Source organism: Rhinatrema bivittatum, chromosome 3, assembly GCF_901001135.1.
Source record: "Rhinatrema bivittatum chromosome 3, aRhiBiv1.1, whole genome shotgun sequence".
Taxonomy (NCBI): domain Eukaryota; kingdom Metazoa; phylum Chordata; class Amphibia; order Gymnophiona; family Rhinatrematidae; genus Rhinatrema; species Rhinatrema bivittatum.
The window spans coordinates 578,570,294-578,641,930 of record NC_042617.1 but is presented as its reverse complement, the minus strand read 5'-3'; the positions used below and the strand labels follow the sequence as shown (position 1 = coordinate 578,641,930).

Genomic DNA, 71,637 nt, shown 5'->3' with positions numbered 1-71,637 from the left:
ACAAACATACACACATGGCCTCCTGATGTCATCGGGCTGGCCCCGTGGGCCTTCCTGTTTGGGGGAGAGGGGGGAGAAGAGTGGAAGCTGCGTGTGCGATGACGCACGTGCGCACACGCAACTGAAAGACGGGCCTCTCCTGCTGCCGCCCGCTCACCACCTCCCCCGGGGGTGTGGCCCTTTGCAAATGCATGGTATTGCACACCCGGTCGTGTCGGACCTGAGAACTACAAAGGGGGAGGGGGGAAACAATCGCGCTCCTTATGCTTGTCGTGCCAGTTTACGGCAGCGCTCCTCAGCCGGGCAGAATTCCAGTCCAGCCCGCTTCATCTCCTACCACTGGCCCGATGCTGGAAACCTATCTCCCGGCTCACTCGCATTTCTGGTGGCCGCGTTATTCTAGTGCTGTGCCCAATGCGATAGAAGCAGCTTCAACGCGCCTCCTACATTGCTAAGTGATAGCTACTAGCTTCACGAACGTGGGGATTTACATGGACCGGTACTCATCTCGGCAGGGGTTTTAACCTTGTGTCGCACAGTGGATTCTTTTCCCACGTGGTAAACACCTTCCAGATGCCTAGGTTAAGTTAGCACTGAAAACCCCGTTGAGATCAGCCTGCCTTGGTACATCTGCCCCTCTGCGTGCGCTCCACATGCCCTGATGTAGCTCCCGTGATAGAACGGGTGCAGTGAAAGCTGGTTTAGTTCCCTGCACTAGTGCTTTTGTTTAACCTGAGTGCTTGGTTGGCTGTTTGGGATGTATTTATAACCTGGAATGCATGCCCTTTGCATTGCGGTACCTTGCTTTTGTCAGGTGCCCTGAAGACTGGGCAGAGTGCAGAAAAAGCCTATTTTTGGGAAGGGTGGGGACCGCGTATGGACTGCTGCACCCTTTCAGCACTAATTAGGACTTGATGAGAGCTGCAGCTGACTGAAGTGATTTACAATACTCTGCTACGCTCGGCTTGCTCGTGCCCACGGGACTGAGGTTTGCCTCAGTGCAGGTGTTTTTAGGTTAAATTCAGTCTGAAGTGGAACAAAGTGAACAGAGCTACATTTGGCAAAATGTATGCATGAAATATGGGTAGGAATGGAGACTCATAGCATGGGGGGGGGAGGGGGGCGGAGCTAGAGGGAAGCTGGGGGGCAGATAACATTTTGAATATATAATCTTAGACTTTTGGAGGGTGATTTTTCATACCGAAGAACCTCTTTCATTTTTACTGCTGATTTATCCTTTCAGTTTTGCATAACATCCATGCTCATGTTGGCGTGACGAGCCTTTGTATAAACCAGCTCTGCTGATTTTGATTTTGCACATGTAACCCCCCCTGTTCCAGCCTGGATCTGGGCACCGGGGCTCACGGGGAGGCCTGTGGCCTGGCGCAGGCCCCACCTCCTCCTGGGGCTCCCTCACAGAGGGAGAAAGATTTAACTCTTCAAGGCCCTTAAGGGATTTTGCTCCTCGGGGCTCTTCTGCTCACCGGGCCAGTCAAAAGCCCCCCAAAAAAATAAATCATCACCCCTGACTCCGAAAGCTGTTGTTCGAAATAAAAGTTCTTTACTGGCCCGGATGGTAGGAAAAAGAAAGTCTAGAATTAGTGCTACACCGATGGCGAGTGCATCAAATAGCAACGCAAAGTACAAAACAGCACAAAAATTAATCTCAGTCATTTTCAGCAGCAATAAAATTGCTCACGCATAATAGGTCAGCTCGTGAAACATGAAGCGTCCTCCCCTGGGCCTCTCCCAGTACCTGCACCGAAGGCAGCTCGTTTCCTCTCAGCAGCTTCTCAAACTCTGGGGAGCTTCTGGCTCGCTCCTCTTCAATCAAGAACTCCTTAGGGCTCCTCCCTCAAACGGGCAGCATCACGTTTCAGGATGGTGGGCCCATAGGCCGCCATTGGACTGGTGCATCCTGGTTTATGCGAGCATGGGCAAGGCTCCAGCAGGCGGCGGCTGACATGTTTCCTGGCTACGGTGTCAGGACAACCGGCGTCCAGGCAGAGAGAGAGGGCAAGCTAGGATCGGGGCTGGCAGAGTTCAGACAGAAACGAGAGAGACGAGCTGAGGTCAGGGTAGGCAGTAAGTAAAGCAGCGTCAAAGGTCAAGGCCAGGCCAACAACAAGAAGTGAGTCCAAGGCAGAAGGAAAAACAGGGCAGGCAAGGAGTCAGGAACAGAGCAAGGCAGGAAGCAGGCAAGGCCTGGAACAGAGACAGGAACACGGCGAACAAGGCAGGCAGACAAGCAGGAGTCAGGATCAGGAGCGCCAACAGCTAGGCAAAGGAATCCACAAGAGAATCAATTGCTGAGGCGCCGGCTAGATGCACTAAGCTTCCTGATATCTCAAGGCAGCACCCCAGGAAATCCTGAATCAGGGCTTCCTAGTCAGAGCCACTGGATGCGACAGGGTGAGGAAAGCTGTCGGAGGAGCCTGCGGCCAGAGGGCGCCACTGGGGAGATAAGGGGCACTCAAGCAGTCTCTTCCCTTCTCAAAACTCCCACCACGGACAAAATCCTCTCTCAGTGGGCACTTCAATAAAACTCCTCCCAAATCAGATAAGGAGTTTCAAAGACCTCTGCTTCCCGGTAACCTCTTCAGATCCCTTGAGGTTCTCCCTGTTGAACCTCGGGATCTCTTTCCTTCCTGGAAGTACAGAGAACCACTTCCTTGAGTCTCAGTCCTCACCCAGATACTTTCCCTGTGAAAGGAAAAGACCCCACTAACACCCTCAGAGGCAGATGGCAGAGTGACTTCTCCTGACTCTGGCTCCGATTACTTAGGAGCCCCTTTGCGTACGCCTACTGCGCACTCACATGGCTTCAGGAGTTTGACTGAAGCGATGACGCCTCCCATTAGGGCAGGTCACGTCTTCTTAAACAAACAAACTGCCTACACTGCCTTCACTAGCAGGCCAGGCTCTGTTCACATCACCTTCTCCACCTACAGGGCTCCATCACTAGTAAGGGGCAGATCTGGGGGACCCTTACACATAGTTATCCAAACAAATTTTAAACAAATGAAATCTAGCAAATTCTAAGCCAGAAGAAAAGGTTTCTGGCGGTGCCTTTTGATAAACGTTGCATAAGTCAGAAGAAATAGGCATGTAAAGATTTCAGGAGAAGGAATAAGAATGCTCGCTATTCATTTGAACCAGAATTTAAATCTGTCGTAAGGACTTGTCTGACGTCTGTGCCAGGCAAAATGGTAGATACTATCAAAAAGAACAAAACTGCTGCACATATAGATAGGCATAGCTTATTGGGACAAAGCCAGCATGGATTTAGCCAAGGGAGGTCTTGCCTCACCAATCTACTACATTATTTTGAGGGCGTAAGTAAACCTGTGGATAAAGGCGAGCCAGTTGATATAGTGTATCTGGAGTTCCAGAAAGCATTTGATAAAGTCCCTCATGAGAGACTTCTTAGGAAATTAAAAAGTCATGGGATAGGGGGCCATGTCCTGTGTGGATTGCCAACTGGTTAAAAGATAGAAAAGAGAGAGTAGGACTAAATGCTAAATTTTCCCAACAGAGAAAGGTGAATAGTGGAGAGCTCCAAGGATCTGTTCTAGGACCACTGCTTTTTAATATATTTATAAATGACCTGGAAAGGGGAACAACAAGCGAAGTGATCAAATTTGCTGATGACACAAAATTATTCAAAGCTGTTAAATCACAAGAGGATTGATAGAAATTGCAAGAGAACCTTGCAAAACTGGGAAACTGGGCATGCAAATGACAAATGAAATTTAATGTAGACAAGTGCAAAGTGATGCACTTAGGGAAGAGAAACCCAAATTATAGCTACTGAATGCAAGCTTCCGCATTAGGAGTCACCATTCAGGAAAAGGATCCAAAGGTCATCATTGATAATACATTGAAATCTTCTGCTCAGTATGCAGCAGCAGCTAAGAAAGCAAAGAGAATGCTAGGAATTATTAGGAAAGGAATGGAGAATAAAACAGAGAATATCATAATGCCTCTGTATCGCTCCACAGTACGATCTTATGTTGAGTATTGCAAGGCCAAAGCAGTTAGGTCTCTTCAGCTTGGAGAAGATACAGGTGAGAGAAGATATGATAGAGGTCTATAATTAGTGGAATGGAAACCAGTAAACGTGAATTGATTGTTTTTTTTTTTCAAAATGTACAAAGAGTAGGCAACACACACAATGGAGTTACTAAAAGAAAATATTTTTTACTCAACACATAGTTAAGCCTTGGAATTTGTCAGAGAAAGTCGTGAAAGCTGTTAGTGTAGTTGCATTTAAAAAAGGTTCGGACAGGTTTCTGGAGGAAAAGTCCATAAACCATTATTAAGGTAGAGATGCAGAAATCCACTTCTTTTCCCTGTGATAAGCGGCATGGTATTTATCTACCCCTTAGGATCCTGCCAGGTACTTGTTGGAAACAGGATACTGGGCTTGATGGATCTTTGGTCTGACCCAGTATGGCAAGTCTTGTGTTCTTATTTCGTGACTCTGACTCTCCCAGCTTAGAGCGAGAGACATTCTGAGAGAATGGATGTTCCCATAACACTATATGCACTTAACTTTGAAGTAATGTGCTGGTGAGATATATCACAGAAAAACCTCTTATTATGGTAAAACACAGCATCATCCACATTCCTTTGGTAAGAAAACAAAACAAAACTGAAAAGAGCTGAATGGTTCTGACAACCAAATGAGGTAAGTAAGGTCATGCCTATAATGGCAGGAAGGCATCATATAATGTCCAATTTATTTATTTATTTGTTTGTTTATTTAAAAATGTTTGTATTCCGCTTAGAATAATAAAATCGTGCTAGGCGGATTACAACAGAAATAAAAAGCATAAAACATTTGATACAGTATAAATGCATGAAAATTAAAATATAACTAAAATTAAACAACATTTCGCATTGTCAGCATCAGAGCAAAATTCCACCTACCTATGAGTTAATAGCCTGCCTAAAGAGGTGAGCTTTCAGCTGCTTTCTAAAACTGCTTGTGGTCACTGATTGCGCGTGATTTATCAGCCAACGAGTTCCATAATTGGGACGCGCTTATAGAAAATCTCTTGCGCGCGCCTCTTGTAATCTTGCCACCTTTACTGTTGGGATCTCTACTGTTGTGGGTTGTGTGTTGGGAGGGAAATGGTAAAGCCATCAACATTTGTCCCATTCAGTTATTTCTAAGCCCTGGAGATGCCGCAGGCGGGGAGGTGAAGGCAGTCTCTTGGGTATGGTGTTGAAGGCCACATTCATTCTTTGAACCAGATTTGGGTTTTCTTTATATCTTGCATAAACGTTCAAGTGGACTCATCAAGCACTGGTGGTGGGGGAGAGCAGATTTACCATTCTCCGTGTTGTGTTTCCGGCCTGTCTTGGTTTGCAGCACGGCATCAGAACTGGACGCTCTTCTCGTCACTCTAGCGCACGTACATGACTGCACATCTCGAGTGCCTCTGGGCAGCTGGTTTACGTTTCTGCCATGGATAGAGCAGCTAGCAAATGCAAACAGCTGAGTGTAGTGCTACCAGCAAAATAAATCATTACAGGATGTCCTATTAATACGTACACTACTAGCAAAGCCTGACCCTGCACAAGCACAGATCTCAAGAGAGCAAGAAGATGGGTTTCTTTATTGTCCAACTCAACAGGTCGAATTTTCTGTCTGCCTTCGAACCTGGAGTAGTGTTTCTACAGATCAAAAAACGAGATCAGTATCAGCCTCCCTCAGTAAAAAGTAAAAAAATTCTTGTTCTCTGTGGGTGTCAGTCTCAGGGTCTTTGTCTTATGCTCTTTTTCAATGCCATCACTCTTGTTCAGTAGCCCTCACTCTCTCTCCCCATGTCCCCATCACTCCATCCCTCTCTCTTTCTCTCTCTCGCTCTCCCTCTCTCACCTCTGCTCTCTTTACCTCTGCCCCATCTCTCTCTCATCCCCTCTCACCTCTCTCGCATTACTTTTTTCTGAAAGATGCCGCCTTAAGGCAGTACTAACCACAGTCTCCGTAATAGCAGTTTCTATAGTACAATTCTGTGTTGTATTTATTAGGTTTTATGCATTTTTAAATGAAAAAATGTCTGCCTTTAAATATCGCCGCATTTTTTAATCTAGCCACATCTTCAGAAATCTCAAGTTCATTCTGCAGCAGTTCATGCTGCAGTCACACTGTACACGTATCAGCGCAATGCCCGCATGGGATTCTAGTAACCATCGACAGGGCAATGCCCTGCTTAACTTAAACTTTTAACACAATTGATCGCTGTATCCTCTGTGGTTCTTCCTCCACTGCCTTTCTGCTGGCAGTTGGCACGTCTCAAGGCTCTGTCCTGGAGCCTCTTCTCTTTTCTCTTATACTTCTTCCCTTGGCACTCTGATCTCTTCCCACAGCTTTCAGATGACTCCCAGATCTACCTCGCTCCACCATAAATTTCACTATGGAATCCAGTTCGAAATTTCAGCCAGATTATATCTGACATTGCTGCCTGGATGCCTTGCTGCCACCTTAAGCTTAACATGGCCAAGATGGAACTTCTTGTCTGCCTAGACTTTCTTTTTCCTACCATCTGGGCCAGTAAAGAACTTTTATTTCGAACAACAGCTTTCGGAGTCAGGGGTGATGATTTGGGTTTTTTTTGGGCTTTTGACTGGCCCGGTCTGCCTCCAGAACCCGCTTCGTCTATTCCCTCTTTTTCCATCTCTGTGGGTGGATTTCTCGTCTTCTCGCTTCACTTAAACCCCGAACCTTGAGGTCATCTTTGATGCCTCTCTCTCCTTCTCTGCAAACATCCAAAAACTGCCTAAGTGTGTCAGTTCTTCCTCTATGACATCACTAAAATCCATCCCTTGCTTTCTGAGCATGCACCTAAAATGCTCACTCACTCTCTGCACAGACTACTGCAACGTGTTCTTTGCGAGCCTCTCACTGAACCATCTTTCTCCACTACAATCTATTCAAAATTCAGCTGCACGAATTACCCATTTTCAGTGCCACTATGACCAGAGCCCCCGGTTTCCTGCAGCAGATTTTTCAAGGTTCTGTGGCAATTATGGGGTGAATTTGCATAATTTTGCATATATTTGCAATTTAAATCATGTGGGTTTGTTCTTTACTTTATACAAATAAAGTTGTTTCTGACACTTCTGGATCCAGTTCATTCATTTGGTTCTTTATTAGAGGAAAAGAGATCTCAGTGATTGATGCTGGAGAGAAGGTGGGGAGAGTATCTAGGAATGGGAAGAGAGGAAATGGCAGTGGAGGGAAATGAAGAGGGGATCTTAGGTAGGAGGGGTAGAGAGATAAGGGATGGAGGAGGACAGAGGGATTCAGGGAGAATAAGGAAAGGGAATGAGAGGAGAAGAGGGAGGGTAGGGAAGAGGCTTCACGAGTGGGGAGTAGAGAAGAGAGGTGGAATTGAGAGAGGGAAAATTGGGATGAAGGAATAGGGATGGGGTGGAGAAGGAGGAAAATTGGGATGGGATGGAGAAGGAAGGAATGAAGGCATTGCCTCCCCCACCCCTTTCAATCGCACTCCATCTCCTCTTTCCCTTATCCCCCTTCCAAAGCCCCATTTGATCCCCTCACTCTCCCTCTTTCACTTCTCTCCACCCGATTCATTCCTCCCTCACAAACCCCTCATTCACCCCAATTTACTCCCTCCCCCACCCCATGAACCCCTTCTTTATCCCAGTTCACTCATTCACTCTCCCCCATCCCTTCCCCAGTTCACTCCCTCCCTGCCTCCTCTGGACCACCTCACTCACTGGCTCCTATTGTCAGCAGTCAAAAAAGCAAACAGAACGTTGGGAATTATTAGAAAGGGAATGGTGAATAGAATGGAAAATGTCATAATGCCTCTGTATCACTCCATGGTGAGGCCGCACATGGAATACTGTGTACAATTCTGGTCGCCGCATCTCAAAAAAGATATAATTGATATGGAGAAGGTACAGAGAAGGGCTACCAAAATAAGGGGAATGAAACAGCTCCCCTATGAGGAAAGGCTAAAGAGGTTAGGACTTTTCAGCTTGGAGAAGAGACGGCTGAGGGGGGATATTATAGAGGTGTTTAAAATTATGAGAGGTCTAGAACGGGTAGAGGTGAATCGGTTATTTACTCTTTCAGATAGTAGTAAGACTAGGGGGCACTCCATGAAGTTAGCATGGGGCACATTTAAAACTATTTGGAGAAAGTTCTTTTTCACTCAACGCACAATTAAACTCTGGAATTTGTTGCCAGAGGATGTGGTTAGTGCAGTTAGTATAGCTGTGTTTAAAAAAGGATTGGATAAGTTCTTGGAGGAGAAGTCCATTACCTGCTATTAATTAAGTTGACTTAGAGAATAGCCACTGCCATTAGCAATGGTAACATGGAATAGACTTAGTTTTGGGGTAATTGCCAGTTTCTTATGGTCTGGATTGGCCACTGTTGGAAACAGGATGCTGGGCTTGATGGACCCTTGGTCTGACCCAGTATGGCATGTTCTTATGTTCCTTATAGCAACCCTGCCACTCTATATATAGTTGCCTTTCTGAACGCATAATTTGAAATGTCATATATAGAGTCTCCTTTATTTACTAGTTAAAGATAATGTATATTATTATATATAATACTTTTTGTTATTATATTTTGGAGTGTATATATATTTTGGAGTGTATATATATTTTGGAGTGTATACTTTATATAAGGTTATACACAGTCCCTTACTGAGTGTATAATTTGCAATGCTACTTATGTTCTTCTGTTGTTTTCCATCAGGTACTCTTCCTTTTCTCCTCTTCCTGTTTTTCCCGCTCTTCTCTCACCCCTTCTCTCTTCCTATCTGCTCCCTCTCCCCCCCCACCCTGGTTTTTTGTAATTTCCTCCTTCAGTTATATTGTACACCGGCATGATGTGCCCGCCAACGTCGATTTATGAAAGCTAATAAATAAATAAATAACCTCAGAAGGTCAGAAGCATGCTGGGCAGGGAAGGGGGGGGGGAAAAGAGGGGAGAACCAGGGCTGTCAGAACAGGCAAGCAACTGCCCAGGGGGCACTAACGCGCCTCATCAGGGGGCTGGCCTCCATTGTGGTGGAACAGGTGTCCCTTAGCCCCTCTGTGACTGCTGGCTCAGCTGAGCTGGTCAAGTCATCCAAGGAGGGAGAGGACCTGGGGAGAGAGGGGGAAGGGGATGGGGGAGGAGGGCGTGGGTGTGGGGTAGAGATGTGGGCAGAGAAGGGACCATGCCTAGGCGGGTGTGAACAGCCAAGTCTTGAGTTTCTGTCTGAATTTCTTGGGGCAGGTCTCCAGGCGCAGCCGGGTGGGCATTGTGTTCTGCAGAGAAGGTCCCGCTAGTGGCAGGGCGCGTTGTCGGGTGGCTGTTAGTGGAGAGGGCGTGGGTACGGTTGCTAGATATGGCATTCTGGTGGGTCTGGAGCTGCAATGGACGTGTAGGGTGCCTGTGAACCGGAGCATGTCCGGGTTGCCGATGGCTTTGTGTACGGAAATTGCATTCTCGAGGCGATGGGGAGCCAGCGGAGTTGTTTGAGAACGGGTGTAATGTGCCTGTTAATATTCGCGCAGCTGCGTTTTGTAGCAGCTAATTCCCTGTTGTCCCACCTCTCTCCGGTGGGAAGTGAGGCGGCCAACAGACAACCCTGCCTCCCTCGCCGAGTAGTGGCATTGAGGGGAGTGCCTGCCTGTGTAGCAGCAGGGATATATATATATATTTTTTTTTTTTAATTTTAAAGAAATGTTAAGGGGGTGAGGGGGTGAGGGGGGTCCCTCGACCTCTGTGTTCTGTGATGAATTTCAAAAGTGCACGTGACAGGAAGTGAGCTGCGCCCTGCATCTATTAACGAGTCAAATCGTTCTTCTTAAAACGGTTACTACAGGGGGGGAGGGGGCTGCATAACTCGGTGGATGGGTGCAGGGATACGGAAAGTGCCCGTGAGACGGATCCAGATTTCGGATGGAAACCGTGCCGGGTTAGGGGCCTTCCTCGTCTTTACTTGATTTAAGGATTCCTTGCTGGTGCCGGAGGACGATTACCCTCCTTCCTTTCACATGCACGGGGCACGGGCCTCCCGGATCTGTTGTGCTCCGGCTCTAAGTGAAATGAGCTGATGCTGTTTATTTTGGCTTGTTTGGATTGTGATGGATTGTGATGTTTGTTTGGATTGTGATGGATTGTGATGTTTGTTTGGATTGTGATGGATTGTGATGGATTGTGATGTTTGTTTGGATTGTGATGGATTGTGATGTTTGTTTGGATTGTGATGGATTGTGATGGATTGTGATGTTTGTTTGGATTGTGATGGATTGTGATGGATTGTGATGTTTGTTTGGATTGTGATGGATTGTGATGTTTGTTTGGATTGTGATGGATTGTGATGTTTGTTTGGATTGTGATGGATTGTGATGGATTGTGATGTTTGTTTGGATTGTGATGGATTGTGGGATTGTGAGTTTGTTTGGATTGTGATGGATTGTGATGGATTGTGATGATTGTTTGGATTGTGATGGATTGTGATGGATTGTGATGTTTGTTTGGATTGTGATGGATTGTGATGTTGTTTGGATTGTGATGGATTGTGATGGATTGTGATGTTTGTTTGGATTGTGATGGATTGTGATGTTTGTTTGGATTGTGATGGATGTGATGGATTGTGGTTTGTTTGGATTGTGATGGATGTGATGTGTTTGGATTGTGATGTTTGTTGATTGTGATGGATTGTGATGTTTGTTTGGATTGTGATTGGATTGTTTTTGATGGATTGTGAGGATTGTGATGTTGTTTGGATTGTGATGGATTGTGATGGATTGTGATGTGTTTGGATTGTGATGGATTGTGATGGATTGTGATGGATTGTGATGGATTGTGATGTTTGTTTGGATTGTGATGGATTGTGATGTTTGTTTGGATTGTGATGGATTGTGATGGATTGTGATGTTTGTTTGGATTGTGATGGATTGTGATGTTTGTTTGGATTGTGATGGATTGTGATGGATTGTGATGTTTGTTTGGATTGTGATGGATTGTGATGGATTGTGATGTTTGTTTGGATTGTGATGAATTGTGATGGATTGTGATGTTTGTTTGGATTGTGATGGATTGTGATGTTTGTTTGGATTGTGATGGATTGTGATGGATTGTGATGTTTGTTTGGATTGTGATGTATTGTTGATGATTGTGATGATGTTTGGATTGTGATGGATTGTGATGGATTGTGTGAGTTTGTGGATTGTGATGGATTGTGATGTTTGTTTGGATTGTGATGGATTGTGATGGATGTGATGTTTGTTGGATTGTGATGGATTGTGATGTTTGTTTGGATTGTGATGGATTGTGATGGATTGTGATGTTTGTTTGGATTGTGATGGATTGTGATGTTTGTTTGGATTGTGATGTTTGTTTGGATTGTGATGGATTGTGATGTTTGTTTGGATTGTGATGGATTGTTTTTGATGGATTGTGATGGATTGTGATGTTTGTTTGGATTGTGATGGATTGTGATGGATTGTGATGTTTGTTTGGATTGTGATGTTTGTGATGTTTGTTTGGGATTGTGATGGATTGTGATGGATTGTGATGTTTGTTTGGATTGTGATGGATTGTGATGTTTGTTGGATTGTGATGGATTGTGATGGATGTGATGTTTGTTTGGATTGTGATGGATTGTGATGGATTGTGATGTTTGTTTGGATTGTGATGGATTGTGATGTGATGTTTGTTTGGATTGTGATGGATTGTGATGGATGTGATGTTGTTTGGATGTGTGATGAATTGTGATGGATGTGATGTTTGTTTGGATTGTGATGGATTGTGATGTTTGTTTGGATTGTGATGGATTGTGATGGATTGTGATTGTTTGTTTGGATTGTGATGGATTGTGATGGATTGTGATGTTTGTTTGGATTGTGATGGATTGTGATGTTTGTTTGGATTGTGATGGATTGTGATGGATTGTGATGTTTGTTTGGATTGTGATGGATTGTGATGTTTGTTTGGATTGTGATGGATTGTGATGGATGTGATGTTTGTTTGGATTGTGAGGATGTGATGTTTGGTTGGATTGTGATGGATTGTGATGTTGTTGGATGTGATGGATGTGAGGATTGTGATGTTTGTTTGGATTGATGGATTGTGATGTTTGTTTGGATTGTGATGGATTGTGATGTTTGTTTGGATTGTGATGGATTGTTTTTGATGGATTGTGATGGATTGTGATGTTTGTTTGGATTGTGATGGATTGTGATGGATTGTGATGTTTGTTTGGATTGTGATGGATTGTGATGGATTGTGATGTTTGTTTGGATTGTGATGGATTGTGATGGATTGTGATGTTTGTTTGGATTGTGATGGATTGTGATGGATTGTGATGTTTGTTGGATTGTGATGGATTGTGATGTTTGTTTGGATTGTGATGTTTGTTTGGATTGTGATGGATTGTGATGTTTGTTTGGATTGTGATGGATGTTTGGATTGTGATGGATTGTGATGTTTGTTTGGATTGTGATGTTTGTTTGGATTGTGATGGATTGTGATGGATTGTGATGTTTGTTTGGATTGTGATGGATTGTGATGGATTGTGATGTTTGTTTGGATTGTGATGGATTGTGATGTTGTTTGGATTGTGATGGATTGTGATGGATTGTGATGTTTGTTTGGATGTGATGGATTGTGATGGATTGTGATGTTTGTTTGGATTGTGATGAATTGTGATGGATTGTAATGTTTGTTTGGATTGTGATGGATTGTGATGTTTGTTTGGATTGTGATGGATTGTGATGGATTGTGATGTTTGTTTGGATTGTGATGGATTGTGATGGATTGTGATGTTTGTTTGGATTGTGATGGATTGTGATGGATTGTGATGATTGTTTGGATTGTGATGGATTGTGATGGATTGTGATGTTTGTTTGGATTGTGATGGATTGTGATGTTTGTTTGGATTGTGATGGATTGTGATGGATTTGTGATGTTTGTTTGGATTGTGATGGATTGTGATGTTTGTTTGGATTGTGATGGATTGTGATGTTTGTTTGGATTGTGATGTTTGTTTGGATTGTGATGGATTGTGATGTTTGTTTGGATTGTGATGGATTGTTTTTGATGGATTGTGATGGATTGTGATGTTTGTTTGGATTGTGATGGATTGTGATGGATTGTGATGTTTGTTTGGATTGTGATGGATTGTGATGTTTGTTTGGATTGTGATGGATTGTGATGGATTGTGATGTTTGTTTGGATTGTGATGGATTGTGATGTTGGTGTTTGGATTGTGGATTGTGATGGATTGTTGGTGTTTGTTGGATTGTGATGGATTGTGATGTTTGTTTGGATTGTGATGGATTGTGATGGATTGTGATGTTTGTTTGGATTGTGATGGATTGTGATGGATTGTGATGTTTGTTTGGATTGTGATGAATTGTGATGGATTGTGATGTTTGTTTGGATTGTGATGGATTGTGATGTTTGTTTGGATTGTGATGGATTGTGATGGATTGTGATGTTTGTTTGGATTGTGATGGATTGTGATGGATTGTGATGATTGTTTGGATTGTGATGGATTGTGATGGATTGTGATGTTTGTTTGGATTGTGATGTTTGTTTGGATTGTGATGGATTGTGATGGATTGTGATTTTGTTTGGATTGTGAGGATTGTGATGTTGTTTGGATTGTGATGGATTGTGATGGATTGTGATGTTTGTTTGGATTGTGATGGATTGTGATGTTTGTTTGGATTGTGATGTTTGTTTGGATTGTGATGGATTGTGATGTTTGTTTGGATTGTGATGGATTGTTTTTGATGGATTGTGATGGATTGTGATGTTTGTTTGGATTGTGATGGATTGTGATGGATTGTGATGTTTGTTTGGATTGTGATGGATTGTGATGTTTGTTTGGATTGTGATGGATTGTGATGTTTGTTTGGATTGTGATGGATTGTGATGTTTGTTTGGATTGTGATGGATTGTGATGGTTGGTTGGATTGTGATGGATTGTGATGGATTGTGATGTTTGTTTGGATTGTGATGAATTGTGATGGATTGTGATGTTTGTTGGATTGTGATGGATTGTGATGTTTGTTTGGATTGTGATGGATTGTGATGGATTGTGATGTTTGTTTGGATTGTGATGGATTGTGATGGATTGTGATGTTTGTTTGGATTGTGATGGATTGTGATGATTGTTTGGATTGTGATGGATTGTGATGGATTGTGATGTTTGTTTGGATTGTGATGGATTGTGATGTTTGTTTGGATTGTGATGGATTGTGATGGATTGTGATGTTTGTTTGGATTGTGATGGATTGTGATGGATTGTGATGTTTGTTTGGATTGTGATGGATTGTGATGTTTGTTTGGATTGTGATGGATTGTGATGTTTGTTTGGATTGTGATGGATTGTGATGTTTGTTGGATTGTGATGTTTGTTTGGATTGTGATGGATTGTGATGTTTGTTTGGATTGTGATGGATTGTTTTGATGGATTGTGATGGATTGTGATGTTTGTTTGGATTGTGATGGATTGTGATGGATTGTGATGTTGTTTGGATTGTGATGGTTGTGATGGATTGTGATGTTTGTTGGATTGTGATGGATTGTGATGGATTGTGATGTTTGTTTGGATTGTGATGGATTGTGATGGATTGTGATGTTTGTTTGGATTGTGATGGATTGTGATGTTTGTTTGGATTGTGATGGATTGTGATGGATTGTGATGTTTGTTTGGATTGTGATGGATTGTTTTTGATGGATTGTGATGGATTGTGATGTTTGTTTGGATTGTGATGGATTGTGATGTTTGTTTGGATTGTGATGTTTGGATTGTGATGGATTGTGATGGATTGTGATGTTTGTTTGGATTGTGATGGATTGTGATGTTTGTTTGGATTGTGATGGATTGTTTGTGATGGATTGTGATGGATTGTGATGTTTGTTTGGATTGTGATGGATTGTTTGTGATGGATTGTGATGGATTGTGATGTTTGTTTGGATTGTGATGGATTGTGATGTTTGTTTGGATTGTGATGGATTGTTTGTGATGGATTGTGATGGATTGTGATGTTTGTTTGGATTGTGATGGATTGTGATGTTTGTTTGGATTGTGATGTTTGTTTGGATTGTGATGGATTGTGATGGATTGTGATGTTTGTGATGGATTGTGATGGATTGTGATGTTTGTTTGGATTGTGATGTTTGTTTGGATTGTGATGGATTGTGATGGATTGTGATGTTTGTGATGGATTGTGATGGATTGTGATGTTTGTTTGGATTGTGATGGATTGTTTTTCAGTGCTTCCTAATGGTCTGCCTGATTTACACATCACTGTAAAACACAATAACTTTGTCAAATATGGCCGGGGGTGGGGGGGGGGAGTCATTTACTAAGCCGCGTTTTTGGTGTTTAATGCGCTGTAAACACTGTAACGCACTGATAACAAGAGGCATTTTTGTCCTGGTGAAGCAACAGTCGTGTGTGTGATGGGAGCATAAAAAGCAAGCGGGCAGGACGGTGCTGACAGAGTCTGAGCCCAGGAGGCGCTCTGGGTAAAGGTTTGGGAGATGGGCAAGGACAGTGGCCGGAGTGAGGGGTGGGGGAGGCTGGAGGAGTGGGAGAATCTGTGAAAGGGGATGGGATCTGGGGGAGGGGGCCTGCTCTGTTACTCTCTCTCTCTTTACTATTTGGGCACTCAGGTTGCCTCGAGGGGGGTCTCTCCAGACCCCCAGTAGGGGGGGGGGGTTCTTCTTGGAGAGGGCCATTTTCTTATTTAACTCGACACCGGGTCACTGGGATGCCCACAGCGGGGATGTGATTGGAGGGCAATGATTCACCTGGGAGTAGGGAGGGCATTGGCTGTACAGGTGCACGCGGTTCGAGCTTCCACCAGGAGCTGGAAAGGTTTCTTGCAGAGAGAGACACTGAGCAGTACTGATTTCTCCCATTTCTCACTCTACCTTCCAGTTTGTTTCTTTGTAAGCTTTATGAAGTGCAGGCCTCACAAGGTCGATCATGCTGTGAATGTTACAAGCCTGTAGGCTAGAACATCACCAAGAACAGCACAGTCCGCTTTTTCCTGGCTTTTCTGTTTGTCAGTGGTCATTCATTAGCGTGGCAGGAGCATCCCAGGACTCCAGCCCGCCTCTCTCTCGCTCTGTGCTCTCTTCCAGGTTCAAATTATCCCATAAGCAGACTGTCACCATCACTGAGAACCCGATGTTGCTGACTCTACACAAAAATACTGTCTAAAATATAGGGGGCTGGATGTGATAGAGCGCCAGAGGGGGGCAACTCTTCCCTTCTGGAGACTTTGAGGTCTGAAGAAGGAGTGCAAGGCTAAGCCTATCAATTCAGGAAGCACCCGGTTTATGCTACACACGTCTCATCTAACAAGAAAGCACCTTTCCTCTCTCTGATCTGCTTTTCCTGTTTGCTGACTCTCTTGGTCTTGCCCAGGACAGGGCTAGGGGCGCGGAAACAGATCTTTGCTTCTGTCTCTTGCACTGCCTTCTTCCCACTGATCCTGAAACATGGCTGATGTGCTACTGTGAAGGAAACCGTGCCTTGCATATTAGTTAGGAGTATCATACAGGGACAACAAGTACCTATCCCTATTCTACCCATATTCACTAAATGTAAATCAGGGGATCTGAAGGGCTGGCCACCAATGAATCCGTTTGATTCCACTTTGCAAAATAACGAAAATACTGTGCAGCATTACCTGGAGTGGCAACGTGTTCCTTAGGGAAAGGTCCAGGATTTCACCAAAAAAAAAACCTCTTGCAGCAGAAATCTGTGGCATGAGGAAAAGGTGATTCGTTCAGTGGTAGAGTGGTGGCCCCCAATGCCAGCCCATTCCTGGCCTTGCCTCATTACAGAATGCACCATGAGACGTGAAAAGTCGATGGCGGGAGCATCGGACACTGGCGATGTGGGAGCTCAGCGTGCAGGACGGGTGGGAGTCTTGAGTTATCGGGATTTCAGGCAAGAAGAGCGTCCATTGCTGGAGTGAGCAAATCTCGCCGGAAAGCCAGGACAGGAGGAGCAGCCCCACCAATGTCAGGGAAGGCCTGTGGCAGGCTGGTGACAGCCTAATGTGAGAGGCAAATCCAAGGAGGAGAGGGAAAAGCAGCAACTGAAAGAAAAACGGAACGAAGGAGGAGGGAAGAGAAAGCAGAACCTCCACTCAGCTTTCTCTTTCCTCTCCTTGATCTCCTCCCCTCCCTCCCCACCACTAAATTTAGGCCCTGCTTTTGACCCTCAGCATTTCAGAGAAAAAGATCCAGCCAGAGCCAGCCTAGATGGTGCAGTGGAACATATAATAAAGAAATAAATACAGGAGGTGACAGCAATGCGGATGAAAGGCGAAGAGCTTCTGCGGGAACGTGTGTGTTTCTCTATCCAGGGGGAGTTGAGAACCAAAGCGGAAGACAGAGAGAACTAACTTAGTGGAGCCATATCCTGCAGGTAGTCACTCAGCTGGGATGAATCCTTTGCAGTGTAGGCTGGAATAACTGGGCAGCCTGGGGAGGGGCATTTGGTCTGCATCTGCTCTGCCATCATCAACTGTGTTGCAACTGTTATGTTGCTCTTCAAGCCGGTGCAGAGGGATGAGAACCCCATAAACCGGGCGAGCGAGCCATGCAGACGGAAAGGGATGGCAGTCAACTTGCTAAGCCATGCTCTTTAACATTTAAACATGTTAAAGAGCCATGCTCTTTAACATTTAGGAAAAGACTAAAAACTTGGCTTTTCAAAAAAGCATTTCCAAGCCTTGAATAAAACCTCCTCTCACTAGCACTAACTCGTATGCAATAATGGAATGTAAACACGAATCAACCAACCTCAAACCCTCTCTCACTAATTCCTGCTGAATATTTATCATACTATTACCATTCACAACTGTGTCATATTTATTCATTTGATTACCTATGTACCGTTTCATAGTCTTATTTTTTCACTTGCTATTCTAATGTATCAATAGGCTGAAATGTAAATATTGTGCTGTTCAATTTCTCCCCTTCCATCCCAAGTTTATTTTCCTTGTTTTTTGTAACTTTCCCTCTCCCTTTTTCTGATTCACTGTATTTAAAGTTCAAGGTTCTTATTGAAAATATTGTTTTTTACGTTACGTTATGCTTTACACTCCTTGTTATTTGTAAACCGGGTTGATGTGATGCCTATCATGAAACTCGGTATAACAAAAACAATAAATAAATAAATAAATAAATAAGTTTTACTTAGGGTTATAAAAGCGGCCAGGGACATTTATTTTTTTATTTTTTTATTTAAAATTTTTGTATACCGACGTTCGTTATGCAAACATCACATCGGTTTCCATGTAACAAAAACTGGCCAACAGGGCTTTACATTGAAACTGATTAAAGAACTGGGGAGTGGGAAGAGGCCACATTTGTTTGGACACAGCCACCAGTGGGACGGTGGTGGTGTTTTGGCGTGATGGGGGGGGACACGTGATGCCAGGCAGGTAATGGCAGTGGGGATGTCCCGGGTGGCAAGTAGGGGTCATATATGTACATACATACATACATCCCCAACAGACGCTTTGCCCTTCATTTTATTATTTTATTTATTTATTTGTTTGCTTTTAATATACCGACATTCGTAGCACACATCACGCCAGTTTACAATTAATGGTAAAATCCAGCTGGAAGCATTCCTTAGGTCACTCCTTTGCACAGCCGTGACTCAGAGAAGGAAGGCCTCATGTGTACTGACACCGTGCAGTGTAATGATATTAATGATATATAATGAGGTAATGCTACAGGCTTCAAGCAATGTGACAGCTGCTGCTGCTGCCCTGGGAAGGGTGAGGCAATAGCGAGGAAAAGGATGCAGTCTCCTGAATATTTAATTTATCTGCCAGATGTTCTTTTAAGAAAGGAGCGCAGTATGCGGGTGGGCGGGGGGTTTGGCACGGGAATGTCTAATTACAACTCTGCTCATTGTAATTTTGTATATACTGCATACCCAGATGCACCTCCGTTTTGCAGAGAAATGTTCTGGTGAATGATGCATTTACGATATTATAACAAAATAAGAACCAGTGAAAGCAGAACATGATTTCATTTCACTGTGGGGAGGGGGAAAATCGTGGCTGCACAGATTGCCTAGTCTAGAAATAATGCAGAATAAAAATACAGATATTGTCTGGTAAAGTACTTTTTTTTTTTTTTGGCAAAAAATCAGAAGCCTCACCGTTTTATGTATTGTGTGTTGCAGCTAAAGGAACCGTACAAAAGAGACGTGCTCGCCCTCCCTGATCCACGAACCTGCTGGAAAACCACTGATTCAGGTATCAAGCTCACATGCCCCAAATATTGGCGTAAAGACTGCCACGTGTTGCCTTCTGTCTCTGGGCTCGGAGCTTAAAATCCCACAGCAGACTGGTCTGATGAACGGGGCCTGCTGGTCTGGGTGGGGAGAATGCATCAGCCCCTTGACGGCTCTTTTGGAGTCTGTTGGCCTAACGCTGCTGCTGCTGATGCCCCGAATAATGAGCTTGTGCAAGGGCTTCTTAGGATAAGTCCAAAAGCAACAAGGCGGTGAAAGCTATCCAAGACCTGAAAGCCACCAAAACGATGCCTTCACTCTAGTTTGGATCATTTCAGTCGCCACAATTGTCCGTGTTGGATCTTATAACTTTTTAAAGAATAATAATGTGGAGCAAAAGACCTCAGAACGTTAGCAAGTCCAGTCCCAAAAAAAAAACGAAAGAACTTGCTACACGCATTCCAGTCGTCGGTCATAAAGACCTCCAACCTTCCTTTTATTCAAAGTGAAAAATTATTTTTACGAAATTTATATATATATATATAAAAACTTAACTCATAACACTGTCTGTCCCAGTCCACACATTTTTTTTGGGACTGGACTTGCTAATGTTCTGAGGTCTTTTCCTCCACATTATTATTCTTTAAAAGTTATAAGATCCAACATGGACAATTGCGGTGACTGAAATGATCAAAATTAGAAAGAAAGTATCGTTTTTGTGGTTTTCAGGGCTTAATAGAATGACAGGGCAGGATGATGAGGTTAAGAGAGATGCTGGTGAGATGGGGAGGTGTGGATAATGAAGCTATGCACAACGCACATTCCCTAAATGCCATGGGAAGGGAGCCCTGGAGGTGGCCAAATGACCAACATGGCAAAGGAGGAGGAGACAGTAATTGACAGGGGGGGGGGGGTACTAGAAGAGGTTAACGTGATTTGGCAGGGGTTCGACGCTAACACCCAGGTTCGGAGCACCCCAGGTGAGCATTTGCACTGTGTCATACTATTTGGACATAGTTCGCATTTATAGTGACCTGTTAAAATCACACGGCACTCTACAAGACACCCCCCAAATGCTAAATGACAACGCGCCTGCCCCAAGCAGCTGACAGTCTATAAGCTTGAGCTCAGGGAATTTAAGTGGCATGCAGGAGGTCTCACAGGCAGCTGTGAAGAGGGGGATTTAGCTGAAGTCTCAAACCACAGCACAGAACTAGCAACACAAATCCGGCTTGCCGGGCCACCACCTGTCCACCGAAAAGCTGAAATGCTTCAAACACGGCAGAGGCCAGGTTTTTCAGCTCTGATTGGCCAGAACACCACGTTTGCTTGTATTTTAGTATTTTAGTATACTCTCCTTAGCCAGCTCTTTTCCAATTGGCTAGCTTTTTGCTTTAACGAATTAAAAAAAAAAAAAAGAGTCTTTAATCTAACTCATTGATCCTCAACCCCAGGGTATACCGCAGTCTGTACAGGGACACACAAAACGAGGAAATGCAAAGCGCAGGGGGGCAACTACCCACTCCCACTGACTTTATTTCCCAGCACTGGGCCGCTTCGTGCTGTGTGCTGACTGCAGCATGTGCCAGAAGAAGGAGGTGCTGGTGAAACCGGCCCACGTGGGCCAGAATGGAGCCTGCGGCAGCCACAGCTTCAGAGATGGTAAAGTTGGAGGCAGATGAGGCCGGCTCTTGGGGGAGAAAGGATAGTGCTGGGGTCGGGCCTGGAGAATACAGGAATATAAGAAATAAGAAGGTCAGACCAAGGGTCCATCAAGCCCATCAAGTACCCAAAACATTAAGTAGATCCCATGCTACTGATGCAATTAATAGCAGTGGCTATTCCCTAAGTAAACTTGATTAATAGCAATTAATGGACTTCTCCTCCAAGAACTTATCCAAATCTTTTTTGATCCCAGCTACACTAACTGCACTAACCACAACCTCTGGCAACAAATTCCAGAGCTTTATTGTGCATTGAGTGAAAAAGAACTTTTTCCGATTAGTTTTAAATGTGCTACTTGCTAACTTCATGGAGTGCCTCCTAGTCTTTCTATTATCTGAAAGAGTAAATAACCGATTCACATCTCCCTGTTCTAGACCTCTCATGATTTTAAAGACCTCTATCATATCCCCCCTCAGCCGTCTCTTCTCCAAGCTGAAAAGTCCTAACCTCTTTAGTCTTTCCTCATAGGGGAGCTGTTCCATTCCCCTTATCATTTTGGTCGCCCTCCTCTGTACCTTCTCCATCGCAACTATATCTTTTCTGAGATGTGGCGACCAGAATTGTACACAGTATTCAAGGTGCGGTCTCACCATGGAGAGAGAATGCCCAGGCCAATACATCTATTCATGCCCCCAGCCCCTCCTGCTTGTAGCAATCTTTAAATTCACTAGGGTTGGCAACATTTCTATAGACCAGGACTGGACACTTAAGGATGTGTGTGGGGGGTGGGGAGATGATACCCGTCATTTGCATAAATTTTAGATCCTACCAGTGAACTACCTATAGTGTGTATGTATGTAAACATTAAAAGGCAATAATGAGCTGATACAGGCAACAATTTCTATTCTAGCCCCTCAGGGCTCCCATTTCTTATCTTGGATTATTAGGGGTGATGAGGGGAGCATAAACTTTCTCCTCTGTCTTTCTCTCATACACATTCATTCTCTCACACACACTCACACATGCTCCCTCTCACACACACACTCTCACTCACACATGCTCCCTCTCACACACACACTCACTCACACATCCCTCTCACACACACACTCACTCACACATGCTCCCTCTTACACACGATCTCAGAGGATCAGAAGCCTGCTGGGAAGGGAGGGGGGGAAGAGAGGGAAACCAATGCTGGCAGGTGGGGAAGGCATCTTCCCAGAGGGCTGGGCACCATTGCTGCATGTGCCACCAGTGTGGTGGAGTAGGTGCTCCTTAGCTCAGCTGACCAGTTATGTCATCCACGGAGACACGGCCCCCCTTCCCCCATGGCCAGCCATATTTCATGCACTGGCTGGGGTACTGGGCAGCCCGACAACAGGCCTGGGGGAAGACTTGAGTTCAGGGCAGGGGATGCCAGGCAGGGAAAGGGCCAGAGAGGGAGAGGGGCGTCACTGCAATACAGTATATGTATTTATTTAACATCATGTACATTTCAAGTTATTAAGAGGCAAGAGACGGGTCCAGAATGAGACTCGAGGGCAGAAAGCACAGCCTACAGAGCAACCTCCCGGACAGCTGCAGTTGTTGGCTGGACTGTGAGAGACCCTGTGACCCCCCTCACTCCCTCCCTCCCTCCATGTAACCCCCCTGTATTTCAATTCTCCCAGGCTCCTCATGTGTCAGTCTCCCCTTTCCCCTTTCCTCGCTGTCCCTTCCGTGTCTCTCTCCTCTACCCGCCCTGCACCTCTATCTGTCACTCCACCTTCTCCTTTGGGCCTGTATCTGTCCCGGCAGGCTCGCTGCAGCACCTCCCTGGGTTCCTGGCCCAGCACGCTGTGAGGAAGGGGGTGAGACCGAGAGGCCCCCCCATGGCTGCAGACCATCTGTGGAGCCGCTGGGAGCCGAGGGCTGTGCTGTGCTTCACCTCCTCTCCCTGTGCTGTCCAGTCACAACATGGACAAGGAGGCAGGGACACAGCACAGCTCTCCCCAGAGACTCCCACGCTGCCTTTCTCTCCCTCTAACTAAGAGCCCATGGAAGAGAGGAGCGGCCATCTTGGAAAACCAGTTCTCACCGGATGCTGCACAGAAGGACTGAAAACCTGGCTGTCCCGTCCAAAACTGAGCAGTTGGCAACCCTAAAAGTCACAGAGAATCACAATAATACAAATACCAAAGGGAAAAGCGGTCTAAGCTTTTAAAAAAACAAAACAAAAAGGCATTTTTATCTGAAAGTTTTTAATTTTTTTCCCAAGGCCTTCGCATGTCATCGTGGCCCCATTGCATCACACTGCCTGCTCTCTCCTGTACAGGGGATGTGCTCCTGCAGGGAGGCCTCGCAGGCACACGACCTGTCCTACCGGGTGGGAGCGGCGCGGGCCACGTTGACAGTGAGGGCCATTCGGGTGCCGCAGAGCGAGGTCCTCCTCACTCCAAGCTCTCTCTCTCTCTCGCTCTCTCCCTGGAAATGTTCTCTCGCCGTGAACCTCAGAAGGAACTTCTCCTGCCACTCTCCCTGGGGTGCAGAACGTCTTCATCTGCAGAACGCACGCTCCCGGGAGCTTGGGACTGCTCCTCCTGAGTGTCCTGATTTATGAATTACGTTTCTGAGGCACCTGAGCCGATCAGAAAGATGAACGTGACTTACAAACGTCATAAACAAGGACACAAACATAAAATAAAATACATATAAATATATAATCAGATGCGCATTACCACATGAAGTAAAACGGACTAAATCTTACAATATAGCACTCTATCCTCATTTCAGCTACTCTCTTCTCTTAAACTATAAATTAACCTGCATTAAAAGCTTCCATAAAAAGTCAGGTCTTACGTTTTTTTTCCTTAATAGTTAAATTAACAGTCAGCCAAATATGCTTAAGCACAGAATACTATAATTTACACCTAGCACTCGAGAATGCTCTTACGTTTTTATCCATACATTTAACATTTAACCTAGAAGAAATACAAAGAGTCAAATTTATACAGCACGCAATTCTCTGGGACATAATGCGTCATACGTTCTTTTACCATAGCAGGATCAATTGCCTCCCTGCCCCTGCTCCCACCATCACCATCACCACATGAAGGGGGACCTCAAGATTAACTAAAGATCACAGGCAGCCAGTGGAAGTAATCTAGAACAGGGGGATATGGTCCTTCAGATTTAGGCAGCTGTGTTTTGAATTTATTTATTTATTTGTTTATTTATTTAAGGCTTTTATATACCGACTTTCTTGATACAAATCAAATCAACCTGGTTTACATCGAACTACCGTATTTCCACGACAATAACCCGCCCACGTATATAACCCGCCCACACACATAACCCGCAGGTTTTCAAGATTTATGAAAAAAAGTTTTAATATACCCCGCCTCCTCATATAACCCGCAATTCAAAAAAAAAATAAATTTTTAAATACCTGTCGGAGGGCCGCGTGGGTCCAGGCGGGCGGCGGGAGCCGGGTGGTCGCGTGTTAAATCTAGGCCGCGGGCGGGTGGGCGCTTGTTCCAGGCGGGGGCGGGTGGACGCGCGTTAGTTCGAGACGGCCGGCGGGTGGTCGCGTGTTAAATCTAGGCCGGGTCGCACAGGCGCGCATTCATTCACTGCCGGTGGGGGCAGCCCCCACCGGCAGTGAATGAATGCGCGCCGAAAGCAGCTTGTTCCAGGCGGTGGCGGGTGGACGCGCGTTAGTTCGAGGCGGGTGGTCGCGTGTTAAATCTAGGCCGGGTCGCTCAAGGCAATCTAGGCCGGGTCGCTCAAGGCAGTCACATGCCGTGACGTCACGGCATGTGACTGCCTTGAGCATCGAATCGCAGGGGTCGCATTCATTCATCCAGGCGGAGGAGCCGGCTGCTTTCGCCGCTACTGCCTTGAGCGCCGAAAGCAGCCGGCAGCGGCAGCTGAAAGCAGCCGGCTCCTCCGCCTGGATGAATGAATTCATTCACTGCCGGTGGGGGCTGCCCCAGCCCCCACCGGCAGTGAATGAATGCGACCCCTGCGATTCGATGCTCAAGGCAGTCACATGCCGTGACGTCACGGCATGTGACTGCCTTGAGCGACCCGGCCTAGATTGCCTTGAGCGACCCGGCCTAGATTTAACACGCGACCACCCGCCTCGAACTAACGCGCGTCCACCCGCCACCGCCGCCTGGAACAAGCTGCTTTCGGCGCGCATTCATTCACTGCCGGTGGGGGCTGCCCCCACCGGCAGTGAATGAATGCGCGCCTGTGCGACCCGGCCTAGATTTAACACGCGACCACCCGCCGGCCGTCTCGAACTAACGCGCGTCCACCCGCCCCCGCCGCCGCCTGGAACAAGCGCCCACCCGCCTGCGGCCTAGATTTAACACGCGACCAATCAGGAAGCGGCCGGGCGCAGGGATAGGACGGACTCCTCTCAGCTGCAGCCTATTCAGAGTCGGGAAACTTTATTGGTTGTAAAATTTTTTCTGGATAACCCGCCCACGTTTATACCCCGCGGGGGGCATGCGGGGTAGGTAAAAACGCACATTACCCGCGGGTTATATGCGTGGAAATACGGTAAGCGGTTAACCGTAACCAATTAACAAGAGGCAGAATTTGATGAAGCATAAAGTTACATTATAACAAGGGCGCAAAAACTGGGGAAGGAAAATAAAGGGGGAGAACAGAGATAATATACTATATACAGGTAGGGGTTTGGGAGGGAGGCAGAGGAGCCAATGTATTGTAGGCTTTTTTTTTTAATTGTTTGCCATATAAATAAGTTCAATACCTGACTCAATACATGGTGTACAGAAAATGGTTTTAGATATATTGGAGGCCGGGGTCATGTATGGAGCAGTGAAAGGATGACCTACATTCGTCTGTAGCAGGAAGGAGGATGCTAAGTGAGAAGTTCAGATCTTACATTAACACACACGTAAACGAAAGAGTGGGGGTAGCAGGAGATGGCCTTTGAAATTGTCTTATCGCCCCCAAGCAATACAAACACTACAGGACATAGGAGGAGAAAATTAACAAAATCATTCAGCTCAAAAAAACAGAAAAGGCTCCTAGGAAGGGCAGCGTAGCAAGGGAGAAAAATTGGAAAGCTAGGACTACAAATGCTTGTAGTTTGAGCAAAAAAAATCCCAGACCTGCAGGCCTTAATGGCGGAAGCAGTCTTGGACGGAGACATTGTTACGGAAACAAGGTTCACGGGCTCTCATGATTGGGATACGGACAATTCATTGTTAAGGAAGGACTGAGAGGACAAATAAAAAATGAACTGCAAGGAAAGTGGGATAAGGAAGAAGCGTTATGGGCCGTCCTAAAAAAAAAAAAAAATGATGGTGCATCCATTTTTAATGGAGCGGTGTACAGGCCTCCGACTCAAACGGAAGAACTAGACAGAGATCTGATCAAAGACGTTAAAAGGTGGGAAAGAAGGGGGACGTGTTGATTGTTGGTGACTTTAATTTGCAGACGTAGACTGGAGAATCCCTTCTGCGGAACCTACCAGAAGTAGAGAGATAGTGGATGCCTTGCAAGGGGCTCTGCTCAAACAATGGTAATGGAACCCACGAGGGAGGGAGTTATATTCGACCTAGTGCTCACTAATGGGGATAATGTCTCTAATGTCCGGGTGGACATTAGATGATCATCAAACAGTGTGGTCTGATATCGCAAATAGGATACAGAGAAGTCACACGAAAACCTGAGTTTTGCAGTTCAAAAATATAGACTTTGCAGAAATGGGGATGTACCTGGAGGTGGAACTTGAAGACTGGGAGAAAATGGGAGACGTGGAACAACAGTGGTGCCAAACTAAAAGGAGCAATTACAAAAGCAACAAATCTGTATGTTAGAAAAGTAAACAAAAGCAAGAGAAATAAGAAACTGATCTGGTTCACAAAGAAGGTGGCTGATGTAATAAAAGCAAAAGAAGCAGCATTCAAGAAATATAAAGGATCCCAAAAAGTGGAAGATAATCTGGCAAAACTGAGGGAGACAAAAAAAGTAATCAAGAAAGCAAAAATTCAAGTGGAAGAAAGGATCACCAAGGAGGCAAAGCTAGGTGACAAAACATTTTTCAGAAACATCAGAGAAAGGAGAAAGGTCCGAACTGGTATAGTGAAATTGAAAGGTGAAGAGGATCAATGTGTGGAGACAGATGAAGAAATGGCAGAAATAGTAAACAAATACTTCAGTTCGGTGTTCACTAAGGAAGACCCTGGAGAAGGACTGTCGCTAGTTAACAAAACTGTGAAAGGGGGTGAAGTAGACGAAACTCCATTTACAAAAGAGAATGTATGGGAAGAGCTAGGAAAACTGAAAGTGGACTAAGCCATGAGGTCTAATGAGGTTCATCTCAGGATACTGAGGGGGCTCAGAGATGTACTAGAGGGTCTACTGGGTAAACTGTTCAATAGATCCCTGGAAAAGGGTGTGGTGCCGAGTGAATGGAGAAGAGCGGTGGTGGTTCCGCTTCACAAGATTGGGAACAGAGAAGAGGATGCAAACTACAGGCAGGTTAGCATCACCTTGGTGGTGGGAAACTGAATGGAAATTGCTGAAGGAAAGGATAGAGAACTATCTACAATCCGGTGGGTTGCTTGATCAGAGGAAGATACCGTCAGACGAATCTGATTGATTTCTTTGATTGGGTGACAAGAGGATTGGATCAGGGAAGAGCGCTCAATTTGATTTACTTGGGTTTTAGTAAAGCTTTTGATACTGTCCCATATAGAAGACTCATGAACAAATGAGAAGCTTGGGAGTGAGCGCCAAGGTGGTAGCATGGATTACAAACTGGTTGACAGATAGAAGACAACGTGGGATGGTAAATGGAAGTTACTCTGAAGAGAGAGCATATTCATTGTGGATATCCTGAAAACCAGATCAGTTAGTGGCAATCCAGGACTGGAGTTGCTTACCCTACTACTACTACTATCTAACATTTCTATAGCGTTACACAACATACGCACGGTTGTACAAACACACAAAAAAGAGTCCCTTCTCAATAAAGCTTACAATCTAATAAGGCAAACATATAGGACAAGAGACTGCATTAACACAGCATGGGCAGGACGTGATCACTTTACCATGTATTGCACTGTGCCTCTGAGCGTGGGCAAAAGCACTTCAGAAATGAGAAATGCAGTCCAGATGTTCTGGATGTCAGAACCTGGGGGCGGGATGCCAGTTTCATGGAATACAATCCCTTGGCAAGAGGACATGGAGAGAATGAATGAATGAATGGACAAACTCCTGCTCTGTTCAGCGCCACAGTTTCTATTTTACTTTCACCCGACGGTGTCATTTCATCAAAATACTAAACACAAAGGGACCAATTTTAATTCCTACGCGCGCGGGGTATATTTGTGCGCACTACCCAGTGCGCACAAATGTCACCCGATTTTATAACATGTGCGTGCTGCCGCGCACATGTTATAAAATCCAGGGTCGGCGCGCGCTGAAGGAAGCAACGTGACCCCAGAGAAGAACTGCAAAGCATCTCACCATAACAGAGGCCCACAAATGTTTAATATCCATCAGGCCCAGCATGGTAATGATCCGTCAAAGCACAGATCAGGGGGAAAAAAAAAAATTGTGAGAGCCAGGGCAATCTCCAGACTGCCTGCAGAAGTGCAAAGTCCGGGGGTACCTATTACCTGCAAACATTGTACCAAGTTTCAAAGCAAAAACTTTCCCTTTCAAAACAGCCTAAGGAAAAATCACACACGCGCCGTTCTTCACCTCCTTTTGTGCGGGTGTTTTTTTCCCGGGAAAAGTTGCATGTGTATTTTTGAAAATTCAGACACGCGCATGCTGTTTCCATCCCTCTCCCTGCGAACGCCTTCCCCAAATGCAGGTAAAAATTACACGGGTCATGGCGCCACCCACATACTTTTTATATCTGCACGGCAGGTGAGCAATTCTCAAAAAAGTCCATTTTCTCAAGTAAGGCCTATTCCCCCCCCCCCCCCCGTGGAAATGGCTTTGAGAATGAGCCCCTGGGTGTTTAACAAGATGAGTGCCTGGGCTACAGAAAGAGCCTGGCCTGCACGAGCTGCTTTGCTTTCAAGTCTGGTTTGCCTATTCACCGACTAAAGGCCCCGAACCTTCCGCCGTGTCCTAGAAAAGCTGTGGCACCGAAGGGCACATCACAGGCCCCGGACACATGGCATCGCACGCACAAAAAAAAACGGGAGAGCTAGCGCAAGTGTGACTTTCGGGCCGATACAGTAAAGTTCACGGGAGAGCGGGCGCTCGCCCAGGCCAGTGTCCTGTGCGCGCGTGATTCAGTAAACTGAAATATTTAAATTAGGGCCCGTGGTAAGCAGAGGCACTAGGGACACTAGCGCGTCCCTAGCGCCTCTTTTTCGACAGGAGCAGCGGCTGTCAACAGGTTTGACAGCCGCCGCTCAATTTTGCCGGCGTCGGTTCTCGAGCCCGCTGACAGCCATGGGTTCGAAAATCGGGCGCCAGCAAAATTGGGCATCCGGTTTTCAACCCGGGATGATTTAAAAAAATTTTTTTTTAGTTTTTTTTTTACTTTGGGGGCCTCCGACTTAATATCGCCATGATATTAAGTCGGAGGGTGCACAGAAAAGCAGTTTTTACTGCTTTTCTGTGCACGTCCCCAGCGCCGGCAGAAATTAACGCCTACCTTTGGGTAGGCGCTAATTTCTGAAAGTAAAATGTGCGGCTTGGCTGCACATTTTACTTACCGTATCGTGCGGGAATAACTAATAGGGCCATCAACATGCATTTGCATGTTGCGGGCGCTATTAGTTTCGGGGGGAGGTTGGACGCGCGTTTTTAACACGCTATTACCCCTTACTGAATAAGGGGTAAAGCTAGCACGGCGAAAACGCGTGTCCAAACGCGAGTTAACAGTGCGCTCCACCGGAGTGCACTGTACTGTATCGGCCTGTTTGTCAGCAGAAACATCCCAGCTCTCGCTGCTGCCCCGGTCACTCCCCTCTCGCAGTCCCCACATCCCGGTCACAGCCACAGGCCCCAAACAGGGAATCCTTTTAACAGCTGATGCTCTCTGCTCCAAGGGAGAAAGTCTGAGGACGATTTTTAGTTCTCTCTTCTTCAGGAAATCAGTCTCCAGCTCTCGAAGTGAGTGCAGAACAAGTTCCCTGTAGCGTGGCGCAGCGGAGATGACGTTTTCCGGCGCGCTGCAAAGTTCAGAAGGGCCCAGCCCCCCTTGGAAAGTCCGAGGACTCTGACCGCAGTGTTGATTTCGGGGATAAAGATTGCCTTTCCTTGTTTAACTTGCTTCAGTGCATTGAGTGTGCGTCACAGTCACTCCAGTTAAGGTCATCAACGGGCTCCGTTTTCTCAAGGCAGGCTGATGTTATGCTATGGCTTTTTCGTGAATGAAGTATTATGGTTTCCTGGTTTGTCCACTTGGATAGGTACAAATAAAGGTCAACAAATAAGTTCCAGGTGATTACCTTTCCAGCGCTATGCTTCCTGACGGGGGTCGGGGCACGGCTCTAGAAAACTAGTTTCAGATGTGCTAAAAAGGTATCACCTACAGCTTGCATGTTTGATTTTAAGCGCGGTCAGAAATATCCGCCCATGCCAAAACGCTGGAGCCAGTCGGTAACCCAGAATTCAATTCATTTCATTAAGAGCGCCCCGCATTAACTGAGCTGCATTTGCATTTCCCCCCCTGATTTTTGTTTTGTTTTTTTTTTTTCCGTACAATCCATCATGCTGCTTCTAGGTTGCCAATAAGTCCATGTTAACTAATTATCAGATACGGGCTTAGCTTCAACAGGAAGCAAAACCAAAAATTACTGGCAACTCAAAGGAACAAATGCTCTCCGGGCTTGGCGGCTGTACCTCCTGATTAGGACAATGCCACCAGCTGTCACCAAGGATAATGTTTTATTTTTCTCTTTCCTAAACTGAAGGGTTTAGTCCTCCGTCAGGACGCAGGGTGTGTGTGGACCCTCGGGGGCCACCGTTGGCTTGACGCAGCCTTGCCAGCACACAGCACCGCTTAGGCGGCAGCAGACTGGCAGGAAGGGGTCCGGTCCAGAATAGTCCACAGGCAGGGAAGGGGCAAGGTACAGTGAAGGCAGGATTCAGGACAGACGGCAGGGATACCACAGCGAGGCGGGGCTGGAATATTACCCAAGAACAGAATCGGGAATCACAGGATCAAGGCTCAGGCACTCTCCCTTTATTGATGTCGGGGTGCACCACGGAAAGTCCCGCAGGTCGAGCCTATTAAATCCGGCCAGTGCTGTGTGCCCTTAGCCTGGGTCACAGAACGCGGCCCCCAAGGCAGGATGCCGGGGAACCAAGCCAGGACATCTCCGCAGAGGGGGGCATGACACCAAGCCAGGCCAAGGGCTGTAAGGAACAGACCAAGGTGCAGCAGCCCGGGAGTGGCTGCATGTTACTTCCTCTTGCTGTGGCCATGGTCGTAAATGTTTGCGTTCCCCCTGGGGTTGGGTGGCAGGACATGAACTCCCTTTATTAGAAGCTTCTGGCTCTCAGCCAAAAAAAACCTATCTTCTGCTCATAGCTCAGACCCGAGACTTGATCTTACCCTTAAAAAAAAAGGCCATGGATTGATCACTAATAATGTTTGATATGAAAAGTAAATTAGATGCGGTCAGATGCAGTATTTGTATTTCTATTAGCTAACATACAGGCCAATGTAAGAAGCTGTACATTAAAACTGTGTGCTGAAAGTCAGTGCAGCTTTAATGGACATGCTAAAAAAGTTTTAATTTCTTAATGCACTTTACTAATGCAGTAAGCTCATAAAATGCTAATCCATTGGGAGTTAAAAAAAAAAGCAAGCTAACCTGAAAATAAACATAAAAAATGTTTAGCTCACATATAAATATAGTTTATACACATAAATCATGTTTTCTGTGCAGAAAACATGATTTATATGCACAAATCATCTTCTGCACCTAAAATAAGATTTATGAGCACAAAAAATGTTTTCTGCATGTAAATCCTGAGTAACTTTGTGCCCCTAACTTTGTTGTGTTTCTAACTTAGATATGATTTATGTACAAAGAAATGCTTTCAGCACAGAAAACATTTTTGGTATACATAAATCATGTTTTCTGCGCATAAAATTCCAACTGCAGATCCCAGCAAATGAACCCCCGCTTCCAACCTTGGACTAGGAGTTACGTTTCCAGGGCTAAGAAAACACCAGGTCGGCCAGCATTGGGAGATAGTGGCCAGTGCCATCATGAGCCTGGGATTTGCATGCAAGGGTGCCCAACCTATACCCTCATTTTTTGTGTGTGCAAACTCCTTGCTGCATTGGCAGTAACGTTTGTGCACAGAAAGTGTGCCCACAACTGCGGGTTAAACCGTGCACTCTGCCAAGCACATCCTATTACATCGGCCCCACAGGCAGCAGTAGAAAATGTTAATAGCCAAATTGTTTGTGGGAAAGCTGCACTCTTTTCCGGCTGTGATACCTTTCACTGGACCAAGAAAAGAACTGTGAAAAATGATCTTCTTCATAAGCTTTTGGGACCACGTATGTTCCTTTTACAGATGCCACCTACCATACTCGGTGCATCTCAGTTCACGTTATGGATGTCATAGATTTATATATCAAACAACTAAAAAAAGAACTACAGAGCAATTTGTATGAGCAAATTATAAGTTGATTATAAGTTGATTTAAATTCGGTTCCATCACCACTCATAGGCAAAGCTGTTGTTGTGGGCGTGGACCCTTGGACCAAGCTGGAGTTGACGCAACCTGCAGGGAGGACTTTGTTGTGGCAGAGGCCCAACTGGAGCTTCACGTATAGTAGCCCGCATTCCCCTTAGGTCGAGCCCTTGAGTGCCAGGGCCGACAGCCGCAGGCTTCAGCAATAAAGGAGGTAGTCGGGTCACAGGCCAGGGTCCAGGTCAGGCTGAGTACAATCAGGGTCAAGACCCAGGCAGTGGTCGGTGACAGGCGGAGTCCAGTCGGAGTCTGTTCCAAGCCGAAGTCAAAACCAGATATCCGAAGGAGGACACGGGACGGAGAAGTAGGCGGGGAGGCAAGGAACAGCGCTGGGGAGCAGAGCAGACACTGAAGACTGGAAACGAGGAACCGAAGACTGACCACAGGAATGACAAAGAGCAGGACCTCAGGAACACAGACCATGGCTGCCAAACAGGAAGCAAGGAGCCAGAAACAAGAACAAGAAACAGAAACAGGGACACAGGACCAGCGTCGGGAACACGGTGAGGCAATGCACTACTACCAGGGAAGTTGACTTATTATCGAGGCAGGGAGCAAATGCAGGAGTGGCCTTATATAGGATCAGAGTGGTGATGTCATCCTTAGGCACCATTGGTTGTTTCCCACTGCAGGCCCTTTAAAGGGAGGCCGATCGGGGGGGGCAGGAAGGCAGCGGTGTTGGAAGGGGCAGCCTGCCGCACGCCTGGGAGAGGAGCTGTGTTGGCATCAGCGGGGGCAGGGAGGAACACAGCGGTCAGCCACGTGTTCCCTTGGGGGTCTGTCCCGGCTTCGGGCAATCAGATGCTGAGGTTGGATATGCAAGTAAGGGCAGCGGTTCACAGGCTGAACACAACAGTACACCCCCTCTTTAAACCCCCCCCCCCCCCGAGGATTTTGGTTTCCTGGGTGCATGGTGTGGAGCACCCTTAGAATATTGGGGTCCAAGATATTGGAAGCGTTTTTTTTTGGGGTCATACCCCTTCCATGCAATAAGATTCTCTCATTTCTCGCCCTGACGCCTTGGAATCTAGAATCTCTTTAACTTTGTAAATCATGTTATCTTCGGAAGTCAGTTCCTGAGGTCTCAGTGGTGCTTTTGAGGACCAGGAGAGAATTGAGGGTTTTAATAGAGACACATGGAACATGGGTCCAACCTGGCGGAGAATAGTGAATGCCCCTATGTAGCGAGGAGTGAGTCGCATAGAGCAGTGGTCCCCAACCCTGTCCTGGGGGCCCACCAGCCAGTCGGGTTTTCAGGATATCCACAATGAATATGCATGAGAGAAAATTTGCATGTTGTGGTCTTCTTGGCTTTTTGGGTTGTTTTTTGAAGGAGGCTATTGACACAGGTCCAGAGATTGTGGAGTTCTTGGGCAGATAGCTGGGCAGCTGGTGGAGGTACTGTCACAGGGAGAGGCAGAGGAGGCAAGGGTTGTCTCCCGTAAGCCACTTGGAATGGTGAGAGGCCAGAGGAGCTGCAAATGTGCAGATTGTGAGAAAACTCTGCATAGAGCGGAAGGGAAGCCCAGTTATCCTGGCGGTTTTTGGTGTAGGCCCAGAGGACGTTCTTAAGGGTCCAGTTTGTACACTCATATTGACCATTTCCCGTGGGTGATAGGCAGTAGCAAAATCTAGGGTGACACTGAACTTTTTGCACAACGAACACCAGTATTAGGCCGTAAATTGTACTCCTCGGTCAGAAACAAAATGCTTGTGTAATCAGTGTAAACGGAAAATGTGGAATGTAAAAAGATCTGCCAGCTCCGGTGCAGAAGGAAGACCCAGAAGTGGGACAAAATGAGTCATTATAGAGATGCAACCAACAACCACCCAAATTACAGTGGCACCATCTGAGAGGGAGAGCTCCACTATGAAATGAAATCAGTGGACAAAGTGGGTTCAGGGATCTCTGGGGGTTGGCAATATCTGTAACAACCCCCAGGTTCATCCTGACAGAGCTTTCTGCTGCGCACAGATGGGACAAGAGTCGTCTTAAGCCCGAATATCCTGCCTCATTTGAGGCCAACATTAGTATTGTTGGAGAAGTGCGAGGGTTCGGGTCCATTCAGGGTGTTCTATGACACGGGAGTCATGGGACCATCTCAATACCTGCTCTCTGAGTTTGCTGGAAACAATAGTCTTCCCTGGCAAGAGAGTCATGGAGGCGGCTAGGAGGATCCTGGCCGAGTCAATGATGTGCCTGGGAGGCTCTGGGATATCCTCTGCCTGGAAGATGTTCTTGAGGGCCGGACAGAACCTTGAGGGCCGGACAGTACCTCAGCTCGAAATCAAAACATGCAAAAAAACAGGGGGCCTGTCATGCATTTAATCGTTGTGCATGAAGGAGGTGTTCCAGATTCTTACAGTCCTCATAGAGGGTAATATGGCGCTGAGCACCTCTAGCCAATGGTGCCATTCCACAAGCGCTAGCTTGATCCCTAAGAGCTCTCTATCCCCTTTGCCGTAATTGCGTTCAGCTGATGAAAACTTCCTTGAAAAGTAGGAGCAAGGATGGAGGACCTCTTAGGGGAATACTGGCTTAGGACTTCCCCTACCCCCATGGAAAAGGTGTCCACCTCTATGATGAAGGGGCGTGTAGGGTCTGGGTGGTGAAGGCAGGATCCTTGTACAAAGGCATCCTTTAACTCTTGGAAAGCTGGTATGGCATCAGAGGCCAGAACATAACGTTAGCTCCCTTATGGGTAAGAGCGATGAGAGGAGCGGTGATCTTGGAATAATTTGTGATGAAGTGCCAGAAATAGTTGGCGAAGCACAAGAATCTTCGCAGAGCCTATAGCCCTGTTTGGGTTGCTGGATGCTCTTGACCATGTCCAGATCCATATGGAAGCCTTTTCTGGATAGAATGTACCCCAGGAAAGGGAGACTCTCCTTTTCAAATAGGCACTTCTCTAATTTTGCATATAACTTGTCCCGCAGTCGTTGAAGCACCTGGTGAACATTCTGTCAATGAGAATCAAGGTCTCTGGAGAAGATGAGGATATCGTCGAGATATACGACAATGTAGACATAGAGAAGATCTCGTGCATCATCTTTTGGAAGACAGCCAGGCGTTACATAGCCAGAAGATCATCACCAGTTACTCGTAATGCTCATCTCGAGTGTTGAATGCTGTCTTCCATTCATTCCCAGACCAGATTCAAATCAGGCTGTGGGTAGGGTTGCCAACTGTCCAGTTTTGGACCGGACAGCCAGGTTTTCAGGCATTCTGTACAGTGTCCAGTCAGAAGTACTGACCGGATGCTAAATGTCCAGTTTTGCGGTGGATCCTCCTTTTTTCCCACAGCCTCTTAGTTCGTGGAAGAAAAATGCAGATCGGAGCCTATCAGAGGAGAGCTGTGCTGAATCCCTGCCTCCTCTCCCATGTTGTGATTGGACAGCATAGGGAGAGGAGGTGGTGCACAGCCGAGCCCTCAGCTCCCAGTGGTTCTGCAGATACATAGATACACCGTATAGGCAGTTCACTGGCAGGATCTAAAATATATTTCCTCCACCCCACCCCCCTGGTCCTCAAGTGTCCAGTCCTGGTCTATGGAAAAGTTGGCAGCCCTAGCTGTGGGCTCCTCAGAGATCTAATTTTGTGAAGATCCTCACCCTTTGAAGGTGGTCAAAGAGTTCAGAGATCAAAGGTAAAAGGTACCGATCCTTGTCGATGACTGCGGTTAGGCCGCGGTAGTCGATGCAGGGCTGGAGTGACCCATCTTTTTTTGAGACAATAAAAGAAGTGGGCACCTGCCAGAGGTGTGGATCGTTGGATGAAACCCCGGTCTGAGTTCCCACCGATGTACTCTGCCATTGCCTTGTTTCAGGGAGAGACAAAGGATACGCTCTGCCCTAAGGTTAAATGTATAGCGTGGTTAAAAATGTAAACCAGAGTGAAGGCCTCCGCCAATACTTCGGTATATAAAAGCTTACAAATAAATAAATAAATAAGGAGGCTTGGTGTCGGGGAGCAACTCAATCCTGCAGTCATATTCCCTATGAGGGGACAATGTCTCGGCCTTTTTTTTTTTTTTGAGAAGACGCCCTCGAAGTCACTGTACTGTGGAGGGAGACCCGATAGGACGGGGGTTCCACCCCCTCCAGACAGGAACCGTGACGATAAGGGCCCCAAGCTGGCGAGCTGTAGTGAGGCCCACTCAAATCACGGAGAGTGCATTTGTGTAACCAAGGAAGCCCCCGACACAATAGGGTGATCAGCTCTGACAAATAACGTGGAAAAACGACGCGTTCCACGTGCAGCAGCCCCGAACGCACGGTCAAGGGTGCGGTGGCGAGTGTGATCCGACCGGGCAAAGGAGAAGAAATAATTAAGGTGTTTTCCCTGGAAACCGTGGGAAGCTTTCATCAAGAAATTCCCCTGACAGATTCCTAAAAAACTGTGAATTCTGCTGCACGCCTTGTCGCTGATTTGTGACAAGGATACGGGGGAGAGAAGGAAAGAGAGAGAGAGAGCGAGCAAGCACTCCCAACTTATTCTCCCCGACGCCTCTTCTGTAGCTTTGATTATGGACCACATTGTGCAGTAGAATTTGGCTCAAGCTGAGTCCGGTTCGGAGAGCAATGCATCGGGCATCGTTAAGACAGACAGACAGCCTAGGACTCGCATCAGAGTTGATGACGATTAGCAAATTGTTTCTTGCCAACAACTTTTCTAATGCCTGGAAAATGTTGGTGCTGCTTTCGTATAACATTTGAGGCATCCTTTCTTTCTGTTTGCGAGATTTATTTCAACAAGACAGCACCAGAGAATAAACGGGATACACATAGCAGGACTACCGTGAGCCTTAATTCACAGAAACACATTTACAATGTGATGGCAGATAAAGACCACACAAAGCTCTCCCCTCTGCAGAGACACTCGAGTTTTTCCAACCTATCTGCCTGAACGGTCAAGTTAAAAACTGTAACTAGGGACCTTCGTTTTCAATTTTTATTTTATTTTTCCTGGGAATTTTAATGTTATAATAATAATAAAAAAAAACCAATCCGTGGAAAAATGACCTTGTTATAACAAACGGGAGAAAGATCAGTGGAAAAGTCCTTTTTCCATGGATCTATTTTTTGTTATAATATTGAATTTCCTAGGAAAACCAAAAGTCCCTTACTATAAGTTATACGCCCTGGCCTCACAATGCTTAGCCATTGTAAATTTGAAGGACCTTCCACCAATGTACTTTAACTGTTCGTTTAAAACTTGTTGTGTAATCCGCCTTGAGGGCCATTGGTGGAAAAAGGCAGAACAGCAAATGCCCATAAAGAAATGAGATTACTAAAATCGCAGCCTTCGGTTTGCAGTAGCGCAGACTTTGCACGGTTTCTAGGCCTCGCCCTGCGTGCGGGCCCCCATTGCCTTTTCGAATTCCATAGCACTGCCGGTCAGAAAGCACGGCCCGCGCCCTCCCCTTCCTAAAGGAAGCTTAAGATGCCATGAGCGGAGAAGCAGGGTTACGGTTGGTTTTATTTACAAAGATTTGAAACCGTGTTACAGTGCAATGCAGGCGAGGGAGGGGACCTGAGCTGTCCATGGGGGCCACTTAGCAAGGGGCCCGCAATCTGCCTGTGGCTGTCAGAACAAATCGCCTGAGTTATCACCTTCTTAAATGCCTCTGGCAGCGTCCCCCACCCCCCACTCCGAGAAGGATTTTTTTTCTGTACAAAGTCTTCAGCCCCCACCTCACCACCACCAGGGGAAAGAGGCCAGAATGTTTTTGCTTCCACTGTATCCTCTGTCCCGTGCGTCCACCACCCTTTCGGTGAAGCAGCATCTCTTGTGTGTCTCCTGATTCTGCCTCCTTGCAGCCTCGTCAGAACGTGCTTCAGTGAAATATGCTTTCTTCTTATGCCTTCTTTTTTTTTTCAGGGTTTGAATGTCTCCATCACATCCCTCTCCTCTAGGATTGACATCTTTAGGTCTTTAAGGCTCACTTTTGTACCTTTTTTTCATAGCTAGATTGGCTCAACTCTGTTTTATACGCTTTTCAAAATGCACCATGCAGAAGTGAACATGGTACTTCAGAGGGGTCCGGCTCTGATTTTCTGTGGCAAGCCGGAGTTTACTGTTTGTTTTTTTGGGGGGGTTTTTTTTACATTGAATGCAAAGCAAGTTCTGCAATCCTCCCTTTCTGTCGCTGCATGTAGAAACGGATGCACGCCAGCGAGGAGAAATCTCAATGCCTTTGGCCCCATTTCTTTCCAACTAACTTTTTCAAGGCTTCGGCCTGCTCTTACCCACAACCCTTTGAGGGTAATTTTCAAAAGGGTTGACACACAGAGAAACCCAAGGGCCCTGCGCATCACCCCCCCATTTGAAAATCAATTTGGCGTGTTTGCGCGAAGCGTGATTTTTGCCCTCACGTTCCTGCGCGTCATAAGCAGGCGCTGCAAGGAGAGGCTGCAGTGCAGGCAGAGAGAGGAGTTACAGGCATGGTTTGGGTGTTTTGAAAGCATGCGTGTAAACCCACATGTACAAAGTTACAGCTGCCCTTGAGCAGGCACAATTTTGGGTGTGTGTATGTTGCAGGGGGTCACATACATCCACCGGCAAATTTTTATGCATGCATTCACTTTGAAAATTCTGGCTAAAGCCTGTGTGAAAGAAAAAAAAAAAAACCAACCTACTCCCAGCCTTTCACCTATAGGGGGTGATTGAGAATGGCCTTCCATACATTTCTGATTCAGACCAATATGTCTCTCCTGTAGCAGTCTCCCTTGTGGACTTGCTGCGTTGTTCCTTTTTGTTGGTCAAACATGCTTTTTTTTTTTTTTTTTTTTAGAAAATACCCACATTTTGATTCAAGAATCAGCTTTGTCTAATCACAGTTAAGTGTGAATCACAAAAAAAAAAAAAAAAACCCATGCAAAGAATGTCACTGTATTAAACCGAGAACAAAATGCTCTGAGGCTGTTTCCTGTTCACCAACTTAAGCAAGCTAGTGATACTATTTTTAAGAGAATGTGTTCTTTAACCTTTTACTTACTGAGCATGCTAAAGTAATGAGTGATCTAAGTTATGAATGTGCCTGCCATAAAAGCTTAACTTAGTTTTATCGCTCTATAAAGTAGATTACTTTTCTTCAGATGTACATAAATGTTTGATTAACTTTAATTTGGTCTTCAGGGAAGTCAGGCATGCAGCTTGCCCTGGCTTATGAGGCTCATACCATATCAACAATAGAGTAGGCCTCCCGGAAGGTCAAGCCACCCCAGAAACTAGCAGATAATTCAGTTCTTCTGTATTATTTTTTTTTGGCATGGGGGAAAGCCCATCATGTTAGCCTTTTACTATAATGCAAGAAACAAGCTTTACAGAAGTATTGAATTCTAGAGGAGCATTTGTCTCGCCTGCTTAGGGTCCACCCAGCAGTAAAATGCTCTGGCCATAACCTTAGTTAAAAGAGAGCCAATTAGCAGGCAGGTAGAAATGATATCTTCACAAGCCTGAGAAAGGTCTAAAGATGTAAATCTCCAGACTACTTAAGGTCCCTGCCTCAGGCAATGGGCTATTCAGAAGAACAAAGAGCTCCCTTAGGAAGGGTGTGAAGCTTGTTAGATTAGAGGGCTCCTACAGCATTCAGCATAGCAAAGGATCTAATAAACCAATTATTGAACAGCAACAGTTTTAGACTCCATTCTCAATAGTGCAAAACCAGAGGCCTGATTGTAATAAGTAATAAAGTAGATTGGAAATCCTAGGAAGGACATGGTCATGAGGGCAACAAGACAACTGAGGAACTCAACAGGGGGTAATGACAGGACAATAGCTAATGGTAAGCAGGGTGGGGGCCATAGAGGTCAAACAAAAAGCAGCTAAACAAAGGAGAGTCAAGATGCAAGAAACGTAATTGGCATGGCAGTCTGTACATGCATTGCCTAAGCAGGGGCCCATGCAATAGAGTACACGTGGTTGGACGCGCGTTTTGGACACGCTAGACTAGCGCGTCCAAAACGTGCGCCCAGTAGCGCCCGTCAGATGTTAATTGCATGTAGATGAGGACATTACCCATTACCCCCGCTGCAGTAAAGCAGGTTCCCAACACAACACTTTTTTTTTTTCCCCCCCAACGCGGCAAATTTAATCCCAGCCTCGGAGGTGGAGTAAAGTCAACTTGTCGACAAGGTCTCATGAAAAACATTAAAAAATAGGTTCTCTGGGTTGTGATCAGTGTGTCCTCCCCCTTAGTATCATTGTGTCACTTGAATTTACTGCTTTTGATGGAAAAGTTACGCCTGCCCTGGTGGGCTGCTGGCGCGCCATCACCCGGCTCGGGGGCTGGTCCGGCGGCCTCGGCCACGCCCCCGGAATGCCTCCGGGCCAGTAACATGTCCCCCCCAGAACGCCCCCGAATGTCGCGACCCCCCCAACACGCCCCCCCCCCCCCCCCAGCAAAGCCCCGGGACTTAGGCGCGTCCCGGGGCTTGCGCGCACCGTTGAGCCTATTCAACATAGGCTCGGCGCGCGCAGGGGGAGCTTGGGGCAGGTTTTTGGGGGGTACGCGTGTATCCCTTTGAAAATCTGCCCCAAAGCTTTCTGAGGCAGCTTTTGGGCCACAAATCTGTTAAGTCTATTTCTCAAGCTGTGCTCCCTGGCCATTAAAATACTGTAGGAAACTGTCCTTTAAAGGGCTTGCTGGACATGCCTATGCAGTCATCCTAGATTACTAAACTGTAGCCATATGCTTTCTTTATTGCTCTGCTCTACGGCGCCTTCCCCCAACGTGGCTCTCTGATGTATTTCCTGTGACTTATTTGGTGCTCTCATGACGTATCCCTATGATATCTAACGCGCCTTTATTTGCTTGAGCTATTACGTAAGAGTGTAAGCAGTGACCTGCCGTGACACGCTTTGAGTCCTCTAGCTAGCCCCAGAAACGTAGAAGCATGATGGCAGAAAAAGCCCGCATGGCCCATCCAGCCTGCCCATTCATCCAGCTAATTTAGCATTATAGTTCTCATCACTCGCTTAGAGAGCCCCCCCTTTATTTTTCCCATGCTTTTTGAATTGAAGAAGTATGAAATAAATACAGGAGGATGGTGATGATTATGATTTACCCAGTAAGTAGATAAATACTAGGATACAAGAGATGCATTGTAGTGGGGGCATTCTTGGGGGGAGGGCAACAGGCGCAGATTTGGATTTTCAAAACTAAAGCACGTTGCTTTGGCCAGATAAAGTATTTGCAGAAAAACCAGGGGCAAATCTCTGTGGCTATTTTTTTCCTTCAGCAACTGTCGAAGGGAATGTACTGCCCATGTGCACATTTTTGTTTTATCGGTGAAAATTCCCCAAGTAAAATATGCTCAGGTACTTTCCACCTGCCCAAGCAATCTTTAAATGTGGTAATGATGTGGTCAAAGTCTGGCCCCCACCTTCCCCGTTTAATCACTTAAGATTTTAGATGTGTAAAAAAAAAAATGTATTGTCCTGGTGTTGCGTACCTCACTGACTGATCTTTTGTGTCTATGCCCGTTATAATTATCATATTACGTGCATCCATAAAGATTATTTACCAAACATTTAGATGTCTAATTTTTGTTAAGCCACAGAAACATTGATAGGCGATTTTGAGGGAAACAGATTTACTGAAATCTAATAATATTATTTAAAACAAATATAGAACAAGATGGTACTGTAGGGTCCCCCGTAGAGCCTATACAGATTAAACGACCACTGTCCATAGTAACATACAAATTATAGCAAAGCAGGGTTATCAAAAACCAACATCTCAGAAAAGCTACGGGTTATCATGCAATTTACAGTACAAATTTGTACTATGCTTTGGACATAGCTGTCAGATTTTAAAAACAAATATTTTCTCATGTCAATAAGGGAATATTCACATGAGGGAAAATGTTCCGAGCCTTTGAGGAATACAGCCCACAGGAAAAAAAAACCCAGATATAACCTTTCCCCAAGAACACCAGATCATCACCGATTCCAAAGATGATGCTGTCAGGCCTGAATCAGACCTGGATCCAAATTAAGGGGTAGAAATAGTAAGATGGTACAGAGCCAGGGTACAGAAAGCCAAAATTATTCATGCGCTTATATACTCACAACCAAGGCTGGAGTTAAAAATACTGCAGCTAATTAGGACCTGAATCAAGAAATATGATTGCTAAGAAAAAAAAACAAGAAGAAGACGTATGAATATTTCATGAGGCCTGGTTTCCTACTTTTGTACAAAAACTTTCAAATGGTTATGACTGCTGATCAATAGTAGGTCAGCGTTCAAAATCATCAATGACATCACAGGGTGTTCTGACCTCCCTGAGCTTTCAACTTGTCTTTTCTTTAGAGAAAGTTGACTTGCATGACATGTTGCCATATTTTGAACTATAGGTTAGCTGTTTTGTATCTGTAGGAAAATGCTTAGTACATCTAATCCTACACAATCAGGCACTAACCAAGGTCGGGGCATCTCTATGACATCACAGCGTGCTCTGACCCCCCTGAGATTACACTCAAGTGACGTGGTAAGGCAGGTCTGGGATACATGACACGTGTGAGCCGGGGTCATAGGGTGCGCCACTATCTGTGGAAGAAATTTGAATGAAATTGGATAAACAGTTCAAATGTTATTGGTGTGGGACTGGGAGCACACTTACAGGGGTGCAGACACACAGACATACTGACATAATGATCTGGGATGCATAATTTCTCAAAGCTGTTTTCAAGGGTGAAGGTTTTTTTTTTACCCACGTGGGTGTGGTAAAAACACAAAGCCACAGTCCCCTGGGTAGCTCCCCTGAGTAGATCTGTTACCTCAAGACAGAAAGGGGGTAATTTTCAAAAGGAGTTACATGCGTAAATGTAGCTACTATTGTAGCAATTTTCAAAAGCCATTTACTCAAGTAAAGTGCACTTATGTGAGTAAATCCTATAGACAAGTCAATGGCATATATTGTAGCAATTTTCAAAAACCCACTTACTCAAGTAAAGTGAATTTACTCCAGTAAACCTGGTTTTTACTCGAGTAAATGCTTTTTAAAATCAGGCCCAAAATGCCACACTCACTCCCCAAGTCGATACAATTGAAGATTCCAGGATAAGCAGTGTTTTAATACTAATGCTAGATTATACTCCAGAAAGCACCACAGCAAAGGTAACATAACAGATACAGCAAAGATAATAATTGCAATAATGTAGTACAAATACTTTTCTTACAATTATTAGAAGGGTGGCTGGCGGTTCAAGATGCCCTCTCTGTGCCTGTCCTTCTTCCATCTCTTATCCTTTCCTCTACTAATTATCCCCCTTTTCGTCTGCACGTCTGAAAGCACTTTTTGAGGGATTGCATGCATACTTGTTGCATGGTCATGTGATGCAGGGGACAGTTGTGAGATCGCTGAGTCCAATGAGGCCTACCTCGTGAATACATCTTAAGTCAAGCTTGTCAAGTCTTAGGCCAAGCAATCCCATTCCATCATGGCAATAGGGAATTTGAAAATTCCACTCACCCCCTTCCACTTGAGGTAAAAATACTTGCACTGGTCACATTGCAGGAACTTTACCTGTGGCCAAAAAAAAAAAAGAGGTGGGTTTAGATCAGGGGAAAGAGAGTATCCATGAGGATTTCATTTTGAAAGCCCCCTATGCATACTTTCCAGCAGGCACTTTTGCACCTGCCGCGAGACCAGTGAAAAATGATGAGAATCGCATTCCCACCGCTGCCCAAATATTCCACAAGGAGTTTCCCTTTGAAAATGACCTTACAGGCCCACGGACACAATGCATCATGGGCCTACAGACCCTACGGGCTTTTTTCATGAATGCCTCCTGCAAGGCCAGTTTCCCTGTGGAACCTGAAACTGCTAAACAGAAAAAGGAAAGTAAGTAGATTACGCAACACCATCTGTAATAACCAATGGTCGGAGTAAAGGCTGTGCAGAAATCAATAAGACATTCAGCAAATTAAAGATCTCTTTCAGAACTCACCTAGGGGCTGGCCCAGCGGCTGTGCTGAGGTTGAAGCACCGCTGCCCTTGGACTAGACATGTCAAAGTTTATTTATCCGCCTTCCTCTCAGTCCCTTTCAAAGCCCAGCCATGCCTGGGCTGGATGGAAGCCTATTTGCATAATTGTTCATCAGCAGCCTGAGAGAGTAATAAATGTATAAAGTAGTTGGCCTTAACAGCAGAGGGGGAAAGTGATAAACAATAGAGACAGACGGGGAGACAAGGAAGAAGCAGGAGAATTGTTAAAAAGGGCTCCAGGGGTGATCCAGGAAACTATAAGATCAGTGATCCTCAAATCGGTGCTGGGCAACATAATAGAAGTTATTCTTTAAATTTCTGACCACATAGATAAGACATTGTGTAATGGGGAGAGACAACATGGTCTCTGCACAGGGACTTGCTTTAGCAATCTACTAGACGTTTTTGAAGGTGTAAATAAGCATGCAGATAAAGGTGATCTGCTTGATAAAGTGCATCTGAAGTTTTATAAGGCATCTGACAAAGTCCCTCAGGAGAGACTCCTCAGGAAATTGGGAGGTCATGGGATAGAAGGCAGCTTTCTATTGTGGATTGGTAATTGGATAAAAGTTAAGAAACAGAGGGTAGGGCTAAAGGGTCTAAATTGAGAAAAGTGGTTAATTGTATGCTCCAGGGGTCAGGGCCGGTGCAAGGGGATTTGGCGCCCTAGGCGAGCCTTCTTTCTTGCGCCCCCCCCCCCCGGTCTCGGCCCCGACTCCTACCTCATTCTCAATCACGCCCGCTGACTGGGGTTTTCTGGGTCGCGAGCAGATTGGGCACTGCTTGCGGCCCGCCAAATCTCCACTCCTCTTTGCCACCACTTGCGGCCCCATATGGCTCGCACCCAGTGGCGCACCAAGGGTCTCCGGCGCCCAGGGGCCAATGCATTTGTGTGCCACAGAAAATCAGTGGCATCTCTAGACAGAAGAATTTGTTTTGGGTGGGGGGGGGGAGCCAAAATGACATTTCTTCATCACACCCACCTCTATAGCATGGATCCTGCTTTAAAATTGGTTATAAAAAAAAGTGTTGTTAAAAAAAGTCCAAAGGGTCCTCTGCATTATTTTAAAAAGCTGGCCAGTTTCACACTTCTAGTAAAACTACTATAAAATTATTTGATAGCCTCATTCAACTAATTCTATATGGATTATGAGAGTGAAGTCTGGAATATATAGGAAGGGACAGAATGTCAATACAAATCCTGCACCTCCAGTTCTGTATCTCTGTGCATCCACTGAAATTCCCCCAAACAATGGAGCTTGGATGTTTCCCTTACAGCTCATCAAACTAAAAGATATTTTCAAATTCTGGTGTCACCTCACAGTAACAGCAGCACAAACACCTTCCACTGCCAGGCACATTGTGAACTAACATAAAGCACCGCAAAAGAGACACCCAAAATCTATACTGCAATCCCAGCATAAAAATAACAGTAATAACACCAAGGATTCAAACAATAATAACCCTACCTGTGAAAAAGCAAGGGTAAATATTACACTGGGTCCTAGAATACCAATACACCACCTACTGAGGAAACAAAACAAACCCGATTGCTATAGATCTCTATACAGACACTATATGATAGCAGAATCTCTCATCATGGTCACAAACACAGAGCAGAGACAGACCCTCACCAAATACAGAATACAAAATAAAGGAGCACAAATTAGAAAAAACTGAAATGGAAACCCCAAGAAGCCAGACTCTGTGTATTAGCAATGGAAAAACAGAACAACCATTCCTCATAAAACAAATAAAATCAAGAAACAAAGCATCAGTTATAATAGTAAAACCATACTAATAAAATATTTTAAAACTACTGATAAATAGAATTTCTATTAATTAAAATCATATACATTTTTTACAATTTCCCAAACACCAATAAAATATTTCAAAACAGTACATATATCAAATAACACCCAATAATTAAAACTAATAAGGATTTTAAAAAGCCCCTGCTGTCCATACATGGGAGCTCTTGATTTCCAGTCACCCTGATATTGTCGAGGATTAGGAGGTTATCCTCTCTCTCTCACACATACTCACATATGCATTCTCTCTCACACATACACTGTCACATACATACACATTCATGCTCTTATACCCAACTATAACCTCTCGCTCTCACAGACACTGACACACTCTCAGGGTGTAAGACACTCTCTCCCCCTCCACACACACCCCCACACAAACTCTTACTCCCCTGGATTTTCTCATACACACTCATGCTCTCACTCTCACTGGCTCCCTCACATACACACAAACACACACTCCCAGGCAAGCTCCCACTCGTTCTCACACAGACACACACACACAGGCAAGCTCCTAGTCATTCTCACACTGAACCCCAGGCAGGCTCCCATTCATTTTCACACCACTCCCTCCCCATCCCCCAGGCATGCACACATTCATTCTCACACACACAGACCCCCAGGCAGGCACCAATTTATTCTCACACACACACATACACCACACACAGGCCGGCACCTATTCTCACACATACAAACCCCAGGAAGACACCCATACATTCTCATACACAGACACACCCTCAGGCAGGCACCCATGCATTCACACACATACACTCCCATTCATACACATGCACACACTAAAGGCAGAGACCCCCTCTCTTTCTTTTGCCAGCAACCTCAGAGCCTCTCTCATCCCTCTGCTGCCACTGTCACTGCTGCTGTATGGCTATTGGGGAGGCGCTGATTGCTGCTATTGGCACTGAAGCCCATTCTGCTGCCTCCTCTGTGCAGGCCCCATGGGTTTGCAGTTCCTCCATGCTGATCTCGTACATTGTGAGATCCGCATAGAGAAAGTGCTACTCTTGCACATTCCCAAAGATTACATGTTCCAATCAGTAAAAAGTAATTTATTTCTTTTTACATTTGCTGTCTGATCTTAGTTTTCTAATCGGTTGGTCACAGGCTTTTTTTTTCCACCTTCCCTTTCTTATTTTTTTGCCAATTCCTTTTATAACATATTTCTTTTCTCTCCATCTGTCTGCTTCCCTCAAACACACAGTCAGGTTCTCATTCTCACATGCTTTCTCTCTCTCACATACACAGGCATTCTCACATGCTGTCCCTCATACAATTATTTATACACAGTCTCTCTCTTGCACATCCTGTCTAACTCTCACTCCCACATGCTGTCTTGCTCAAGCACAGGTTCTCACTGTCACATGCTCTCTCTCATACAATCATTCCTACACAGGCTCTCATTGTCACATGCTGACTCACACACACAGGCTCTCTCTCACTCCCACATGCTGTCCTGCTCAAGCACAGGCTCTCACTGTCACATGCTCTCTCTCATACAATCATTCCTACATACAGGCTCTCACTGTCACATGCTGACTCACACACACAGGCTCTCTCTCACTCCTACATGCTGTCTTGCTCAAGCACAGGCTCTCACTATCACATGCTGTCTCTCACACACACAGAGGCTCTCCCATGCTGTCTCTGCAAACATTCAGGTCTTCACTCACACACACACACACACACAGTCTCTCAACTCATCTCATACACTCACACATACACACTGTACAAACCCTCAGTCTCTCTCTCACCTCTGGGCCTCCTCTTCACAGGCCACTGCAGGATGGGCTCTGCAGCGGCCCCGGTCTTCTCGAGCCGCGCTGATCCTCTTCTGCACGCGGCTGATGCTCCTCCTCCTTCCTGCCCGCGCGGCTCCGGCAACATTTTTCTTCCGGGGCCGCGCGGGCAGGAAGGAGGAGAAGTTCCTGCATTGGCTGATGCTCCTCCTCCTTCCTGTCCGCGCGGCTCCGGCAACATTTTTCTTCCGGGGCCGCGCGGGCAGGAAGGAGGAGCACCAGCATGTTTAGACGCGACTGTACCACGGTCCTGCCGATCTTCTTGCTGTGTGTATCCGGCACACAGCATAGCAGTAGTTCACTGCTCAGCCACCATTGGGATGACGTCCAACGGCGGCCATTGGCCATCAGCGGCTCGGCGCCCCCTAATGCTCAGCGCCCTAGGCGATCGCCTAGTTCGCCTAGTGCTTCCGCCGGCCCTGCCAGGGGTCCGTACTGGGACCCTTGCTATTTAGCTTGTTCATAAATGATCTGGAGAAAGAAATGGCGAGCGAGGTGACTCTATCTTCAGATGACCTTTTAAGACTTGGGCTTTTAAAAAGGCAGATGAAATTTAATGTGGACAAGTGCAAATAAGGGAAAAATAATCCCAACTGCAGATGCACAATGCTGAGTTCCGTGTTACGCGTCACAATCCAGGAAAAGGACCTGGGGAATCCTTGTGGACAATACCTTGAAATCTGCGGCTCAGTGTGCGGCGGCGGTGGCGGTCAAAAAGGCAAATAGAACGTTAGGAATTATATGGAAAGGAACAGAGAACATCAAAATGCCTTTTTATAAATCCACAGTGCAATCACACCTGAAGCATTATTTCCAGTTCTGGTCGCTCCATCTCAAAAATGACATAGCGGGCAGAAAAAGGCACAGAGAAGGGCAACAAAAACCAAAAATTCCCTTATGGAGAAAGGCTAAAGAGATTAGGGCTCCTTAGCTTGGAGAAGAGACAACTGAGAAAGGGATTTGACTGAGATTTATAACATGTGTGAGGTAGAACGGTTATTTACCCTTTCAGACCCTGGGACTGGGGGACACGCCATGAAACTAGCAACCGGCAGATTTAAAACAAAACCTCCAGAAGTGTTTTTTTATTTTTTTGCTAAACGCATGATCAAGCTATAGAATCTGTGCCAGAGGATGTGGTCAAGGCAATGAGCTTGACGGGGGTGCAAAAGAGTTCCTGAAGGAAAAGTCCATAAACAGTTATTATTCAAGCAGAATTGGGAAGGGCAGCGCTTATCCCTGGGAGCGAGATGCAAGAAGCAGATCGACTTATTGGGGGATCTGCTGGGTACCTGCAGCCTGGACTGGCCACTGGCAGAAGGAGATTGCAGCAACCAAGGCTGAGAAGTATAAGGTCATGGGTGAGGACTTTCCAAGTTTTAGGCATACAATGGAGAAGGCGGTGATAAAATTTAGCTGGGGCCTGAATGTGCCTGAAAAGGGAGCCGGAAGAGGCAAAGGGCTCAGAGTCAGAGCACCTTTTACATAACGGTTTGCTTTTAATAAAACTCTGTTTTCATGAGGGGAGAAAGAAAAGGTAGAGATGGGAGACAGAAAGAGAGAATAAGAGAGGAAACAGGAGAGAAAGATATCAGAAAAGCTAGGAAGATGGAGTGGAGGTAGGGAGGGAAAAGGTTTATGTACACCCAGAAAGAGAGAGACAAGTTTATGTGGACAAAATAGGCTCTGCTTAAAAAGCTGCTTTTGTTAAGCTGACACTGGCTGGGAAAATGAAACGGTGGATTCGCTGTGAGCATGCGGTCCAGGCCCTGCTAAGGCTCTAAGGCACTGCGACATTTTTATGAAGCATTAGAGAAGTAAAAAAAAGGCTCTACTGAATTCCCAGGGCTTTCACTGTCCTTTGCCACCTGCTCGCTGCCGGCTTCAAACTCAAATCTTGGCGTGCATATTCCAGGAAGGAGCCAGCAGCCCCGGCAGGGGCGTTCCTGCACCCCACGGTCTGCACGGGACATGGGGGGGCTGCAGACCAGCCTTGTTTCAGAAGATCTCCCAGGAGAGGCCGAGGGATCGGAATATGCACACCCTGCAGGAGAAGGGGGTGCAGGGGGACCTTCCCGTACCTGACAAGGTATTAACGAGGCCCAAACTCCAAACCTTTTCCATGAGAAACGGCAGAACTTAGGGGGCCGTGATGTGAAATTCCAGGGTGCAGGCCTCAGAACTGTTATCAGGAAATATTTCTTCATGCAGAAGTGAACACGGAAAGGGCTTTAAAAGATAGCAAATGCCCTCTCTCTAATAAAATGATGGCTTGGAGAAGAGACGGCTGAAGGGAGATAGGATATAGGGCTACAAAATGGAATGGAAGGAGTAAACTTTAAATCAGTTGTTTATTCATTTGAAAAGTACAAAGACAGGGGGGACACACAATGAAGTTATTGGGTAATACATTTAAAACTAATAAGAGAAAAAATACATATTTTTTTTACTCAAACCATAATTAAGCTCTGAAATTCGTTGCCGGAGGATGTGGTGAAAGCTTATTAGTGTAGCTGCATTTAAAAAAGGTTTGGAAACGTTTCTGGAGGAAAAGTCTATTAACCATTATTCGAGTTGCAGAAATCCAGTGTTTATTCTTGGGATAAGCAGCTTGGAATCTCTCTACCCCCTTGGGATCCTGCCAGGTTCTTGTGGCCTGGCTTGGCCACTGTTGGAAACAGGATGCTGGGCTTGATGGACCCTTGGTCTGACCCAGTATGGCATTTTCTTATGTTCTCATGGCTCCTGCAGCTAATCTTTCATTATCTCCGGCCGGGCTGTTAGGAGCAGTACAATTACAGATTAACTGCTGAAATATCTGTGTGCACCTAATTGAGTAAGAGAAGTTCGATAAAATGCACTGCTGACTCATTGGCTCTTCTGCAACTTCCTTTCACTGTAAGGTTGCATCACAAGAACAGCCCAAGCACCTTGAAATGATTTCAGGGCCAGAGCTTGCAGGGGGCACCGGGCTCCAGGGGGATGTACGGTCTCTGGCCCCCGGCCAAGGACTTATCACTGCGACGACTGGGGGATCGGAAAAGAGATTAAGGGGTATCGGAAAGGGGGTATCGGATTAAGGGGTATGAGAGAGCATGGTGCCCAGGCTCAACAGGAACAGATTCTCGCGTAGCTGGAAGCACCAGGCCAAGGAAACAACAGATAAATCACGTGATCGATAGTGATTTCTCGGTTTAGTTACGTGGCTTTGCCTTTCTTTTGGTCTTTTTTTTTCACCTTTTAAATGAACGTTACTGTTTTTAAGGCCAGAGTTGCCGCAGAGCAATGGCTGACATCTGTTTGTAAATCCTTATTCTTGCTGTTTGCCTTTACGTTACCCCTTGCCATTTTATTTGTATGCAGGGCGGGGAGCCACTGTAATATTGAGTGTGACAGGAGACTTCTAATGTGAGCATCAGACAGAGCGGGTAGCTGAGAGTGACTCCTGAAATGCCAGACCTGGGGGCCGCAGAGAGCAGACAGAATAGATAAATGCCCCTGGCGCACTTACCCTCCAGCCTGGGGAAACTCACTTTGCACTTGGTAGGAGGAGATGCCAATAGCGGGGGGGGGGGGGGGGGGGGGGGGGGGGGGGGGGGGGGGGGGGGGGGGGGGGGGGGGGGGGGGGGGGCGATGGTGTTGAATCCCCCTCCCCCATCCCTTGAGGGTCAGAGTGCAGAAAGCAGGCAGGCTCTAATACTGAAGAAGATGTTACAGTCAGAGCTTGCATGGGATTTTAACACGCCGGCTGAACTTACACGTTTATTAGATTTCTTTCTTTCGGGTTTTTTGGGGGGGGGGCGGGGAGAGGGCACTATCACAGCCAGAGCACGGCTTTCCCCTCTAGTACCTGTGAGAGTGAAACAGGGCCAGGGTCACCAACGCTCCTCTTGTTCCTTTATGACCCCTTAATCTCTCGTCATTGTCTTCCACTCCAAAAAATGACTCTGGGGAGCCTTCGCACGTGGGGGGGAGGGGAGGGCGGTCTGGACTATCTGTGCCCTCCCCCCCCCCGCCTTGTGCCAGCCAATGTTCAGCTTGAAGGGGTCCCAGGCAGCTGGTGGAGGGAGAGGGATTTATTTCTACTTCTCCATAATCTGATAGCTTCCATCCCTGCTTCACTCCCTCTCTCATTCTCTACCGATTTCCTCACCCTCTCCATGTCCCCTATTAATCTCATCCCTCCCTTCTCTTCCCCTTCACTGCATTCTCTCCATTTGAATTTTCCTTCCTTCTCTTAACCCATCTTCCCCTCTAGTTTTCTTTCTGCTTCTCTCCCATCTTCTTTCTCCACCCTGCCATCTCTTTCCTCTACAACTACTCTCCCCCCTTTCTCCTGCCCCTAATACTTCCAGTCCTCCTGCTCTCCTCCCATTCCTCCTCTCTCTCATCTCTGCCTCATTTTCCAGCCTCTCTGTCTGCTCTGACCCATCTCTTTTACCATCTTTGGCCTTTTCCTCACTCAGCAACCTCCCCCTCCCCCTTATCTCCCCTCTCCCTTATTATTTATTAGCCCCCAGCAGATCCTTCCCCTCCAGCTGACAGTCTGCTGCCTGCCCTATTGGACTTCTTGTCCTGCCTGCTTGAGGGACAAAGCTGCAGCCAGGGGGGGGGGGGGGAACTCCTGAGAGCCCAGAGACAATCCCTGAGCAGCAGGGATGTGGAGTATCTTTCAGGGCAATGTATATCTTCCCGGATCTGTGGCTTGGTGGCAGCAGGCTGTCGCCCCTCTCCACGGATTCCCTCCTATTTCCAACTCCCCAGATGCAGTGTAGTGCAATGGTTAAGAGTACAGGTGTGTGACCCTGGTCAGTCTCTCCTGCCCACCAGTATTTAGTGGCACTTGTTCCCAGATTGGCACTGTTCCCATAAACACAAAATACATCTGCCCCTACGAATCTCCCTGCTCTCAAACACTGAACAGCAGGGTGTTTGGGAGATAACAGTGAAGCTGTGTACACTGAGGGCACCAGAGGCATAATAAGATATTAGCAGTGGCGAACCTAAAGTATTTGGTACCCGGGGTAGATATCTCCTTTGGCATCCCCCACCAAGCTTCACTTCTCTGCCCCTCCCCCGCCCCCCAATGATCTCTGGTTCCCCTTCCATACCCTTGTACACAGGCTCCCTCCATTTGTCTCTCACTCACACATACACACCCCTTCACACAGGCTCACACACACACACACACACCCCCACCCTCCCTCAAACAGGCTCCCTCTCTCTCCTGCATACACACACCCACTCATCCAGGTTCCCTGTCCTCTCTCACACACCCTCACACAGGCTCCCTCTCTTTTGCACGCACGCACGCACACACACTCTCACATAAACTCCCTCTCTATTGCACATACCTCTCCCTCCTCACATAGGCTCCATCTCTCTCTGGCAAACAGGCACTCACAAAAGCTCCTTCTCTCTCTCGCACACTCATACACTCCTGCACACAGGCTCTCTCTTTCACTCACATGCACCCCTTCACACGGGCTCTCCTCTCACACACAAACATGTACCCTCACTCAGGCACCCTCCTGCGCCTGTCATTCTGCTTACCCTCACACTCATAGGCCGCGTCGATGCCAGCTGTTAACTGCTCCTCAGCCGCGACCTGCCAGTGTCTCCCTCATCTTCAGCTGCGAGCGAGATAGGCTCTGTTTGCGGCCACCGACCTTCCTTTCAGCTGGTATCCCACTCCTGAAGGTCACCCGGTGTGGACTGTACCCCCCCCCCCCCCCTTACAATGCCACTGGATGTTTGTAGTACTGGACTTCCCCACTTGACATTTTATGCAACACAAAACATGAAAGATGAGACACTGCTGAAAAGCAGACAAGAGGTCAATTTAGATGTCTGTATTATATGTACTGTAACATCACAAACTGGAACCAGGCCTAGAATTGCTTCATACTGTTGAACCTGAGAAGGCCAGGAAAAGAACTTCAGCTATTTCCTGGCCTGGTGCGGGGGTGACTGAACTCTGTACTTGTGCCTGTGAACCAATCCAGCCCTGGGAGATGAGGGCAGGCTGGGCCTGAAATCAGGTGTCGAAGGAACAGATTCCAGACTTTTGTAACACACACAAAAAAAAAAAGAGTGGATAGGAATGCCCCTGGTGGCAAAAATAAAAAAAAACAAAACGCAAAACTGCATTAGATATACTGTTAAAGCGGAAAAACGAGGGAGCAGTGGTAATTCTCAAAATAAGAAAGGTAACGGGTCGTGCCCAGCGGCAGCCTCTCTACGTTCCCGATGGGGTAAAGGAAGCGAGCTCAAAACGGTTCTGGTTTGGTGACCGTCAGACAATCACCGCCGCTGGGGATGGGGAATTAATCATTGCTACTGCCACCGAAAAAGGCCCAGGTGTGAAGCGAGAACGGATCTGAGGGGTTAACAAAGTTGGGGGGGGGGGCGATCCGTCTCTATCCGCTTAGGAAACTCCGAGGAGGGGGGCCTGCACGGTCCGGCGGGCTCCCGGAAAACCCCGGCCCAGCAGCTCTGCCGGGAAGGGGGAAGTAAATCAGCAGCAGCCGCCCCGGGGTCCAGGAGCAGGCGCCCGCGTGTCTCCTGCATTAACCGAGCCCGCACACATTGATAACCTAAAATAATTAAAAGAGTTCAACCATGGAAGACAAACGCCCCGGCTCCAGCTTTCCGCTTCCTGCCTAAGCGCCTGTGAGTTTACTCGATATATTTATTTTTTTTTAATTAATTTAATTCATCTTCCCTGGGCGAGGCGGGTTATGCATTAAGAGCCCGGGCTGCTGCCCGCGTTCCGCGCGCCGGTCCCAGGTCTCACGCGCGCGCCCTTTGCTGGGCGCCGGTGCCGCGAAATGATCTCCTCTATGCAAATCCGCTCTAGCGGGACTTCATAAACGGGCCCGGCAGCTCCTCATCAGGCCCTTTTTTTTTTTATTATTACCCCTTCTACCTTTTTAGTTCAGGGGGGGGGGTGAGGGCGGGCGATGATGATGAAACCTGGATCGAGGGCCGCCTGAAAAGCCCGAGCTGCGCCGTGCACAGGGCGATTAAAGTTCCTTGCAGGGAAGGATGAGAAGTAAAGCAGAGAAGTCTTCCCTCAAAGGTGGGTCTTGCCTGCCTTTAACGGTTCTCGGTGCACGCCGGCTTCACTTCTGGTTCTTGGTTGTTTGCTCTTTATTTGATTTATCTTTTCCATCTGTTGCACTGATTTAACAATGCACCCGCCCAAGGAGGATTGACTATGGTGTTAAAAGCATTAGACAGGGGGGGGGGGGGCTGGGCAGGGTGAAAGGTAATTGAATGAGAGAGGCGTTATATGCAGGCGCCTGCAGTTAAGTAGCAGTGGGGTTAGTTTGGATAAGAGAGGGGCTGAACGGTTTCGGATCCGGCAGGGGAGGTGACGATCTCCCATTGTGCTGCTTTGATTTGAAAGGATAATGTGAAAAGCTCTGCTAAGCCCTGGGGAATAATACCTTGGGAAGTGAAAGTGCACGATCCTCCCCTCTCCCCAAATTCGGCTATTTCCAGAAAAAGCCGGTGCCTTTATCAGCTTGTCCCATCCCTTCTGTGTGTGTTTTCTTTCCCTCTTTAAACTGGTTGGATGTAGCGATCGGGTTGCCTTGGTGGGAGGATGCCTGGCTCTGGCCGCAGGGCTCGGTGCGCGGTCCCCTTTCGGCTGACGGGCCCGTGCCACGTTGTTACATAACTTTGGAGGACTTGCAATCTAGAAATGGTGGTTTGGATTATTGGGGGGGGGTTATACTACATGTTTGGAATCTGATGCCCGCTTTCAATTGGGTTGGTTCTCCTGATGCCCGTTTTCCAAAAAAAACCCCACGCGTTAGAAGGGGGTTGCATAACAGGGTATGGTTTCTCTCCCCTATAAGTTCGGGCATTGCAAATAAAGCTCTTGTTTGCAGGCTGGGGGAGGGGATCCTGAAGCCTGCGCAGCAGGAAACGGCGGAGGTCGTAGGTTTAGGAAGAAAGCAGAGTCGGCCTCTCTCTCTCCTTGCCCTCCGCTCCCCCCAAAAAAAGAAAAAAAAAATCGTCTTCACTTTTTTTCATTCTTGCAAGGGAAGGTTGTTTAGGTAAGCGCTAGAAACATTCCACTGCCTTTTCGGTTGAAGCGAAGACACAAATGAATGCCAGAACTTTTTTTTTTTTTGCAGAGGTTTCCTGCTGCCCATGGCCGGCACGAGCGCCCCCCTGCGGGTACTTCGGAGTATTGTTCTAAAACTGGCAAGGAATGAAAGGGAGAAACTTTTTTTTAGCCTGTTCTGGTGGACATAAAAACCTTGCCCACGGATGTTTTCTCCTGCCTAAGGTTTTATAGTCGCTGGCAGGTTACTTTACAAGTGGCTTTTTATAAAAAAAAAAACGTCAAGTCCATACAAACAGCAGCCGTGCTGTTTTGCAACCTGTTGGAAAGTATTTCATTGGCCGGCTTTTGTGAGGCATAAACTGGGATGGTTACAGAGATTTATGAAAACCAGAAAACATTGGTTATTTTGTTATGAAAGGGCAGAACTGTAGATTGGACAGTAGGTGTTTACGTTATCGGTTTGAATTATAGGATCGCTGGTTTCTGTCCACACCCACCACAATGCTGGTGCCCTACTACTGGGCACATTGCTGACAGGCTGGCAGGCACTGGTAAACAAAGTCACATGTTCCCTGCTGCCAAAGCCACCCATGGCATAGAATCCCTATAATTTAAGAAAAAAATCACTTTACAGGGTGGCTGATGTATTTTGTTTGAACATGATGTACTATTATCTTCTAAATCTGTCAGATACCCTCATTTATCCCTTCTGCCTAGATTATGTCCTGCCAAAAAAAAAAAAAGAGGACCTAGAGGAGATCAATTTTATTTTTAAAGCCTGTGAGGTGGGGGAGAACATAAGTTCACTTTGTGTTCACAGAGCAGAAAGCCTCCTAGTTGCTGTGAGTCACGGTTCCTTAGAGAAAAAAAAAAAAAGATCTTATCATTTATGGTACAATCTGGGCGTGGGCTGCAAGGCTGGAGCTAGCAAGTTGGGTCCAGGCCCGGAAGGAAAGTCTTGCATTTAAAAATCATCTGAAGCAAAACATCAACAAGTAAAACAGGGCTGGAAGCAGCAGAGGCAGAACTTGATGGGGAGACGTTTGCGGTCTGGAGTTGGTAAGAATTCACACCAGATTTTTTTTTTTAATTTAATTTAGGTGAGACTTTAAAGTGAATTCTTCATGTTAACTATTAAAAAAAAAAATCTGGAAATTGCGAGCCTTTTGCAAAATGTGCAGGTTGTGGAGAGGTTTGGGAACCGTGTGCTGTAGAGTTATAGGTAGTTGGATCTTTTATTAATTTTATCATTGCTTAGGATGAAGACTGGGGCATGAAAACGGTGGAATTAGGTATAGATTTTCCTAAAGATTAATCTGTAAAATACAATTAAAAAAATACAACTTGGACAACAAAAAGATGCGCTGAACGGATAACAGAGCCCGTTTCTAGAGAGAATGAATGAAGCTGGACTTTTCTGCCAGCATTAAGTCAGATTTAAATGATAGCGGCGGCGAGTACTTCCAAATCATTCAAACAGAAATTCTTCTTAAACCAAAGAGAGTATTTTTTTTTGTTTTAAACTGTTATTAGAAACAAGAAAACAGTAAATGCTTAACATAGGTTGGTTTCTGAGCGAAAGACCTTCCGATCTATGCAATTATTTAAAAAACATGCATAGATCGGCAGGAATATTTCTTTTTATCAGCATAAACGCTATCGATAGTCTAGATGAAACCGGGCTTAAAAAAAAGCGGAGCATAGAAAATATCTGATCAGTGTGTATAATATTCTGGGGGAGTGACTGGCACATTTGTTCACCTGCCCAGCCCGTCACCTCGGTGTAAAGGAGAAACGATCGGTGCGGTTTGCCGTGCAGAGAAGTCTCGTCTTAGGGCAGGGCTCTGAGCGCCTCTCTCGAGCCCTTCTCGCGCGCACGGAGCCCCAGCCTGGCAGCTCTCGCCTGCCCGAACGCACAGCACGAGCCGGCAAAGAACGTCCCGGGGTCTCCCCCCTTCCGGCGACGTCAGAGCCGAGGAGGCGGGGCCCTGCCCGACGCCTGGCGCCCGCCGGCCGACCCGAAGCAGTTCTGGGTGCTTCCGACCGAGCCTGAGCTCGCTGATTCGCCGGGGGGAGGGGGGGGTTGCCTTGGCCCCGCCCCTCTCGGCGGGAGCCGCCTATAAAAGCGCGCGGCGCGTGGGCTCCTCGCTCAGTTGCGTTGCCTTCTCCTGGTTGCTTGCTTTTCGTAGTAGCAGCAGCTCTCCCTCCCTCGCTAGCCCGCGGCATCGCCGGCAATGACCGTAAAAACTCAAGCGACGGCCCCGGCGCTCACCTACTCCAAAATGCGGGGCATGGTGGCGATCCTCATCGGTGAGTGAGCCGGATCGCAACCTTGTGCTTTTATTAGCGGATACGTTTTAGCTCATTTAAAAAATGCTCATACCCGTTCTGTATTGTGAAAGAAGCCAAGTCTTCAGTTGATATTTTTGGATCTTGATTTTTTTTTTTTTTTTTTTTAATTGTTACTTAAAAGCTTTTTTTTTTTTTTCCCCGCTTTTGGTTGTTTTACAGCTTTCATGAAACAGAGAAGAATGGGGCTGAATGATTTTATTCAAAAAATAGCCACCAACTCCTATGCATGCAAACAGTAAGTATCTCCGTGCATTTCTAAAGAAACCAGATTCATCGTGAGTCTTACTTGCTGTAAAATTATAGTTTCAATTCCTGATTATTATTATTATTATTTTTTTTTTTATTGTTCTTAAAATGGAAAAATACGCGTGCTCATTTTGAGCTTGGTTCCCTAGTGGAGCTCGTAGATCTCTCACGGTTTACTCGGTTGTGGATTAAAATTCCCATTTAAGGGTTATGCAGTGAATGTAATGTAAATATCTTGCTAAGATCAAAGTGTTAATTTTTCAAATCCCCATTGCTCTGTGGGGTGTGTTTTTGTTTTTGCCAGACTTTTTCTGTCAGTTTGACCGTAACTAAGTGCAATAGACATTTATTTTTTTTTATCCTAAAACTTTAATTACAGTTGTACTTGTTTGCCTGTCACCCATAGCGGTAAGATCCTGGTATTTGCTGTACAATTAATGCTCCGATTCTTCTCCTTGCAGCCCTGAAGTTCAGTCTATTCTGAATATTTCCCAACCTACAGAACCTCAGCTTATCAATGGCAATCCTTCTTCTCCTGTAAGTGTCCTTTCCATAGCGGTGTATTCAAATATGTTGTAGGCGTGCATGTTTAACAGAAACATGTTTGTGATGCGGGCAGGATGGGTAATGCTACTTAGTTTGGGGAATTTGTATTTGCAGGGTAAATGCAGATTACTGTGAGAGATGTGGTGTGTGTGTGTGTTTTATTATTTTTTGTTTTTTAAATAAGTGCTTGCCAGCCCTTGGATGCTCCAGATTTGGTTTGCAAGTCAAGTTGACGTGTTTTCTATAAGGGGTAAAAAAATGATGCTTCATAAGACATAGGTCAGATCAAACTTGGAAACTACTGTTTAGTAGCAGGTTTGTTCTGGGGTAACTCTCAAATCTACAGTAAGGGACAAGAAGAGATAGAAACATGAAATAATTCTGCCTGGTCAATTCAACTGTCTTCTAGTGAAGTAATGTAATATATCAGCCAAAAATCTAATTTTTAATTTATTTATTTATTTTTTTTTTTAATTCTAGCCCAGCCCAACACAGCAGATCAATCTTGGTCCTTCATCCAATCCACATGCTAAGCCACTAGACTTCCAGTTCTTAAAAGTGATCGGGAAAGGCAGCTTTGGCAAGGTGAGCGCCTATTCCAGGCTAATCCGGATTAGTGCTGATGCTGTGCAAGTTTTGTATTCTGGGGTGTCTTAACTGCTGACTGCTTCAAGGCTTGCTACAACCAGTTAAGGCTTTCTTAGCTGACTGCAGGAAACTTTGGTATTGCGTTACACGAGGCCAGTTACACTTCTTGCATGCAAAGGGAAAAAGTTTCACGTTTCAACCTATCCAATGTTGTGTGTGTTGGCTCTTAGGTGCTCCTGGCAAGGCACAAGACAGAAGAACACTTTTATGCCGTTAAAGTACTGCAGAAGAAAGCAATCCTCAAGAAGAAAGAGGTAGATATATATTTTCCTGCTCTTTTTCCGTGTTGTACAGATTACCACATGTACGGGGGGGGGGCAGGGGTAGGCGTCTGTGGTGCTGCAAGCCGGTTGGATTTTCAAGATATTGATTAGAATATTCATGAGACGTTTGCGTACGCTGCTGTCCTTGTGGGCCGCGGTTGCCTTTCCCCGCACCAGGACTTGTTTCTTAAAATGGTTTTGGGTTTTTATCTTGTCCAGGAGAAGCACATCATGTCTGAACGCAACGTCTTGTTGAAGAACGTGAAACACCCTTTCCTGGTCGGGCTGCACTACTCTTTCCAGACAGCAGACAAGTTATATTTTGTACTGGACTACATCAATGGCGGAGAGGTGAGCAGGAACGTAGGGCACCCCGACCCTAATCCCTGCTGGGGACTGGCAGTGACCTGATCTTCTCTTTCCTTAAAGGAAAGGCTTTTCAAGAGGGGAGGGAGGGGGTTACTATAAAGGGAATTAGCTGTTTCCTAGCCTGCTTATTTTTTCAGATTTTTCGGCTATTTCCTGCAATTGTTCTGGGAGCTATATAATTTGTTGGCCGCGATGTCAAACTGTTTTTTTTTTTTTGTTCTGTCTCCTGCAGCTGTTCTATCATCTCCAGAGAGAGCGCTGCTTCCTGGAGCCCCGGGCTCGTTTCTACGCCGCTGAGATTGCCAGTGCGCTGGGGTATTTACACTCGCTGAACATTGTTTATAGGTAAGCAGCAGGACTCTGCACAGTGCATCTAGTGAATTTTTTAGTCCCTGGAGGGTGGAAGCGATCGCTTAATATCTTATTTAGACAATTACACGTGGAAGTAACTTGAGTAAGCCATTCTGTTATTTCCATAACTGTAGTAATGACCTGTCAGCAATAGAATTTTACTGGTGGTGTTGGTGCCTCAGTTATACTATAACCAGTGACTCAGTGCTTTGGGAATATTTGCATTAGCTCCTAGCAGGAAGTCTTTCTTTTTTTTAATGACTTGTGTGTGTTACTGGAGAGGACTCATGTGGAATGTTTTGCCTTTTGACACAGAGACCTAAAGCCAGAGAACATTTTACTGGATTCTCAGGGCCATATTGTCTTGACGGACTTCGGACTCTGCAAAGAGAACATAGAACCCAATGGCACGACCTCTACTTTTTGTGGCACACCTGAGGTGAGGACTCCTATCTATATATATATATATATATATATATATATATATATATATATATATATATATATATATTTTATTTATTTTTTTTTGCACATTTGGCTTATTGCTGTGTTTTTATCCTAAGTGCTGAGTATTCATTAATCAGTTGCCATCGTGCAACAAAGAATCCTAGACGCACGAGTCTGCTAAATGTGGCAACTCGTCCGATTTGTCTAGTAGGCGGTGCTGCTGCCACCACGTCATTGCTGTACCTGCTTAACCTGTGCATTTTTGAAATGCTGGGGGGGGGGGGTTCCTGTGAGGTGACGGCATCAGCCTCTAGGCCATTCTCTGTGGTGAACATTTCTTGCCATGGAAAGACTACATTTATGGGGATGGCTTCAGGAAGCAACGTGTGTGTGTGCGCAAACCTCTCGTTTTCTTCAGGTAACTAACGTTCTCTCTCTGTTTTCTCTTTAAACAGTATCTTGCCCCTGAAGTTCTGCACAAACAGCCCTATGATCGCACTGTTGACTGGTGGTGTCTCGGAGCAGTGTTGTATGAGATGCTTTATGGACTGGTGAGTAACAGTCTTGGTCGTTTTGTGCTTCGTAGGGTAGCATTACTGTAATGCACTAAATCTGAATATGAGCCATGGCATACGGAAAACGTTCTGCGTCTTGTATAGCATGGATCATAACAATAGGCTTTTGTTTATAGGAATTGCCCTAGACCCGCTCTGAGCGGAAAGGCGTTACACTGGGCCATCTGGCATGCTGGTACATATTCTAAAGCGGGTTCTTCATCGTCCTAGCTAACCGTCGGGTATGTTTCCTCCCCAGCCTCCTTTCTACAGCAGGAACACAGCTGAAATGTACGACAACATCTTGAACAAACCCTTGCAGCTGAAGCCAAACATAACCAACTCTGCCAGGCACCTTCTGGAAGGCCTTCTGCAGAAAGACAGAACGAAGCGGCTGGGAGCCAAGAATGACTTTGTAAGTGGAGACTCTCGCACATAAAACCCACCCAGCAGCTTCACTTGCAGCTTAGTGCGAGACTGAGCTCACCGTACTTTTTTTTTTTTTTTTCTTTTCTATTTTTGGATAGGTGGAGATTAAGCATCACATCTTCTTCTCTCCGATTAACTGGGACGACCTCATCAGCAAGAAGCTCACGCCCCCCTTTAACCCAAACGTGGTGAGTATTCGAATTACAGCTTCCTGTTAAATGTGGGGATCTAATGTCTTTGTTTGGCGGCGGCGGGGGGGGGGGGGGGGGGGGGGGGGGGGGGGGGGGGGGGGGGGGGGGGGTTAGGATTGGGATGGTAAAGAGATCCTGGCATCCCATTATCTTAAAAAAAAAAAAAAAAAAAAAAATGCACCCAATGTTAGAGAAATATTTTTTGGGAGGGGTTAAGTGGTCTTGTGTTTGTGATCTTGGACTCTTGTGCGATCCCTGCGGTCACGGTGCCATCCGCAGGCACAGAAATGTAAAACGTGGGGGTTTTCAGGGGTGACGTTCAGACTGATATATTGTCCTCTTTGTCTGTCTGCAGAGCGGCCCAAACGACCTGCAGCACTTTGATCCTGAGTTCACCGAGGAGCCGGTTCCCAACTCCATCGGCCAGTCTGCAGACAGCATCCTCATTACCGCCAGCGTCAAAGAAGCTGCCGAGGCCTTCCTGGGCTTCTCCTATGCACCGCCCATGGATTCCTTCCTCTGAACACTTCCTGGCCTCCTCTCCTCCTCCTTGCTCTAGTAGCCAGTTCACCGGAGTCACCTTTTTTTTTCTTTTTAAGAATTTTTTTTGCACATCCCGCGTGGCAGCTTTTCAGCCTTAATTTCATCCGTCGCCGTTCTGATTGCTGGAATCATTCTTAAAGAGCACGTTTTTTAAGTCCCATCTGACAAAATATGAATATGGAACAATTTTTTTTTTTCCATGTTTCTCTTAAACCGGTGCTAATATGTTGGGGGGGGAAAAGATGGCCGCCAGTGGTTTGTAGGAATCCTAACACTGTTAAAGAAAAGTTGCCTGAAGGACTGCCTTGAACAGATTACCTAAAGATTTTGTGCCTTTCGCCCATGGAGAGATCCGGACTGTATTGGAAGCATTGCCTATGGGGCAGAGAACCTGCTTCCCTATTCCCCCCCCCTCCCCGCCTATGGGTTTACTATGTGAACGATGGTATGGCTGTGGTATACTTACTGCAGCCCGATGCTATAGTGCATCATGCACACGCGTGACACGCGTGCTGAACACTACAGTTTGCGGGGCATTGCTTTATTTTGTTTCTTTCATATTTGGAAGATAAATTTTTAACAGATTTATACATTTTTTTTTTGTTTTGTAACTTAAGGTAGTAACTATATTAAAAAGAAACTATATTGACAGGGGCTTGTGACTTTTCTGTCTCTGAATGGTTGATGGGAGCATTTGCTGCTATGACAATTTCTATTTTTTAGAAAGGATTTTATGGACCAAAATGCCCCACATGTTCCAAAACTGTGTGTTCTTTTTATTTTGGTTCTGTCCCTGAAGCGGACACTTCTTCTATTTATGTACGTCAGCATTCCTGAACCTTACATTTGTGTGTATATCTCTGTATAAAATGATCCACATACACTTGTCACATTAATTGTATATGTAAGCTGTCAAGCATCATACTGTACTGTAGTAATTAATGTGCTTACATTATGTATGTGGGCCTGGGTTTTGGTTTTTTTTTGTGACCACACCAATGGTTTGCAGTAAAACTTGTGAAAAATAGTGACTAAACTTTTCTTCTCTTTTTTTTTTTTTTTTTTTTTACCACTTTAAAGGCACCAAGCACATTCACCTCTTGTGCTGTGGCTGTTACATGTCCTACCTCAGCCATCCTTATTCTATCATGGAAAGCCTCCCTCCTTTAATGGGGGAATTCTGTGTTGAAAAGCCCTGTTCAGATCACAAGCCACTCGCCAGAAACAAAGGAAGAGGTGGAAATGATCACAAATGTGGTTGAAGGCAGAGTGGAGGTTAAAAAAAACCCCAAAAACAAACAAACCCACCACACCCCAACCCTGCTTTGGAGAAGCCACCCTGAAATGTGGGGCTAGTTCTTGGGTTTGGCTGTACTCTAGCTACTGCGGGTAACGGCTCTAGAGCTGTCACCCACACACCCAGAGTACAGCCAAAAACAAATAAAAAAAAGTACAGTAACCCACAGCTTCTTTCCCAGGTGCTTGCCATTTCCCCCTTGGCAGCCTGTCTGGGGATCACAGGGGCCGAGCTTGCTGCTGTGGCTTTTACTTTAAAGCCAGCTCTATGCAAAAATGGGGTTTTCTTCATTATTATTTTTTTTTTTTTTTGTTTGTTTATGGGGAAAATGCTGAGCAGAGAGAGAACCCTTGAGCTGTCAATCCTTACAGCAACAAGATTGGGGGGAGGATCGCTCCTATCTTACTCTTCTCATTTTTCTGTGCCTCTGGGACCTGTAGGGGGGGGTGTTAGCTGAGGGATCTGAAGAAGGCCCCCTCACTGCTGCTATAATGGGGGGGTGGGAGGTGGGGGTGCGTATGGGGCGCCCTGTGCCTCTGGGACCTGTGGGGGAGGGGTTAGCTGAGGGATCTGAAGAAGGCCCCTCACTGCTGCTATAATGGGGAGGAGGAGAGTGGGGGTGGGTACCAGATGCCCCCCCCCCCCCCCCCCCAGTAAGAGTTGCTTACCTGCCTAAGGCTGAGGTTGCTCTTGTTTGATTGTAATACTGCATGGGCCCTTTATATAAACCTCCCTTTGAATATAATGGCGAGCTCTCTCGCAAAGATCTTGTGGGGATTTAAGAGGGAAGTCTTTTTAAAAAGAACGCCCAAGAGATGATGCAGGTGCAAAACACCAATACACAATACTTTTTAGTGGGCTGCACCCTGCCGCCTTTATTTTCTATTCCATGGTTCTGCACATCAAAGCTGATTCTAGTCAAGTACTGGAGCTATTTCCCTACCCACCCCCCTCCTGGGCGCACAATTTGAATCCTGGCTGCCCTGGTTTGCAGCCTCCTGCTCTGACTTCTCGGCTGCTCCACGTGGGTGAATTTCTAGCTCTAAGGGTCCTTGCTCTCTTACCTTAACTGCTGGAGGTGAAAGTGTGCACCATACCTGCAATTCAAAATATCTCAATTACCCTGTAACCAATGAAGAAAACGCCCAAGAATGTTTCAGGGCTTTGCTAGTCAAAGCTATGTTTTGATTTTGCAAATGGCCTCTCCCGATTCATTTAGGATGAATTACAGTTTGGTTTTTTGTTTTTTTTTAGCAGCCCAAATGCCTACACACTTTATTAGACATTAATTGTTTGCAGGATTTGAGTTCCTTTTTTGAAAATATTTTTTGTCAGTCCTACACACAATTATTTTTGAGACAAGACCACAAAAAAAGTGATGTTATGAAATCATTGGAGGTGGGGGGGGGGGTGGGTATCTACCTTTAGCAGCCCCCTCATTGGAGCCCATCCCTTATTTTAATGTGCACAGCCAGGGGAGGGGTCTTCCTGCTGCCTGGGTGGGCCAGCTGCTTAGTGCTTCTGTCAGCATTGGTTGCAAACCACAGGCCTGCAGTTTCAAAGACCAGTTACACACAGTAATTATAACAACACGGTGGGGCAAGGGAGGACTTGTCAGATCTGAGGAAAGGCACCGGTCCGTGCACATCATCAATCCAATGAAAGGGTATCCCAGCCCAAAAAAGACTCCAGCAGGGACTGAAAGACATTTTCCAATACTCTACTCTGCTCCAGAGATTTGGCTCGGTTAAAGTCTGAGTTTTATGTCTCACTGCAGCAGCAAGTAGCTGGCTACTCACATGTAGATGTGCTTACGGAAGAGTTTTCCCTGATGTCTTAAACAGAAATACACTTAATAAAGCCAAGTGACAGGCTAGAGGGTACAGAAGTGGAGTCCCTGATCCAAGAGCTGGGACCAGTGCAGGCTGGAGGTCCTTTCTTAAAGTGACAGGGGCACCCTCGCTGACCGGCCTTCCAAACCCCAAGCTCGCGCAGCGGCCGGAGGCCACGACATGGGGAGGAGCTGAAGGAGGACTTTCCTTCCAACGAGCGTCGCCAACATCTCGCAGAAGGATATGCGCCATATCTCTTATTAACGACCACAAAAAGCTTATATATAAAAACGGAAGCTTGTGTTCTGCCGCCCTTCGTCTTTATTGCTAATCCTTGTCGTGTTGGTAAAATTTGCAGCTATTGCTTCTTAAGACACAAAGAGTACCAAGATCACAGCGCACAGAAGCATAAAGGGATGCTTATATAACGGCAGAAAAAGACCGTACGGCCACTCTAGTCTGCCCATATAGCCGTTCAGCTCCTCAGGGCCAGCAAAGGTCTCCCAACTCGGCTTATCCAAGTGTTCTGTGCGATGAGTGATACCAGCTCTGAGTTCACCTGGGCCTGGGGGAGTAGCTCTACTAGTGTCAGTTTCACCCGCCCAAGCGCGTTTATAACACTACTGATTCTTGATTCAACGTGCACTGGGTAACTCAATCCAGCAGGAGATTTGCAGGAGCTCTGTTAAACCTTGTTGATTTTCACTTGGTGTGGGAGTAAGGGAGCTAGGGGCCTCTGTCTGAACGGGTTGATTCAGGCACGCGGAGAGTTGTAGTTCTGCTTTCCCTAAGAAATGTAGGATTACCCGCAATGAGGCAAAACCAGGATTGGATCAGCCTATTCCCCTATGATATGGGATCAGGTGGGAGTTCGGAAGTAGCATAGCCACCTGGGCTTCGGGTTACAAGGAATGAGTAAAGCAGTCCTGGCTTCACCCTGTTGCATCCACAGAACTGGAATTCTTATTGTCCCATTAATTTCTCTAAAACAAATAAATAAATATCTCTGAACTACAAGGCCATGCATTCAGTGGGGTAAAACCAGGTCTAGATTAGCCCCTTTCTTACGATATTGAGACATGCAGCAAGCGTAGTCCAAAGTGCCTGTAATGTCTACCTCCATGAAGCATCAGACTTGGTCAATCCATGCAGACGTGGATCTTCCAGCCCAACATGCGGGCCGATTCAGTAAAGTCCGCGGGACAGCAGACGAACGCCCGCTCTCCCGGTGCGCGCACTGGCCACTCGCCTGTGCGCACGATTCAGTATTTAAATTAGGCCTGGCGGTAGAAACAGGCAAAAGGAGCGGTGGTTGTCAACGGGTTTGACAGCCGATGCTCAATTTTGCCGGCATCGGTTCTCGAGCCCGCTGACAGCCACGGGCTTGGAAACTGGACGCTGGCAAATTGAGAGTCTGGTTTTCGACCTGACAGCCGCCGGCCGACTTCAAATTTTTTTTTCTTTTTTCTTTTACTTTTTTTACCCTTCGGGACCTCCGACTTAATATCGCCATGATATTAAGTCGGAGGGTGCACAAAAAAAGCTGTTTTTACTGCTTTTCTGTGCACTTTCCCGGTGCCCGAAGAAATTAGTGCCGACCTTTGGGCGGCGCTAATTTCTTAAAGTAAAATGTGCGGCTTGGCTGCACATTTTACTTTCTGTATCGCGCGCGCATACCTAATAGGGCCATCAATATGCATTTGTATGTTGAGGGCGCTATTAGGTTCGGCGGATTGGATGCGCGTTTTCCGCCCCTTACTGAATAAGGGGTAAGGGAAAACGCACGCCCAATGACAGGTTAACAGTGCCTCCATCAGAGCGCACTGTGCTGTATCGGCCTGCTAGAGATTCAGCAGTTTAGTCCGTAGGGGATCTACACTAGATTGCCCACTCATTCAACATTAAGCACTGTCTCTATTCAGAGGGTCAACCTGGCTCTAGCACAGGAAGTCAGACTGATGTTGTGCTCTTTAAACTGAACATCAGAACATTTATTTGTTTTGTTTATTAATAATAGGCCAGATACACGTTTTCAGTGGTTTTTTTTCTTCTGGTGCTATAAAATAGTGCAGTGGAAGGTGGATCACCACTGCCACCTTCTGGCAGAAATCAGTTCAACTTTTTTTTTTTTGTTCCTCTGTAGTCTGCTTCCTTTCTGTAAAGCAAACAAACTAGACATAAACATAATTGCAAAAAAAAACAACATACTTTCATGAGCATTCACAATGACCCTACTGCAGAACTGATTCCTCCTCACTGTCAGCAGCTGGGCAGCACTCTGCCTGCAGTAGCTTCCATCCCACCCAAGAACAGGTTTATGTCAACTGGTACACCATACCTGGTTTGGATAAGTTCCTGGAGGAGGAGTCCATTAACTGCTATTAATCAAGTTGACGTGGGGAATAGCCACTGCTATTACTGGCATCAGCAGCATGGGATCTGTTTAATGTTTGGGTAATTGCCAGGTACTTGCAACCTGGATTGACCACTGTTGGAAACAGGATGTTGGGTTTGATGGACCCTCTGTTTGACCCAGTATGGCAACTTCTTATGTTCTTATGTTTTTAAGCAGGCAAGTATGACTCAGTATGGCATATCTTATGCTCTTATGTTCAAGTACACTATCTGTCACTTTTTGAGGGGAGTACTGTAAGTCAGCACTTGAATGATCCAAATCCCCTGTATCAGCTTTGTAACAGTCCGAATATGCACTTGAAGACGGAGTGAGCAGATGTACCTCCTCCGAGTTGCTGTCCATCATTGAGCTCCTGGACCGAGGAGCCACACTTCATATCCGTATCCTACATCACCTAGGAAAATGAGGAGGGTTCCCAGTATGAGTGTACTGTGCTTTGAAGATGATATGAAGATGCTGAGAGAAGGTGGATGTACCTGGGCCTCTGGAGAAATTCGCTTCTTTGCGTGTCTAATCTCTGTGAAATCCATGTGAATGTAATTGACCCTGGTAGCCACTAGGTGCCACCGTTCCTGGCCAGTGTGTTTATAGGCTGGGTATGTATGTATGTATATATGTATGTATATATATAGAGAGTAACACTGTAAATGATGGCAGAAAAAGACCCAAATGGTCCATCCAATCTGCCTAGCAAGATTATTTGTTTGTTTTCTTGGGTAGTAACTGTCTCTCTGGGCAGGTCACAGTCAGCATAGGTAATCCTTTTCCTTCATTTTTATCCTTTAGCCATTAGGGATCCTCTGTGTTTATCCCATGCCCTTTTCAGTTTTATTGCTGTTCTTGTCCTCTTCCAGGAGGGCATTCCATGCTACAAATGTGCATCCCCAAAATATTTTGGTTCAGTTTGTATTTTTGTTTTGTGTTGTTTTTTTTTTTTTATTAAGATTCAGTAATGTTTACTTTTTTTTTTTTGGTTCGGTTCATTTGTCAAACAAAAAGAAATTAAGCAAACTCCTCCTCCCCCCACAAACAAAAAGAATACTGAACTGCCCCCCCAACCCCCCCCCCCTCCCAAAAAAAAGGCTTGGTGTCAAGAAAAAAAATTGTCAGGAGTACTTGGCCCAAGGCCTAGTCCTAGGTAATGGGACCAGACCTCTGGCTTGTATCTAGGCCTTTGCAATGGGACAGGCATCAGATCTCAGGCCAGGCCCTGGAACCGGGAATAGGCCTCAACAGTGGGACCAGGATCAAGCAGAGGCGAGGCCTGGTCGAGGCCCTTTTTTTTTTTTTTAATGCACGAATATTTAAATACATGAACATTTTCAGGTATTATCGTAGGAGGGTGCTTTCGGTTCGTTTCATTTGGGAAGAACCAAAGTGGCCTCATTCGTTGCATTGTACACCTTAATTGTAAAGAAATGCACATCCCTATTCCATGCATCCACCAGCCTTTCTGTGAAGAAATACTTCCTGATGCTGCTCCTGAGTCTGCCCCATTGGAGTTTCATAAGATGATCCCTAGTTCTACAGCTTTCTTTCCATGGGAAAAGGTTTGATTCTTGTGCATCATTAATACCTTTCAGGTATTTACAATTCTGTATCCTATCTCCCCTGTCCCTCCTCTCCTCCGGGGTAATACACATATTTTGGTCATTCAAGCTCATCTCATACATTTTCCATTGCTTCCATCCTGTCCCATAAAGACACAGATTGTAGAGGAGGTAGGGTTTTAATAGCAAAGGACAGTATCATACTTGTCAGCATCAAACTTCCATGCAAGGCTTGAGAGCGACAGGATAGGGAATTGCGGCAAGACGTGACCACCACATTCACTCGTTCATTCAGGGGAAGGAAACGCGATAGGCACCTTCCAATGGTGTTAGTGCGACATGCATTCAATCAACATCACCCCACACATTTGGTAGGCCAGGCCAAAGGAAAAAAGGTTGTAAAACTTGGCTTCTGAATTGAAAAAAAAAAATCAGAAAGAAAAGGGGAACTTGACTTTGATTATGTTAATCTTTTTTCTTTTTTTTTTTACAACTGACTGAATTATTGAAAATATTTTTTGACAATGCCTGTTGCATTTAGTTTAAACTCAGAGAGAAATGAGACAGGTAATGCCATTGATTTGGTATGCAAAGACAACTTTATTGTGGAGGGGTTTTCAAATTCTCTTTATCTTGAGCTCTTCAGAAAATCGATTTACAATGGCTTATGTTGGCTAACCTGCCATAGATATGCATGAAAAGTAAAATTATGGTGCCATCTAGTGGTAGAACTGATGTCCTCACTGGAAATAACATTTATAGATCTGTCAAGTGCCTCCTTATATGCTAAGTGTTGTAAAAGGTTATTTTATAAATATTCAAGGGCTTCCCAAATGTATACTATTGACCCCACACAGAGGTAAGATTTTAGGATATCCAGAATGAATATGCATGAGATAAATTTGGAGATGTAGGGGGTCTCCAACATAGAAATAACAGCAGAAAAAGACCAAATGATCCACATAGTGTGCCCAGCAAGCTTATCCCAGTATCTACTGCACTGGGCAGCCTACCCTCGTGCTTATCAGTTTCCCAGACCATAAAAGTCAAGGCTCTCGGATGCTGCTTGAATCCAATTTCCCTTAACCCTGCCACGGAAGCAGAGAGCAATGATGGAGCTGCATCAAAAGAATCAGGCTTGGTGATTAAGGGTAGTAAAAGCCGCATTCACAAGTTACCCCCATGTTTGTTTGTTCCCCAAACCGTAAAAGTCAGGCCCTCAATTGGTTGCTGTCTGAATTCAGTTCTCCTTTTCCCACTGCCAT

General features: G+C 46.0%; 1 protein-coding gene and 1 long non-coding RNA gene across 4 annotated transcripts; one reads left to right on the top strand and one right to left on the bottom strand.

Moving 5' to 3' along the window:
* Positions 1 to 23,175: 23,175 nt before the first annotated feature.
* Positions 23,176 to 55,208, bottom strand: LOC115088389. Its single transcript, XR_003855763.1, has 5 exons — positions 53,812 to 55,208; positions 44,599 to 44,756; positions 43,828 to 44,174; positions 42,718 to 42,778; positions 23,176 to 23,553 (listed from the first exon to the last, which is right to left on the bottom strand). It is a non-coding gene; the product is annotated as an uncharacterized LOC115088389 (long non-coding RNA).
* Positions 55,209 to 55,290: 82 nt separating this feature from the next.
* On the top strand, positions 55,291 to 64,308 carry SGK1 (serum/glucocorticoid regulated kinase 1). 3 transcript variants are annotated; one of them, XM_029596608.1, is made up of 12 exons: positions 55,291 to 55,339; positions 58,850 to 58,925; positions 59,398 to 59,473; positions 59,963 to 60,067; positions 60,301 to 60,384; positions 60,613 to 60,744; positions 60,995 to 61,107; positions 61,429 to 61,552; positions 62,016 to 62,111; positions 62,374 to 62,529; positions 62,642 to 62,731; positions 63,090 to 64,308. In XM_029596608.1, the coding sequence occupies exons 1-12, from the start codon at positions 55,306 to 55,308 to the stop codon at positions 63,255 to 63,257; spliced, it is 1,254 nt and encodes a 417-aa protein (XP_029452468.1). In that variant the 5' UTR covers positions 55,291 to 55,305; the 3' UTR covers positions 63,258 to 64,308. The 3 variants fall into 3 exon arrangements, with proteins under 3 accessions (XP_029452468.1, XP_029452469.1, XP_029452467.1); XM_029596609.1 differs by lacking the exon at positions 55,291 to 55,339 and adding an exon at positions 57,253 to 57,397; XM_029596607.1 differs by lacking the exon at positions 55,291 to 55,339 and adding an exon at positions 58,478 to 58,648.
* The last annotated feature ends 7,329 nt before the right edge of the window (positions 64,309 to 71,637 follow it).

Coding starts and splice junctions, on each gene's coding strand:
- SGK1 (XM_029596607.1), top strand. CDS start 58,573: ATGACCGTAAAAACTCAAGCGACGGCCCCGGCGCTCACCTACTCCAAA. Junction 61,108..61,428: donor TCGCTGAACATTGTTTATAG/GTAAGCAGCAGG, acceptor CTTTTGACACAG/AGACCTAAAGCCAGAGAACA. Junction 62,112..62,373: donor ATGAGATGCTTTATGGACTG/GTGAGTAACAGT, acceptor TTTCCTCCCCAG/CCTCCTTTCTACAGCAGGAA.